The sequence below is a fragment of the Miscanthus floridulus genome, unplaced genomic scaffold (assembly GCF_019320115.1).
Source record: "Miscanthus floridulus cultivar M001 unplaced genomic scaffold, ASM1932011v1 fs_907_2_3, whole genome shotgun sequence".
Classification (NCBI taxonomy): Eukaryota; Viridiplantae; Streptophyta; class Magnoliopsida; order Poales; family Poaceae; genus Miscanthus; species Miscanthus floridulus.
In genome coordinates this window covers 1-60,000 of record NW_027097438.1, presented here as the reverse complement: position 1 = coordinate 60,000, position 60,000 = coordinate 1, and the positions used below count along the sequence as shown (strand labels likewise).

Sequence of the window (60,000 nt, the reverse complement as noted above, 5' to 3'; positions counted from 1 at the left end):
AAGAAATCCAGGAAAGGACTTGCTTAGAAACTCTGGTAAACAGACTTGTCTTCGGATAAACACATAATGAAATACACAGCAGACTAATCACTTCTATAGCAGCCTCAGGGTCTAATGGATAAGTCTCATGATTGTCTGGTGACAGGCAATTAATCAGTGAATTTAAAGACTGTAGAAAAGCATAGCCATAATCTTCTTTTTCAAATCCAGTGGCAGCAGAAAATCCTGATTCAGTCATCTTCTTACGTTTGGCAGAACTGCTTTCCTCATGCCGTGATATTCTTTTCTGGCCAACTTTTGGCAACTCAATTTTTCCAGATCTTGCCTGAGGACTGCTTTGACCATTACCATCATCCAGAGTGAAAAAGGTTTGACCAAATTTGCTGATAACCGCTCGAATGCATTGAATCAGTTTGCTGCAAGGTTTTGGCAAGCATAGCAACTTCAGAAGGATTTCTGGTTTCCATACTTGTACAGAGCAAAGTTCAACTATTCTCTTGTATGCAGTGTACAGTGCAACCTGAAAAGGAGTAGGGGGTTAGTAGATGGAACTATGCATAGAACCTAGGTAAGTCAAGTTGGTCCTTGAACCTGAAGTTCTGCACTTTTGCTGGTCTTTACTGCTTTTTCGAGAATATTAACAATATCAACAGCTGTAGATTCAACAATATAGTCAGGACATGAAGAATGCAGTGCATGAAGACACGCTCCCATTGAGAAGTCATAATCTGCATCTCTGCAGAAACCAAGATAAAGCATTTTGGTAACGTGTCAGATTTCTGGATTCCAATAAACAAGGGGGAACCAAAATCTATGTTATAAGTTACTACTTCTATTTGATATATAAATCATTTTAGGCCTTGGCAGAAGTCAGGAACTACAGTAGCAGTGTAGCAGAGAATGTTGCCAGTCAAGACCTCGTTCATTACAAGGACTGTTTTCCTCCCCTCCAAAGGGACCTAATTCTTAATTCTCTCCCCAAGAGGAATGCATGGGAAATGATGACACATTTATTGATTAGAAATTTAGAATAGCATCCAATTAGCATGGGCAGAATAGGAACAAAAGGAGAACTTTGAATGAAAAATTTTAAGAAGAGCTGTAAAACGTTAAACCTACAATTGGAACCGTATGGAGTATGGATTTTCACATGAGGTAGGATGAAGTGATATGTCTAGTTGCAATTTCCTTTGACCTCGAACCCCACAACAGTTATATGAATCATCTATCTGGATTTAATTTTAATATTGTCTTCGATGACCAAATAAACCACCCAATTACTGCCACCATTCAGATTTAGAGCGTGCCTTTTATTTTCCTGTGGGCTTGTTCAAATTTAGAAGGTGTAACTAGTTTCCAAGGAATTAATTAAAGTACAGTTATACATTTGTTAGTGGTTTTCTGCTTTGGTTCACAGGCAAGTTATTTAAGCAAAGGCAGTAATTGATCCACGGTCATGCACATACGCATGCGGCTTCATTTAATGGCTGTGTAACGAGTACATGGCAGGAAACAAAGCTTCAGAGAGTAATGTATACTTAATGAATTAAGCAAGTGCAATATTGTTGGCTATCATGCTCCTTGGTATATGAGCCAAAAAATGTGGGCCCTGAAAAGAAAAAAACTAGGGAGTATTTGCTAGGTATAGTCTAATTAGCAGCTGGTTAGCATGTAGGTTGGCAGCACATTCTTCACTTGAGTCAGTGCAAGGATGGAGAAAATAATAGGAAATTTGGTTTGATACAAGCAACTTGGAACTTGGAAGGACAATGATGCACATGCAGCACATAATAGAAAGGAAAATTATCTGAACATGAAGGTTCGTGCCTTTGTGGAGTCAAACAGCTAACGTGCTTGCATGCCTTTGTTGAAGAGAAAAATGTTGATCTCTTCTTTTAATTTATCTAGCTTTCACATGCTCAATTTTTTTCCCGGTTGGCCAATACAGCAAAACAATACCAATGGTGCAGTCGTGGGCTAATTCTCATGCAGAAAATGGTTATAACTAGGGTGTCCTTTATGTGTAAGTGTGTTGCCTAGGGTAGTAGGGTTTGTCGTCTGGGCTATCATGGTTAGGGTTTTTCGCCGGTTTTCCATCTAATAAACCGCGTGTCTGTGTGGTTTTCAGGCCTAGTTTCCCTTATAAACCGGGTCAATTCCATTCTACTTAATTGAAAGGCAGAGCTCCTGTCATTGCATTAAAAAAAATAGATTCAATTCAGATTCGAAGACGGAAAATAGTGAAACATCCAAGTTATATTCTTGTTCCTACCTTGAACTAAAGGCACGATGGACTCATGTGTAATTTGGGGATGTACTGTGCCAAGATTTAATATAAGTCCCCCTTCCCTTCGAAAAAAGGCACGATGGACAAAAATGAAAAAATGCATAGCTGAGCAACTTTAAAGTGGTAGCTATCTGTTTCATTTATAATTTTACAGAGAGAAGTTACCAAGCAGTAACTTTTTTCATTCCAGTGACAGTAAAGAGAAATAGTATGTAAATGTAAATCTATTTCCAAAAACGCGTGCAAAGCAGCTAAAGAAAACAGATGCAAATTACAATCCAGCATAACAATAACCCAATAGTGTCCAAGATCCAACTTATGTCTCCTCAATTGGGTGCAGTAATTTCAATAACTGGGAGCAATGAGTACGAACATAATTATACCTGATATCGGAGAGTTCGCTAATTTCTTGGCTCAAAATGCATGTGATTGAACGAATGATGTTTTCTAGAGGAAGAATCTCAGGAGTCATTACTGTGGCAACAATACGTGCGAAATCAAAACAAACCTGTTGCAACGGATTGACTTTAAGATACCAAAGGATAACCAAAAGTTAAAGCTATTCATCAAGAGAGATACCAACCTTATGCAGAGAAGCATCCCCATAGCAGAGGATAGAACAAGCAGCAGAAACAAATGGCATGTTAACAAGCCCATCAAGATACAAGGTCCCATCTGTAAGACACTTGTTAACTAGTTTAATCAACGAAGTGGCAAATGGGCGCCATCTTGCATCGCCTGTCAGATCAACCAGCACGCCAGGTCCATTCTTAGGTCGGCAACTGGCTAGGAGCTCACTATAAGGCCCAGGTGTGTCTAATATATCCAAGAAGGATCCACAGAGGCATTTAACTAAACATCTTCCAGGAGGCACACCACTAGGACTTCTGTCATGCAATGATGCCACATATAGCACATCTGTTGGATTGGAAAAGGTCAAGTTTCAGCCCTTTCTGCATAATTATAGAATATAAGATGAACATAACAAAATGCATACCTTCTACCGCAACCATAGCATCTAGAAAGAATTGTCTGTAGGCTTCACGGTCACCTGTACGGAGAATGGAGAGAAGATTCCAAACTGCCTGGAATATAATCTCATGGCTCAACCTGCAATAGTGAAGAAAGAACATACATGTAAACAATAGGTGGGATGTTTAGCAAGTGAAATACGCCGGTGTGAAACTTATAGCACTACCTTATCAAATTACTTAAAAAAAAAGACTGCAAGGATGACAGCCACACACACTTGTAGTTCACATTTATACTATTATTACTATACATGTGAAGTTGCTCCTTAGCCTACTAGGCCATTTTCCCTTTGACCCACAAGAAGAAATCCAAAGGTAAATTTATGCCCAGTTGCGGGTAACTTGGTACTCCTACTCTGGTAAATAACTTGGTACTCCTCTGGTAAATTAAGACACATGTTGCTAGGCACACTATACACTAATCACCAGTGGGTATCTGCACCTTTGGCCTCTTAGGCACAGAGATTATAAGCTAGCTCCATACCACGTCTGGATAGTAAATGGATTGGTACCGAATGGACAATATGCAACACCATTGCACGACTGTATCAATGGGGATAAATCTGTGTACATTTTTTTAGGGAAAAAGTGTACAACATACGAGATCCCAATCAAACAGCACATTCATACCACAATAGCATCCGCAATCTATTCCCGAATAGAAGAAGCGATAGGACTAGGGTTTAACGGAGGCGAAAAGGAGGGGAAGGAAGGCAGTGCCTGAAATTGGGCTCGGCGAGGAACGTGAGGATGCGGGCGATGACGCTGAGGACGTCGGCGGCGCGGCCGTTGTAGAAGACCCCGGGGAACTTGAGCGCCGTGAAGGCGACCAGCTTCAGGATCGCGCTGACTTCCCTGAGCTCCCTCCCGGCGGCTGCAACCTCGGGCCCACAGCAACGGTCAGGCCAACCGCGGTCCGCGGGAGATGAACGTGGACGGAGGGGGCGAGAAGGGCGGCGTACCTTTGGGGGAGGTGACGACGTAGTCGCGGAGGAGGTTGGGGAGCACCTCGCGGAGCTTGACCTCGAGGTGCGCGGAGCCCGGCTCGGCCCCGTCGGGCGCAGTGGAGGTCGAGGTGGACTCTATGAGCGCGCGGAGCTCGTTGATGTAGGTGGCCATGGCGCCGCGATCGCCTCAGCCGCCGCCACCGGCGCTGGGGCGGCAGCGGGAGGGGCGGAGGGCTCGGCGGCGGCCCTCGCTGGCCTTCCCCTTTTTTTTCTTTCCCTCCTTTAATTTCGAACGGAAATGGTTTCGGTGTTCCCCTCTCCGGCTCTCCCACTCCGACAGGTTCGGCTGTTCGGTGTTCCCCCGCGTGGGCTCAATTGTGCCGCAAAGTAGGCCCAATTTAAAATTCAGAGCTAATTGGGCTGTTTTGTTAGGGCAGGTACGGGACTTGGGCTAAAACAAAAACTGGGCCTATTTAGTGGAGTAGGCAAAAGGAAAAAAGCCCTCGTGCTCAACTATTGTGGTAGTCCGATCTATATACCTCTTTTAATACAAAACCAGATATTTGTATACCCCAAACTATTTAAACCTACTTTCCTGAACGATTTTGAAAATGGTTTTAGGTGACATGGCGCCACATCAGTTGTCCTACGTGATGCCCCACTAGATGTCTTACGTGGCACCACGTCAGCCACGAGGGAGGTAAATTGGATTTTTACACAGTCTAGGGAGGTTAATTAAACTTTATAAAAAGTTATAAAATAATTTTTTTTAAAATACCAAATGTTTTTATAGAATAAATATATATATTATAATTTCTAAAATCTAATTTAATATTAGAAAATTTGTTTTAATAACTTATAAAAAATATGAAACCAGTTTCATGTGTTTCCTAAAATCATGCTCTACCTTTTTATTCCTTGCTTGGAATTATTTGAATATTATATGATCTTTTATAAATTTTAAAACAGCTAGATATTAAACAAAAGGATGCAAATAGAGACAGAACCTTTTGTAGACTGCATCGTGAGTCATCGTGCAAACTAAAAAAAAAGTTTCCTCAACAGCAATGCCTAGCTTTACCATCGAGACATCCATAGGAATTTTCAAATGAAAAAATATAATTCAAGGCTTGATTGCACATTAACAACATGTATCATGCGGTCTAACTTTGTAGCAGCATTGTCTTCTTAGGGACATCACAACAATGATGTGTGTAGACTCATTGGACCATCAGCAGTAGACATCATGCAACTTCTTAGATTCTCGCCCGACATCTGAGAATTGACTCAAAACATTCGGGCGGATGCAACCGCTTCCTCGTCCATCGTCACCATCATAACTCTACGCATGCATCGAGAGCACATGATCAAGTAGAAAAGGCAGTTTGGATGGGCTCAGAATGGCAGACTCATGTGTTTTATAAAATCATGCTCTATATTATGATTCCTAACTCTGAAAAGCACAGAGAATGGTTTTAGAAAAATACGATTTTAGGAAAAATATGCATCTGGTTTCATTTTTTTTACTTGAAAACAAATTTCCTATGATTTTCCTAACATTAAATAAGATGTTTATTATTTTTAAATGTATATTTATTAAAAAAGTCTAGATATTTTTTTGAAAAAAAATTTCTACAACTTTTTATAAAGTCCAATTGACATCCCTGAACTATCGTGAAAGTCCAATTTACTTCCTCATGGTTGACGTGACGTCATGTAGAACGGCTAACGTGGTGCCACGTTAGCCAAAACCGCTTTGAAAATTGCTCAGGAGAGGCTTTAATAGTTTGATGAAGAGCATAAACATCCGATTTTCTAGTTGAAGGAGGTCAATCGGACTACTACAATAATTCAAGGAAGCCAAGAGGACTTTTGCCTAATGCCAACCCATCCCAACGTGCCTTTTTTATACACCCAACTTGTCATGCCCCATTAACTTTCGAAGCCCATTTTCAATAGAGGCACACTAAGCACAACAGGCGCCATTCACTTCCAGGGATTGCGTAAGAGCCGCACCTTTCCCACCAATCCAGACAAACAGGGAAGGGAAAGTAAAGCGGATCACTCACACCACGGGACGGCGGCGCGTTCGACGATGTCTTCAGCCAACGCGAGGTCAAAACAGTAACAGGCTCCCGTAGACCAAAAGGCCGAATAAGAGAAGAAACCGATCAGGCTACACTGGCTACTATAGTAGTTCATTGTCCGTTTAGTACCTGATCTGATTAGTGTTTATGTATTTATTACTTATGAAACATATATAACATTCGAGTATAACTCAACAATCTTACGATTACAGGTTTATTGCTGCAGAAAAACATTTCCATCCAGAACATAAAAATCACATGAGGGTAGACAACCCGAAAAAGAACGCGAGGTTAAGCAAGGGCACCTGGTGCAGCCGCTCTCTTGCCACGTCGCCTCTTTCTAGCCCGGCTAGTAGAAGGCGCGCTTTCCATAGTCCATGCCTATACTTGTACATAAGACCACAACACAGGTACAAAGAAATATAAATGTTAACATTATTTCTAGACTCTTTCTGAAAGGCTACCTTTAAAGAAAAAATATTTTTCTTTAGATTTTTACTCTGTATCGCACATGTGGAAGGTCAAAAAATGATTTAAAAATATATACTCGAAAGAAAAATAACTTAGTTAGTTGTTCTAATAAAATTCCAATCATCTAAAGATATATCATTTGCACATGCAAATAATCAATTGCGCACCATGATATGTTAGTGACCAAACGCTAGGCAACAAGGGCCTTCACAACCATATAATTGTAGTCTCTCAATATGCAGAGAATAGCCTAGTACTGGTGTATTTGCAATGGTGATGTGGCTGGCCGATGTGGTGATGAAAGGTGGCCTAGGAGGCTATAAATAGGGACGCATATGCACCATGAAAACATGCAACCCTGAACATCCATACATGAGCTAAACGTGAAGGACAGAGTAAGAGTAGGGATAGGACAAAGAGCTTTAATTACGACATTTCACCACATCAGGATACATCACATCGTATGGTTCAGCACATAGGAGAAAAGACCAATAGATAAAAAGTGAATAACCATGAATCAACAAAGACACAATTTTACTAAGTACTGGCACACAAGTAAGGGCCAAGGCGGAGGCAGGCACCTGTCGTGGCTCACGCGCGGTGTATGTATCGGTCAGTGGACTAATCAGGCTTTAGGGTGGAGATGAAGCTCAGAGCAAAGAACAAGCTCGCACATGCTAAACAATTAGACGTCTATATGTATCAAGTCTATCACATTAACTGGACCAACAACGGCTCCATGGATAGAAGTGACTGTACACGTAGTAAATGGATATTGCTGATGGCGCTGCATTAATGCACCACGTGCATCACCTCTAGGCTTTCAGCTGCACACATGCATCAACACACATACTACTCCATGCAAGCACCATCAATTCATCGTATCATTTATCACGTCTCAGGTCCTGTTTGGTTGGGCTTTTGGCTTTGGCTTTTGGCCCCAAAAGCCAAAAGCCCAACCAAAGGAGCTGCTTTTGGAGGGTGCTTTTTCAGAAGCAGCTGCTTTTCCGTAGTTCATTTTTGAAAGCTGGGTTGACCCTGCTTTTGGCTTTTGGCTTTCTGCTTTTCGAAATTGGTGGAATAAAAAGCTCTTCCATAGTTGTTTCAAGAGAGATAAAGATAAAAGGTATATTTTATACTTGTTTAACCAAATAGCTTTCAGCTTTTCTACAGCTCACAGCCCACAGCAACTTTTCCACAGCTCACAGCCCACAGCAGCTTTTTCCCACAGCCACAGCTCAACCAAACAGGGCCTCAGCCTTTCAGCTGCATGCATGCATGCATAAGTCATCGTCACGTTCATCAAGCGCCTGGCTGCAGGCTTCCCATGCATGCATGATTCAAGGGGTTCTGTGGAAAATTGAATGGAAGGCTCAGGAAGCCACGAGGGCGAAACCACAACACGGAATTCATCTACCCTCGTCCAACGGCTATAAAAATAAAGGATACGTGGACACGTTGGGAGGCCGCCTAGAAGGTGTGGCCTCATACTTCTGATTTTGCAATGAACTCGTTGGTAGCTCGATGCGCGCGTTGGAGTCGAATACAGAGCGCGGGAGCGCGTGATTTCTCCTCGCGCCTAGTTTCTTTGGATTCGAGGCAACTGTGATCTCCTCCTGTCTTCTCCCCCTGCGCCTTACTGACTAGCGTCTCTCCCATCCCAGCCATCCCTGCATCATGGGTCTGCTGGCGCTGAAGCGTCTCATGTCCGTCCAGCGGGAGCGACGTCGCCGGCGGCGGCGCGGCCAAATCCGAGGCAAGCCTCTCCCCCTCTCGGTTATTCAGCACTGCTCTCATGCTATGTGGATTTCCTGTCATCTGTAGCCTCTTCTTCTGAATAACAATGTTTTAAATAGCAGGCTAAGCCTCTTAGCGGCAGCCTCTTCAAAAGGCTAAGAAAGGCTATAGCGAGCTAAGCCATTTAGCGGCTGAGCAAAAAATATATCAAACATCATGTAATTTTACACATAATAAAGATATAGAAGATGAAAATATTACAAATACCAATAGGGACAGATAGTTCAAAGTCTTACTAACACATTACATCAAAGTTCGTAGTTCATAAATGATACATCATACATCACATAGGGACATACGTGAGTTCAAAGTTCATACAAAGGTGATAGACAGCTAGACAAACAAACAAAAGGCATGGAGCCATAGGCCATAGTCTGGGACAACTTCATATCCCAGCGATTTGGGCCTACACGTTAATTGGGCCGATGGAAATGAAAGCCCAGGCCAAATAGCGGCGCTAAATGAACCACAATTTAGCGGAATTAGCGCGCTATTAGCAGGTAATAGCGGGAAAATCGTTTAGCGTTAAAATCATGGTAGCTTAGCGTTGGTCTTCCAGATCCGCTAAATAACGCTATAGCGTCCGCTATAGCGCGCTATTTAAAACTTTGCTGAATAATAATGCTCCTGTCGCCACAAAACGGGGAAAACTGTTCTCTCTCTCTCTCCAATTTGGTGAGAGCTTACTGATTGATTCGTCTAGACTGACCCAAGCGAGCCCGCCAATGTTCATTTGGCAGTAATCTGAGATGGTCCATTGGTACCAGTACCATGGGTGTATGAACAGTGTTCGATTTGTCGATTCTGCCTGTTTATCAGTTGCAAGTATGAGCAAGTGTGTAACTGAGTTAGCACCACAAATATGAATTAAACAATATTGGTGGCTAAAAAAACCTTTAGATTTGTTCTGTTGCTCCTTCTATTCTCTGTATCTTCTCTGCCTTTACTATATCTTCTTTGAAAGAATAATCAGATATTATATTGTTCATGTCTTTAGTTTATCATACTTCATAAGCTTATTCTCTTCTGTTCTTTGTATGTACAAGGTCCCTGAAATGATTTGAGAGGTCTCAAGTTATAACATAACATAGACCATATATTTTAAGGTAAAAAAAATGTATTTAGGAGAGTGAGCCATTGTCTACCTTTGATTAGTTCCTTGTTTTGCTTCAAATCAGCACATCCTCGCTAATGCGAAGGGTATGTTTCAACTTTCAACAGTTGGATCACCAGACCACAAGTTTGACACGGTAGCCCAATCACATGAAAAAACTTCCTAATTTCTAATTGGGTTCCATGTGCTGACAGTGTGCTGTTGAAAATTGGCAAGAATTTGTAGAAAGAGAACCAAAGTTAACAAAGAAACTGAGTGGTAAACTTCAGAACAGCGAAAGAACTGTATAGTAGATGAAAATGCCTACCAGCCTAGTGTTCATATTTCAGTTTTTTCAATAGGATCATTGCAGGAACACTTATGAACAAATATCTAGTTGGTATATGTGTAAACTTACTTTCTAGATTAAGATCTACTGCAGATACTATATACAGCAAAGGCCCCTTTTTTTATTCTGATATTTTTGGACGCACATTGTGGCGAGGCTGGTACTAAAGTCCTATCCCAAAAAATGGTCTGTGATTTGTCTTTTCCTATCTACAAGTAGCAAAGATTATTGAGTATGGATTGTGTAGTCGCATATTACTGAGACACCAGAAATCATATAAAATCAATTTCACTTTACCTATAATTCTGTAGTAATCCTCCACTAGCTTTTAAAAAAAAGTAATTCTCCACTACAAGCTGCAGGCATTGCAGTTGCAGACTCACACATAACAAATCACAGTACCCAATACGATGAGTGCCTGCAAATTGTTACTCTTGATCACATGCCATCCTACCCCGAGCTTGACCTTTGCTTCCATTTGTTGTGTGGCAGAAAAAGGTGCTAACAATATAAGCATATCATCTGATTGAAAGATACCACAATGTGGAATCAATCTTTCAATATTCATTTATATACCTCACACAGGCATATCGTCGAATAAGTTGTGTGTAGCGTCTTGAGGTCAACCGCGTCATCGGAAGTGATCATGGGCGCAGCCGTGGTGGTGATAGGCAGTGACGCAGTGTGGGTGGGTGGGATGCAGAAACAGCTATCCCATTCGGCTTGGGGATGGCAGGTGGCTTTGGGCCTGCCGGCTGCCCGTTCTGTGATTGTACCTGGAGTGCACAGAACAGACTTAGCCATGTACTGGTGTGGGCATAGGCGTGTAGCCATCTGCTATGAGAGCAGACGAGTGGGTAGAGGTAACATCCATGTGGAGGCATGGTTCGCGCGCGACCGAGGTCGAGGGTGGAGACTTGCTCTGTGGCAGGGGGGAGCATGGCTCGGCTCAGGGGTGACCGAGGTCAGGGACAGGGCCTCTCTACCACGCTGATGGGGTCAGTCTGCGTTAAGCATAGAGCTAGCGTTCCTTCTGAGCCAGGATGATGGCGTGGGAGGGTCTAGGGCTCTAGGCTCACAGTGGGCATCGATCTGGGGGCTGGAGCCGATCTCTTCAGTGGCCAGCGGCCAGACACTCTGCATGGCATCATGCGACATTGGAGGCTGTGGCCTGCCACGGCGAAGTGCTGCCACCAGGCACCAGGCACCCGACAGCTTGCCCGCGTGCCGGAGGTGACGAGTTGGCTCGATCCGACGGTTCACAGGTTAATGTGTGACGTGGATAATGTGCCCGCCTGCAGTTCGCCCCACAGAAATTCCAAGATAAAGAAACTTTGGTTTAGTCATCGATTTTCTGTAGTAATATCTTATGGATGATATGACATTAGCCATCATATGCTTGCACAAAAGAACAGTATTGGGTGCCAATGCCTTAGTGTGGCAGAAAGATTAGATTAGAGTATAGACTATGAGGGATGAACAAAGGGTGTTGGGTGGGGGAATCTATGTCACTGGTGGTTGGGCCCCACAACAATTCTCTGTTGGATTAAATGGACTTGATGTGGGTGAAGATTGTAATACCTTGCATGAGTACATAGGTCAATTGAAGTTCTTTTCTTATACTGACACTAGTCATGTGGTATAAGCTTATCAGTTTTATTGCGTAACATTTTTTCTAACAAACTAATTGCATCTTTATGGGGAGTCCATGTGCTTGATCTTGCATTTATTTTGTATTAGTGTCTTTACTATTTACTTGTCATAACTGGAATGTGTTGCATTACAGATGCGAAAGTTGCTTCGCTAGCTAATGGAAAGGATTCCAGCTGCCAACAAGATGGTAGTCCTCAAGGTCGCAAAAGGAGGAGATATTCTGGGCCAGACCTGCCAGAGGTATGTGGTAAAATGCAGATTATCAAAGTCCCATAAATTGGCCAAGGAAAATGATTCTGTATATTGGAACATGTTGAATAACTTTACTGACTATACATAAGTGTTTGTATGTAGTTGGCTGGGTGGGGAATCAAGAATAGGCAGAGAGGATAAAGGCCCCACATGTGGGCATAGGTCACAAATAGGTGGACTTATGCTGTCTAAGTAGAACCTACCAGCTGATGAATCTTATCTTTTATCTCTGCAATCTCCAATGGTCCTACTGCATTCATACTCTTGCTTTGTTCAAGCTATTACTGATACGACTCCCGAGCAGAACCACTCAAGTAGTCTGAAGACCTCTGCACTTAGCCTACACAATGCCTTCACCCTTCACTGTTATGGTACATCCACCCAAGCTTCTCTGCAACACACATTGTGCCTCTACTTCTATGCCCAGTCTGTGTTGCCCTATTGGCCTGTATCCAAGATCATCCTGTTCCCCCCATCGTTTCGGCCCCGGATGACAGGGACAACTTGTGTCTCTTCACTTGCACAATGATCTTTGGGTGGTATACTATTATGCAGACCTTTTTTTTTCAAAGCAACATAGTATTTACCAAGGTATATATATTGCATCTTGCACTTTAGCTACAGAATCTTCTGGAGATTGTTGCACTTGTAGGGTGCTCAGGCTGTTTGAATATTCCGTGCACTCTTTTTATCTGATTTAAAATGTCAGTGTTTATTTCTGCTTGTTTGCTTCTCATGCCTTTTTCTAGCAAGCGCAAACAGATGCATCTTGGTTTGGACAAATATCACATAACCCAATATTGTTAATATCATGGGAAGGAATGTTTTGTAGTCATGCCATGTTGAACCCAATATTTGTTAATATGATGGGAAGGGATGTTTAAGGGAGGAGGATGGTGTAGATGGTCATGCAATGTTGAACCCAATATTGTTAATATTTTTTTCGCGAACGTGCACTGTAGCACGTATTTCATTAAGAGGAAAAAGAGAACATCCAAACAAACAACGCCAGCGTCGACCGAAGGTAACCAAAGGTTGCTCCGATGAGTTGCACAAACATAAAACAGAGCGGCAAACAAAAAACCAGAGGAAGCCGGCAGCGACCACACAAGAGACTAATTACATGAATGAACTGAGTGACGACAGGGTAGAATACCTGGCTCGCAACCACAAGGCTGCCTCCTATAGGATCTCCAAACACAGCTTGCGAGCGTCCTTGGCTTCATTCCTGAAAGTCCGTGCGTTGCGTTCCTTCCAAAGCACCTATCAGGTTAGCATGACGAGCGAATCAAAGCCCTTCCTGCTGCCTCGGGGCACCCTATGCCTAGCCCAGGTCCACCAGAGGAAGGGTGACACAACCCAGCAGGATATGATCCAGAGTCTCGGAGGCTTGAAGACACATGATGCAAGTGTCATTGTCCTGCAGCCCATGTCACATCCGCCGATTCGCGGTCCAGCAACGACGATGTAGAGCCAACTAGAAGAAGAACCTGGCCTTGGGCGGTGCGCGCTCTCCCAAATCAACTTAGCACCGAATGGCGAGGTCGATCCGATGAACATCGCACCATACGCCGACGCCGTAGAGTACTTGTGGTTAGCGGACCAACGCCAGATGACAGAGTCCGGAACCCCCGGCATGAGCTGGACACCGCGAACCCACTCCTAGAGGTCCAGGTACTGGAGGAAGACTTGAACAGTTTGTGCCCCAGTTATGTCGGACACCCAGGCGTGATCAGCTAGACCCGACGCCACAGACCGTATCCTCGCCTTCGCCCGGGGGACTGAGGCGAACACCGCAGGCGCAATTTGGTCAACACAACACCCATGAATCCAGGAGTCTTGCCAGAACAGCGTTGGGCTCTCGTCTCCGACCACCATCATGGTTGTTGCACGAAAGAGGGCACGTGTGGCCTTGTCTGACGACGACAGAAGGTCGATCCAAGTTCTGTTCGGGTCAACCTTCCGCACCCAATCCCAGCGCAGTCTGAGAGCTAGACCGAACCTTCATAGGTCGATGATGCCGAGACCACCAAGCTCCTTGGGCCTGCAAACCACCTCCCATGCCACGCGACACATGTCCGGGCTCACTGTGGCCGACCCAATCCAGATGAACGATCGATGTAGCTTATCGATGCGGTCGACCGCCCATGGCGATAGGCACACGTCAATGGAGAGGTGCACCGGGATGGCCGAGAGCGTCGCCTGTGTCAACGCCACCCTGCTCGCAGTGTTCATGAGATGACCTTTCCAGAGCGGAATATGCGCCGCGACAGCGTCAATGAGGAATTGCTCCTCGCTCCGGCGCAGCTTGCGTGTAGAGAGAGGGATGCCCAAGTACTTGCACGGAAAGGCTCCGATTGTACAGGACAGCATGTTCTCAACCAGCTGAAGCTCCTCCTGTGAACAGGCAATCGGGTTGGCGACACACTTGTCCAGGTTTGTGTACAAACCCGACGCATCGCTGAAGATCTACAGGATGGTTTTGATGGCGACGATGTCGTTCACCTCTGGCGTAATGAACATGATGACGTCGTTTGCATATAGCGACACCCGTGAACGCACCGTGGCGCACCGGAGAGGTGAGAAGATCGACTGGGACTCAGCCCACCGGATGAGTCCGCCAAGCACCTCCATAGCTAGGACGAACAACATCGGGGACAAGGGGTCACCTTGCCGCAAGCCTCTGGCATGGCAGATGTGGTTGCCCGGTCTGCCGTTGAGGAGGACCTTGGTGCTAGCCGATCCAAGGAGGATAGACATCCAGTCCCTCCACCGCTGACTGAAGCCGAGCCATTGTAGGACCTCCAAAAGGAAATGCCAACAGACGGAGTCGAAGGCTTTTGCAATATTGATCTTGAGGAGGAGGCAACTACGCTTCTTCTAGTACAAGGTCTTGCAGGTTAGGTGAACGGTGCAGAAATTATCATGTATGGACCATCCCTGGATGAACGCGCTCTGACAGGGATGCACCAGATCATTGAGCACCAGAGCAAGCCGACAGGCAAGACATTTGGCAATAAGCTTTCCAAAGCTATGCATTAGGTTGATCGGGCGGTAGTCTCTAATCTCCTAGGCTTCATTCTTCTTTTTGAGGAGAATCATGAAGGCATCGTTGATTAAATTGAAGTTGCGCCCGTCCAACGACCAGAACGCGTTGAAAGCGTTGACGACGTCTTGTTTGATGATCGGCCAAGCTACTTTGTAGAACAGCCCGGTGAAGCCGTTCGGCCCCAGAGCTTTGTCCGACGGCAACTCCGAGATGGTCGCCTAGATCTCGAACTCGGAGAAGCAGACGTCCAACATGGATAAATCATGCTAGGTGAGACCCAGGTTGTCGAAATTCACAGTGGCCGCTCGATGGAACGGAGTGCCGATGTAACAGAACCGACCAATTATACGAAATTAAGTAAGAAAATCATCCACCAGAGCAGACGATTGAACGAACTTAAGCCCGTATAACCCGGTAGTCTGTGAAATCACGAAGGATTTCAAACCAACTCGTGTCCCAGCCATGATCGTAATAAGTTTAGCGGTCACCATCACAAATTACATAAAAGTTCGCATCACAGATACATCAGAGTTTAAACATAGTTATTACAAACCAGTTCGAATAAAAGTAGCGGAATTCGTTTGTTTAAAACCACACACACTCACACAGAGTTTAAATATAGTGCCAGCGAATGATCATCTCCAACAAAAGCATTAGATGAGACGTAAGGAATGACCATGCCCATGGTCCTAAGCATCACCCATCGCAGGATACAGGCAGTTGATACAGTAGCCGTAGTACATCTGCCCATCTGCAACAAGTGGGAATAAAACCCTGAGTACGAGAAGGTACTCAGCCAGACTTACCCGACATAACCGAAAATAAACGACACCAAGGATTATGAAGGGCTTTATAGTAGGGTAGCTGACTCATTTGCAAAAAGAAACATTTTTAGCATTTCAAGCACCTTTCTAAAAGCATTATTGCCAAGTTAATTATTATTAACCTGTCACTAGGTTTGCACCTATACTAGAGTAAACATGTGATTAAGCAGATAACGATAACCAAATCATTAAACAACTTCCATACTGTCATATTCATTATAACTGTCCAAGTGTTCCATAACATTTACTACGATGAAGTAACTCAAGTCAAGTGCTCACTATCCAGGAGCGATGGCGATTCGAATCGATTCCTAACCAGCTGGTGATTTATTCCTTACACAAACCTCACTCACCCGCTAAAGTGAGATATTGATCACCGAGTCAACTTTCCAGGAATCTCGAGTTTGCCAGGAACCACATGTACCCGGGGGCCGACCGACTGCACTTTGGCCTTATCATCCCGCCCCCGTGTCCTACCACACCTGCTCCGGCACAGTGCGTTGCGGGCAATCTGCTCGGCCCGAAAAATCTCCCAGCTTCGCGGTCGGAAGGTACTTTATCCGGCCAGCTAAATGTAAGGCATGCGTTCAACATGACTCGAGGCCCAACAACGGTCGGTCCTTAATCGACACAGACGGAAACACTACAGTCCAAAACTCTGCAAGTCTCCGTCCGGCCTCAACTTCATTTAACACTTAGTTATACCATGACTTCATAGTCATCCAAGCAGATCTAGGTAACCACCTATAGCTCGCAGGTGACAGGAAATCACCCGACTTCTACCGGTCTAAGCCAGCTAAGCATTGACTCGACTGCGGATACCAGGGTAACAAGGATGTAGTATAACAAAGGTAAGCAAGGTATAATGCAGCAACGGTTGCAAATAACTCCTGAACGTAATGCATCAATTAAAGTAAAGCATTTAATCAAATCATTGCAAACCGGGAGAAAAATGCTCCGGGGCTTGCCTCTCTCGAAGGAGCTCGGACGGTGATCGGGGCACTCCGGAAGTTCCTCAACGTCCTCCTCGTCGGCTTCTGGCACTTCCTGCTGCTGCACCTCGAGCTGCTCCTCGGGCTCCTCGGGTATGACGACTGGGTTCTCGGTTTGCGATCCTGTATGATGCAATACGCGTAAGTGATTATGCAAACGGTGCATCGAAGGAGATGGATGCAATGGATAGGTTTAAATGCAAGATAGTCAACATCATCCAAGAAACTATACTACAAGCACCTGTCATCTACTGCATTCTCTTCTACTACTAATATGTTAAGTTAACCTATCTTATAAAATGCTTCAAAGATACACCAAAGCTTTACTAATTTCTTAATCACACTTAAAGCAACACTTGCTTAAACCCTAATTAATAATAGGTTTGAATAGCAACCTATATTTATGATGCTCCTAAAAATCTGAGAAAATTACAGTAGCATAATACTACCCTAAACAGACTACCATAAAAATTTCATGGCATTTGGATAAGTAAACTATCCTACACAAAAATGACAAGCTATAGCATAAAAATGAGCATGAAATTATTTTGTACTATGAAAAGTGTCAAACAACAGAATTAATATTTTTCCTAGGTTCTTCATGGTATATAATGACTGTCCAAAAATTTTCACATGCATGTTTTATACAAAGTTTGCTCTCTAGCAAAAATAACAGAAATCAGCCATTAAAGGCACTTGAACTACACCTCAAAATTTTTCCACAGCACATGCATGAAACATATTTTTCCTAGGAAGTACATGACATAAGAAGATGAACAAACTTGAAATCATATTTTTCTGAAGACTATAGATTTTTCTACACATTTTTCAAGTTATCAGCAATATACACGATTAAAAAAATCCTATAGAAAAGTATCCCAAAAATGACATGCAAAAATTTTCCCAAGTAGATCTGATGATAAGGAACCTAGCAAAATTTGTTTCAACAAATTTGGAGCAAGTTTGAGCACCCAAACATTTTTCAAACCATTTCAGATTTCAAATAATAAAGAATAAATGGAAATCAAATCATTTAAACGTTACTGGGCCAGCCCGTGGAAACGAACTGGCCCACGGCCACAATCGGCCTGCTCAGTCCGAGCGAAGGGGCGAGCGGCGGCCTGGCTCGGGGCTCGGCCCAAGCCAGCCTGGCCCAGCTCGGCCGGGCAAAGGCCACGCCACTGCGGCTGGGCCCTGCTGGTCAGCGACCGAGAGCAGGGGAGGCGCTCTGCCGGCCGGTGCTCACCGGCGGCAAGCCCTCCCGGTGGCGCGGGTGGTGCCAGCGTGTACGCCATGTCGAGCCGCAACGGCTGGGATGGTGGAGGTGGCCCGGCGGCGTGACGAGCCACCTGGCCGCGACAGTGCGCTCGCCGGAGAGGAAGGAGGCGGCTGCGCTTGGTTCTTACCTCAACGACGGTGGCTGCAAGCGAACGCAAGCGAAGCAGAGAGGCTAGGCGGAGCTGCTGGTGGCGTGAATCGGGGAATGGAGGCGTGGGAGGGGTATGCTGCTGTCGAGGCAGCGGCGGCGGCGGTGGCGAGCTCGTGGTGCGCGCGGGCGTGAGCTGCTGCTGTTGCTCTGCGGCTGAGAGAGCGGGAGGAGGAATGAGGAGGAGGCAGCGCTGCGGGGCAGAAGAAGGCGCGCGCGTGGAGGTGGAGTCAGGCCGTGGCTGCCGCGCGGCGGGCGTTGCCAGCGCAGGGTGGCCACGCGGCGAGCGCGCCCTGATGCGGTCGGGACACGACGCGGCGCGCCAGCGGGCGAGCGAGCGCGGAGACAGGCCAGCGCGCTGGGCTGGGCCGGGGCGAGGCGAGCTGGCGCGGCGCGGGGCTTCACTGGGCCGGCTTCGGCCGTGGGCCGAGAAACGAGGCGGCGGCCCAGGAAAAAGGAAATGAAGATTTTCAATTTATATTTTCAAGATATTTTTAAAATGCCAACTTTCAAACATTATTTTGAGCAAGAAAATGACCTCTTTTGAAAATGTACCAAAAATGAAAGTTGCTTAGAATTTAATTCCCTACAACTTTGCTTTTATGACCAAAGTCCAATTCTATCTAGATTTTAAATTATAGAATCAAAGTTAAATTTTAACTCAAAACCCTAATTTTGGGAAATTACTTTGGAAGCAAAATTTTGAATTAATTTGAATACAAACCTTGCTCCAAAAAAAAAATTGTGCTAAACAATTCTAGATGATTTACAAGCACAACCAACAGTTTCTACTCAACTAGCAAGCAAGAATCAGAGCAAAACAACTCTAATAAGTGTATGCATCATTTACTTTTCACAAACATGTTTCGTATGTTTCGAAGTAATGTTTCAGTTGTTATATGCAAGATTACGCATGTATGATTATGATGCTTGATGATGCACGATATGTATGATTAGCAATGCCTAAATGCATGCATAACACCGGGATGTTACAGCCCTCCCCCCTTATAAAAATCTCGTCCCGAGATTTGGGTTACGAACCATTTGTTATAAAATTCTTCATAAGCTTTTTGTAGATACTCTCCTATTTTCCAAGTTGCATCTCCCTCATCATGATGATCCCACTGTATCTTGTATGTTTTCACCACACTATTCCGAGTAGCACATTCCTTAGTGTCTAACATTCGGACTGGTTGCTCACGATACACCAAATCTGATTTGAGTTGAATACCTCGAGGTTCTATTCTTTCCTCTGGAACACGCAAACATTTCTTGAGATGTGATACATGGAAAACTGGGAAAACTGTACTCATTGTCTCAGGTAACTCTAACTTGTAGGCTACCGGACCTCTTTGTTCTAGGATCTTGTATGGTCCTATGAATCTCGCGGCAAGCTTCCTTCGGATTCCAAACCTTTTCTTCTTTATTGGCGTGACTTTCAGATAAACATAGTCACCAACTTCAAACACAAGGGGTCTCCTTCTTTTGTCTGCATAGCTTTTCTGACGTGATTAGGCCGCTTTCATATTCTGCTGAATAATCTAAACTCTCTTCTCGGCTTCTTCTACAAAGTCAATGCCATAATACCTTCTATCTCCAGGTTCGACCCAATTCAATGGTGTTCTACATTTTCTGCCATATAAAGCTTCGAATGGGGCCATCTTGATGCTTTCTTGATAACTATTATTATAAGAAAACTCAGCTAATGGTAACCATGACTCCCATGATCCCTTAGAAGACAATACACAGGCTCTTAACATATCCTCCAAAATAGCATTTACTCGTTCAGTCTGACCATCTGTCTAAGGATGATAAGCGGTACTGCGAATCAAACTAGTTCCTAAACCTTTGTGTAAATGTTCCCAAAAATGAGCCGTGAACTGTGAGCCTCTATCAGATATTATGGTCTTTGGTATACCATGCAACCTCACAATTTCTGCGATATACTTCTCGGCATACTGAGGTGGTCTATAATCTGTTTTGACCGGCAAGAAATGAGCGGTCTTGGTAAGACGATCCACAATTACCCAAATTGAATCATGTCCTTTTTGAGTAGTGGGCAAACCTATGATAAAATCCATGCTGATATCGTCCCACTTCCAACTAGGGACTGATAAGGGTTGCAACATACCAGCAGGTTTCATGTGAATGGCTTTCACTCGACAACATGTGTCACATCTGACAACATATGCTATAATTTCTTTCTTCATTTTGGTCCACCAATAGCGAGATCTTAGTTCTTGATACATCTTACTACTTCCGGGATGGATAGATAGCTTAGAAAGGTGAGCTTCATCCATGAGTTTATTCCTAAGCTCTCGATCCTTGGGAACCACAAGACGGTCGTCAAACCACAACACGCCCTGTTCATCCACTTTAAAGTGTTGAGACGGCTTTTCTTTTATTTTCTCTTTGATGTGGAATATCCCCTTGTCGGTTTTCTGGCCTTCTATGATCTTACTTTCCAAAGAGCAACTAATCTGAATACTATGTAACACAGCAGGATGCATTAGATCGAACCCATCTTCAAGTAATGGCTGCACATTCAAGTAATGTGACTTTCTGCTCAAAGCATCTGCCACTACATTGGCTTTACCAGGATGATATTGCACATTCAAGTTGTAATCCTTGATCAATTCCAACCATCTACGATGTCTCATGTTTAGCTCTGGTTGGGTAAAGATATACTTAAGACTCTTGTGATCCGTGAAAACATTGCACACATTACCAAGTAGGTAATGTCTCCAAATTTTTAGGGCGTGCACAACTGCAGCAAGTTCAAGATCATGTGTTGGATAGTTGACCTCGTGTTTTCTCAATTGACGTGATGCATAAGCAATGACTCTCCTTTCTTGCATAAGAACACAGCCCAATCTAGTCTTTGATGCGTCGCAAAACACATCAAATGGTTTCTCAATATCTGGTTGTGCTAGAACCGGAGCAGTGGTCAACAGTTTCCGCAAAGTGTGGAAAGCTGCGTCACACTCCTCTGTCCACACAAACTTGTGATCCTTCTGTAGGAGGCTTGTCATCGGTTTGGCGATCTTCAAGAAATCTGGTATAAAGCGACGGTAATAACCCGCTAGTCCTAAGAAACTTCTAATCTCAGGAACTGTGGTCGGTGCTTTCCAATTCATAACTTCTTGCACCTTACTTGGATCGACTGAAACTCCATTTTCTGACAGAATATGACCAAGGAAAGGAACTTCCTTCAACCAGAATTCGCATTTGCTAAACTTAGCATACAATTGATGATCCCTAAGCCTGGTCAAGACAGTTCTCAGATGCTCTTCATGATCTTTTTCGTTCTCGGAGTACACCAGAATGTCATCGATGAACACTACTACAAACTTATCCAATTCTGGCATGAAAACTGTATTCATCAAGAACATAAAATATGCAGGAGCATTTGTCAAGCCAAAAGACATGACAAGATACTCATACAACCCGTATCTGGTGGAAAATGCAGTTTTTGGTATATCCTGTGGCCTAATCTTGATCTGATGATAACCGGATCTCAAATCTATTTTTGAGAACACCTTGGCCTTGGATAATTGGTCAAACAGAACATCTATATGTGGCAAGGGATATTTATTCTTGATGGTCACAGCATTGAGTGGCCTATAATCTACGCACATTCTCAACGTGCCCTCTTTCTTCTTCTTCACAAACAAAACGGGACATCCCCATTCAGACTTGCTTGGCCGAATAAACCCCTTTTTCGACAAATCTTCTAATTGCTTCTTTAGCTCAGCTAACTCATCTGGAGGCATCCGATAGGGTCTCCTTGAAATCGGAGCCATTCCGGGGACTAGCTCAATTCCAAACTCAATCTCCCTATCTGGCGGAAGACCAGGTAGCTCATCCGGGAATACGTTCGGGAATTCACACACTACCGGAATCTGATGAATAGGAATGACTGCCGTAGCACATGTAACACTTATCAGGTCTGTTCTTCGAGGCAATGGTACTTGGAAAGTACCCTCACCTAGTGGATCCTTAAGGGTAAGTACTCGACTTCCAGTATCTATGACTGCTCCCCAATCCTTCATCCAATTCATCCCTATAATGACATCCAAGACTAACCCAGGCATAACTATCAAGTTCACTCGGAACTTCCTGCTACCTAATTCAAGGGTTGCCCCTCGAACCATCCGGTTGGTCAAAACATCAGCCCCTGCTGAACTTATACGGTAACCATAACCCAATTCTGTGCATAGTTGTTCATGTTTCTGTGCAAATGCTTGACTCATAAAAGAATGCGATGATCCAGAATCAAATAGAACAACTGCAGGGTTTTCGTTGACAGGAAACTTACCAGCAGTGACGGGCTCTCCCTCTGAGATTTCATCCACTGTTGTACTGTGCACTCTAGCATTATAAGTCTGCTGCTTCTTCTTAGGCGGGTACGGACAAAACTTCGAGAAATGACCGGGTTGATCACAGTTATAGCAGGGTCCTCTCACTGTCCCGGCAGATCCCACAGCTCCCTTGGAACTGCCTTGCACCGCAGTTGCGGCTGCTCTGTTGGGCTGTACTGCCATCTTGTACGGCTTTTGAGGTCCACGGAAATTCTGGCTTCTTGGCTGAGGTGGCCTGAATCTAGCGCCAGGTGCCGATGGGCGATATGGAGGACGACCTCCCATAGGTGCTCTAGCTTGAGACGGCCCACCTTCAAAGACTCTCTTGCGTGTCTTGGCGGCGGTGCTGGCGTTGTTATTCTTCTCCTGCTTCAGACAGTCGCTGATGAAGTCGTTGAATCTGATGCGGTTGTTGGTACCGACATGCTTCATCATTTTTGGATTGAGACCCCTCTTAAAACTGGCTATCCTTTTAGCATCTGTGTCAACCATGTCGGAAGCATAGCGACACAAGTTGTTGAAAGCATGCAGGTATTGCGTCACGGTCTTGGTGCCCTGGTTCAATGCCAGAAACTCTCCCAACTTCATTTCAGTCAGCCCGGGTGGAATATAGACTCCACGAAAGGCCTCAGCAAACTCTCTCCAAGAAATTTGAGTATTTGGAGGGAAGGTGGTGCGATGGTGCTTCCACCACATTCCCGTCGGTCCTTGCAATTGAAGTGCGGCATACTCCGTTTTCAGAACCTCAGTCATCCTCAACACACGGAATTTATCTTCCATCGTGTTGATCCATTCCTCAGCATCGAGTGGCTCCGTGGCTTCCTTGAATACGGGTGGCCTGGTGTCCATGAAATCTTTGAAGCTGCTATATTGGTTTACTCCCATGCCACCACCTTGATTGTTACCACGTTGAACGTTGTTGGCGATGGTGCGCAGAAAATCCTCCATGTTCTTCTGAGATTGTTCCGTGTTGCGCTGACTCCCGAGCAGTTGTGCGAGAAACATCTCGGGGGTAAATGGGGGAGGAGGTGGCAAATGCGGTTCATGGGGAGGCTCATTATTGTTGCCATGGTTTCCACCACCACCACCACCCGTCCCCGTACCGTTAGCACCGGGCTCAGCGGCCTCATACGTGGTTCGGCGAGTGTTTGTCATCTGCATATTTCAGCAACAAGTAATGATTGAGTGAAGCTGTAATAATTGCGAGTGAAGGAAAAATTATGCCGTACTGAATTTACTGGAGAGAATAAATTCATACAATAAAACAGAGGCACAACAATCGCATTCCAATTAAAACAACAGCACTTAATCGAATTACTTAAACGGCAAACATCGCGTCCATACAATCACATTGCCAGCATACATACACTGGACTTTTTATGCGTTCAGATATCGCATTCGAGAATCAAGTTCCAACCACATACCAAGTCTCATACGTTCGAAACAACATACGATAGGTTACATGCCAACAAAAGAAAGGTCATCGCGACAGGACCTAGATACTAGCGCAAAGCAACTAGCCTACTCCTCGGGGCCATCGTCGGGATCGGAGACGTCACCATCGCCTCCCGGTGAAACTATAGGCTCGTTCTGGTTGTCGTCGTCGATGTCCATGCCAGCGGCGTTCGGTGGAGCATATGGGCCAACCCCATTGTAGAGCGCGTGAAACTCCTCGTGCAGGTTGCCGTTGTATTCCTCTAGCTCATCGACTCTCTGCAACAGAAGGTTTCGTGCGTTCCAGGCTTCATTCCTTTCCTGAACCAACTATCCAATCATGCGGTCTGCATTGTTGTTGGCTTAAGTCAACATATGCACTCGCTGCATAGCTCTATCACCTCTCTCAACCGCCTGATCTCGCTGTAAGTTCATATCAGCCAACTGCTCCTGCAAGCTAGCTATAGCTCGTGCCTGTCTCTTCTTCTGCTTCTTCCCTTTTAGCTTATCCTCACTACGCAAACCAGTCAAAGTACAGTAAGTACTCTCGAGACCTTCATACGCTCTGATGGTGGCGAACATAGCACTCATTGCCTGGTTTTCGCTAGCCTGTCCTTCAGCTGGACCTCTGACCAATGCACTTCCTTGAGGCTGAACCCAAATGGCGTCGCGAGGATCATCCCTAGGAAAAGTACCAGCTAGAGCTGCTACAAGCTCACTGGGAAATCTGCTCATAATGTCCCTGATGACACGGAAGGCTGCTCCCTCTGCACCCTCAGCTGGAGTACGACCCTCAAACTCCAAATGCCAACCATCCCAATCTGGAGCATCACCGAGAGCAGGAACCGTGATCTCCACCACTGCAAGTCCATCATCTGCCAACTGGCTCTCATTCCAAGAGTACACCGGCTCTTGACCCTCTGGGTACCCCACATCATGGAGCACTCTCCAAAGCAAAGTTGGCATGCCAAACTCGCTCAAGAAGGTGTCCGTGGTGCGGTGCTCCCTCAGGGCCAACGGACGTCGGGGTGCTCTTCCTCCGGTGGACTTACGGGCGGTCTGCTTCGTGCGGGCCATCTGTAGCAAAAGTTCTTTTATTACTTCGGGGAAACATATTTTAGATGATACAACTTTTATCAAAATGAGATAATCAATTTATAAGGGGAGGAATGCATGAGATGAATGAAATGCACCAGTAACATGATGTATGTACGTGTCGTACGTTCTCACAAACTTAGGAAATAAATAATTTCTAACGACTAATTCGGTGGCATACAACGATCTCTCAATACGTAGCTAATACGTTCTACACGATAGCGTTGTTATGTACCTGCAGAAGATTCATTTCAGCCCAATTCCCAATGAATGCATAAAAGTAGTAAAGTTTTTCTCTACACGCTCTACACGAATCCCCAGATACGTGTACAACGGTAGTAACTACCCGAACCATCGTCCTATTGACGGCATCGCCTCCACAGACGGAAGACCCATACATGAGATACCTTTGTAAAACATGCGTAGAACATGTAATTACTCCGGCATCATATAAGCATTTACCCTAGATCGGCGGTGTATCCGATCATGCTCTCACAACTCACACTTACCGATGCGTAGAGGCAAATGATCCATTCATTACCACTCAAACAAGTGGCACTCATACAATAGCACGCCGTATGAGCGACGAAAGAGAAATATGGTGCAAGAACCCCTAGTCAGTACTTAATTAAGCCACCTAAAGTCCTTAACTGGGCATAAAGGATATGATCACTGACACACTTTATAATTTTAAAATCACGTTTTCCAAATGCCTTTTGTTTTAAATACACTTGTGAACAGTAACACGCTAAACCATGCTCTGATACCAGCTGTAACAGACCCGACCAATTATTACCCGGTAGTCTGTGAAATCACGAAGGATTTCAAACCAACTCGTGTCCCAGCCATGATCGTAATAAGTTTAGCGGTCACCATCACAAATTACATAAAAGTTCGCATCACAGATACATCAGAGTTTAAACATAGTTATTACAAACCAGTTCGAATAAAAGTAGCGGAATTCGTTTGTTTAAAACCACACACACTCACACAGAGTTTAAATATAGTGCCAGCGAATGATCATCTCCAATAAAAGCATTAGATGAGACGTAAGGAATGACCATGCCCATGGTCCTAAGCATCACCCATCGCAGGATACAGGCAGTTGATACAGTAGCCGTAGTACATCTGCCCATCTGCAACAAGTGGGAATAAAACCCTGAGTACGAGAAGGTACTCAGCCAGACTTACCCGACATAACCGAAAATAAACGACACCAAGGATTATGAAGGGCTTTATAGTAGGGTAGCTGACTCATTTGCAAAAAGAAACATTTTTAGCATTTCAAGCACCTTTCTAAAAGCATTATTGCCAAGTTAATTATTATTAACCTGTCACTAGGTTTGCACCTATACTAGAGTAAACATGTGATTAAGCAGATAACGATAACCAAATCATTAAACAACTTCCATACTGTCATATTCATTATAACTGTCCAAGTGTTCCATAACATTTACTACGATGAAGTAACTCAAGTCAAGTGCTCACTATCCAGGAGCGATGGCGATTCGAATCGATTCCTAACCAGCTGGTGATTTATTCCTTACACAAACCTCACTCACCCGCTAAAGTGAGATATTGATCACCGAGTCAACTTTCCAGGAATCTCGAGTTTGCCAGGAACCACATGTACCCGGGGGCCGACCGACTGCACTTTGGCCTTATCATCCCGCCCCCGTGTCCTACCACACCTGCTCCGGCACAGTGCGTTGCGGGCAATCTGCTCGGCCCGAAAAATCTCCCAGCTTCGCGGTCGGAAGGTACTTTATCCGGCCAGCTAAATGTAAGGCATGCGTTCAACATGACTCGAGGCCCAACAACGGTCGGTCCTTAATCGACACAGACGGAAACACTACAGTCCAAAACTCTGCAAGTCTCCGTCCGGTCTCAACTTCATTTAACACTTAGTTATACCATGACTTCATAGTCATCCAAGCAGATCTAGGTAACCACCTATAGCTCGCAGGTGACAGGAAATCACCCGACTTCTACCGGTCTAAGCCAGCTAAGCATTGACTCGACTGCGGATACCAGGGTAACAAGGATGTAGTATAACAAAGGTAAGCAAGGTATAATGCAGCAACGGTTGCAAACAACTCCTGAACGTAATGCATCAATTAAAGTAAAGCATTTAATCAAATCATTGCAAACCGGGAGAAAAATGCTCCGGGGCTTGCCTCTCTCGAAGGAGCTCGGACGGTGATCGGGGCACTCCGGAAGTTCCTCAACGTCCTCCTCGTCGGCTTCTGGCACTTCCTGCTGCTGCACCTCGAGCTGCTCCTCGGGCTCCTCGGGTATGACGACTGGGTTCTCGGTTTGCGATCCTGTATGATGCAATGCGCGTAAGTGATTATGCAAACGGTGCATCGAAGGAGATGGATGCAATGGATAGGTTTAAATGCAAGGTAGTCAACATCATCCAAGAAACTATACTACAAGCACCTGTCATCTACTGCATTCTCTTCTACTACTAATATGTTAAGTTAACCTATCTTATGAAATGCTTCAAAGATACACCAAAGCTTTACTAATTTCTTAATCACACTTAAAGCAACACTTGCTTAAACCCTAATTAATAATAGGTTTGAATAGCAACCTATATTTATGATGCTCCTAAAAATCTGAGAAAATTACAGTAGCATAATACTACCCTAAACAGACTACCATAAAAATTTCATGGCATTTGGATAAGTAAACTATCCTACACAAAAATGACAAGCTATAGCATAAAAATGAGCATGAAATTATTTTGTACTATGAAAAGTGTCAAACAACAGAATTAATATTTTTCCTAGGTTCTTCATGGTATATAATGACTGTCCAAAAATTTTCACATGCATGTTTTATACAAAGTTTGCTCTCTAGCAAAAATAACAGAAATCAGCCATTAAAGGCACTTGAACTACACCTCAAAATTTTTCCACAGCACATGCATGAAACATATTTTTCCTAGGAAGTACATGACATAAGAAGATGAACAAACTTGAAATCATATTTTTCTGAAGACTATAGATTTTTCTACACATTTTTCAAGTTATCAGCAATATACACGATTAAAAAAAATCCTACAGAAAAGTATCCCAAAAATGACATGCAAAAATTTTCCCAAGTAGATCTGATGATAAGGAACCTAGCAAAATTTGTTTCAACAAATTTGGAGCAAGTTTGAGCACCCAAACATTTTTTAAACCATTTCAGATTTCAAATAATAAAGAATAAATGGAAATCAAATCATTTAAACGTTACTGGGCCAGCCCGTGGAAACGAACTGGCCCACGGCCACAATCGGCCTGCTCAGTCCGAGCGAAGGGGCGAGCGGCGGCCTGGCTCAGGGCTTGGCCCAAGCCAGCCTGGCCTAGCTCGGCTGGGCAAAGGCCACGCCACTGCGGCTGGGCCCTGCTGGTCAGCGACCGAGAGCAGGGGAGGCGCTCCGCCGGCCGGTGCTCACCGGCGGCAAGCCCTCCCGGTGGCGCGGGTGGTGCCAGCGTGTACGCCATGCCGAGCCGCAACGGCTGGGATGGTGGAGGTGGCCCGGCGGCGTGACGAGCCCCCTGGCCGCGGCAGTGCGCTCGTCGGAGAGGAAGGAGGCGGCCGTGCTTGGTTCTTACCTCGACGACGGCGGCTGCAAGCGAACGCAAGTGAAGCAGGGAGGCTAGGCGGAGCTGCTGGCGGCGTGAATCGGGGAATGGAGGCGTGGGAGGGGTATGCTGCTGTCGAGGCAGCGGCGGCGGCGGTGGCAAGCTCGTGGTGCGCGCGGGCGTGAGCTGCTGCTGTTGCTCTGCGGCTGAGAGAGCGGGAGGAGGAATGAGGAGGAGGCAGCGCTGCGGGGCAGAAGAAGGCGCGCGCGTGGAGGTGGAGTCAGGCCGTGGCTGCCGCGCGGCGGGCGTTGCCAGCGCAGGGCGGCCACGCGGCGAGCGCGCCGTGACGCGGTCGTGACACGACGCGGCGCGCCAGCGGGCGAGCGAGCGCGGAGACAGGCCAGCGCGCTGGGCTGGGCCGGGGCGAGGCGAGCTAGCGCGGCGCGGGGCTTCACTGGGCCGGCTTCGGCCGTGGGCCGAGAAACGAGGCGGCGGCCCAGGAAAAAGGAAATGAAGATTTTCAATTTATATTTTCAAGATATTTTTAAAATGCCAACTTTCAAACATTATTTTGAGCAAGAAAATGACCTCTTTTGAAAATGTACCAAAAATGAAAGTTGCTTAGAATTTAATTCCCTACAACTTTGCTTTTATGACCAAAGTCCAATTCTATCTAGATTTTAAATTATAGAATCAAAGTTAAATTTTAACTCAAAACCCTAATTTTGGGAAATTACTTTGGAAGCAAAATTTTGAATTAATTTGAATACAAACCTTGCTCCAAAAAAAAATTGTGCTAAACAATTCTAGATGATTTACAAGCATAACCAACAGTTTCTACTCAACTAGCAAGCAAGAATCAGAGCAAAACAACTCTAATAAGTGTATGCATCATTTACTTTTCACAAACATGTTTCGTATGTTTCGAAGTAATGTTTCAGTTGTTATATGCAAGATTACGCATGTATGATTAGGATGCTTGATGATGCACGATATGTATGATTAGCAATGCCTAAATGCATGCATAACACCGGGGTGTTACAGCCGAGCAGGCCGTTGTAGTAGTCATACACTGCGTCCGCCATCTGCTCATTAAGGACAAGGTCATTCCCCTGGACCCTGAGCGAGGTGATGTGGTTCTTTCGACCGCGGTGGCAAGCCTGAAGATGGAAAAACCTCGTGTTGGCATCCCCTTCGGCTAGGAACATCAATCTGGAGCGCTGCCTGGCGATTGTTCTTGTGAGGGACACGAGGCCAAGGCATTTGCATTTCATGTCCTTTCTCAGCGCAATCTCCTCAGTCGATAGGGGTTGCAGGTCTTGCGCGTAGTCCAAACGCAAGGTGACCTCGCGTGCAATGGCTAGCTGCAGCCGGACGCTCCCGATTTTGCGCATACTCCAACTTTTCAGCGTGCGCGCGACGTTCCTGATTTTGTAGTCCATGATACGGAATGCGTCTGCATGAAGCAAGGTCGGTTCCCATACCGAGGCGACGACGTCGAGGAACCCAGGCAGATTTGTCCAGAAGGACTTGAACCGGAAGCGCTTGCGCGCCCAGGGAACGACATCCGTGCGTAGGAAAAGGGGTGCGTGGTCCGAACAGTCTGACGAGAGCGCTTGCAGCTGGTGGTTCGGGTACAGTTCCAACCAATCCACCGAAGCGAAAGCGCGGTCAATGCGCTCGAGCGTTGGGTGTAGGCGCTCGTTAGTCCATGTGAGCAGGCGACCGTTGAGGTGTAACTCCTCGACCGCCACCGCTCCTAGAAAACTCCCGAAGCGGCGCATACACCGGCGATCAAGGCGGTCGTTGTTCTTATCCGCCGCGCGGTAGATCATGTTGAAGTCCCGCAAAGGAGCCAGGGACCCAGCAGTGAGGAGCGGAGAGCCGCGAGCTCGTTAAGAAAAGCCTGCTGGGCATTAGCATCCAGCGGCCCGTAAACGACCGTGATCCACCAGGCCAGCCTGGGATTAGAGCGACTGGCGATTTTGGCAGTTACCGAGTGTGACTGCAGAGACACATGCGACGCCGACCAGGCGTCCGTCCTCCAGCTGAGGAGAACTCCACCGGCGGTATTCACAGCAGGCAACAAGGCATACTCAAATGATGTTCCTAGGCATTTAGAAGCAAGTTGGCTGCAGACATTGGAGAGCTTAGTCTCGTGCAAGCAAATGAGCGACACCCTCTCCTGGACGATCAAGTCCCTAACGACGTTGCGCCGCGTGTGACCATTGAGGCCACGGACATTCCAGACGAAGATGTTTTCGTTCGACATGGACAACAATTGGCGACAAGGATGCAGAGGTTGCCTAGACCTCAAGCTCGACCCCCTCGACAAGCTGGATGCCGTCGATCTCACAACCGGCCGGGAACAACATCCTGATCGCTTCCCGCTTGGACTCCGAGAGGGGCCCGCCGAACAGGGTCAGGTACTCGTCGAACTCGCCGTCCGCTCCAGTCTGTGCAGCCGGTTGCTACGGGCGTTCTCCCCACTTGGCCATCAACACGTTCTGTGCCTGCACCGTTGGGTTGGGTGCCCTGCATCTGCTCTTGGCTGTGAGCCTGCTGCTCCGATGTGGAGTTGAGAGCGCGTTGTCCACCACACGGCGCCTCCTGGGGGCACGTAGCCGTGGGGGCTCAACTAGAAATATCATGGGAAGGGATGTTTAAGGGAGGATGATGATGTAGATTGTAGTCAGGCAATGTTGACATTGTTTTGGCCATTGACCCCACGGGGCAGGCGGTAGGAGAGTGGGAAGACAGATCGATGTATTGTTTTTCAGACATCAGTTTATATATTGCCGACATTCCCCAACAACCTTCCTATCCTCGTATCCAAGCTAAACCAATCTGCTAGACCAAATAGCTAGCCTAACTGAAGCCTAACAAATCTAAACAGCATACCAACTTCTGCCAAAAAGAAGCTTAGGCCTGATCTTGGCCTGGAGATTCTCTGCGCTGTCCAATCCGGGACACCTCTTGCGCTTTTTCATATTTTGATACTTCACACAGTGGCGGATCCAAAGGGGGGGCTGGGGGGGCTCCAGCCCCCCCTAATTTCTTCATTTCAATGCTAATTACTGTAGCAAAAGCTTGATTTCACCGTTAAATCTTCGTGCAAATCAACATCTCTGTTGTTTTAGCCCCCCCTTATCCCGCATCCCACATCCGCCACTGACTTCACATGACAGTTAACTGCTCATGCTTCAGGAATACACTTTGTAATTGCTAACCTTTACTCTTTGTAAAGACATTAATAGGCTGTTAGTGAAAATGATATAGTGACCTTTATACAATGATCAACCTACTTATCGCAGTGAATGTAGTATTAGTACACTATTGATCTCTGCATTGCATTGACTATTGTGCAATCTAGCACAGTGCACCTATGGTTACATGTTACTCTCCTTTTTTGCCTTCTTGCTGTTTACAATTCAAACATTAACTTTTCCACACCTATATGCAGGACATATGGCGTCATATACGTTTCCTGATGCCACTGCAAGGTGCTGCCTGTGTGTCTCGTGCCTTTCTAAGTTCCTGGAGGTGTCGCCCTGACATTACCATCAGCTGGAAAACACTAGGCTTGGATAAGAATTTTCATGGAAAGGATGAAACTGCAAAGGATTTCAACAGCATAGTTGACCAGATTCTGAAAAACCGTTCAGGCATTGGCTTGAAGACTCTCAAGATAGATTTCTGTGATTATAAAGCTGACACTTATTCTTATCTTAATAATTGGCTTGAGATTGCTATTACACCAGAGCTTGAAGAACTCACCCTAGATCTGTTTTCAAGAAAGGCGAAGTACAGTTTCCCGTGCTCCCTTTTATCTAATGGGAGAGGAAACTCGATTCAGCATCTAAAGCTTGTTTGGTGCGCCTTCAGTACCACAGTCAGGCTAGATTGCTTGAAAAACCTGACTAGTCTGCATCTGCGTGACGTGCATATTACAGGGAATGAGCTAGGGTGCCTCTTCTCTAGTTCATCCGCTTTGGAGCGATTGGAATTACATGGATGCCATAGGATAGTTTGCTTGGAGATACCTTGCCTCCTACAGCGTCTCAGGTATCTCAGGGTGTTTGCATGTGAGAGGCTGAAAGTGATAGAGAGCAAAGCTCCAAATATATCCAGTTTTCATTTATCAGAATTCCAAGGAAAATTCTCACTTGGAGAATCATCATTGCATCTGAAGGACATGATGCTGAGCATGAACTGCACTATCTCCTTTGCTCGTGCCAAGCTTCCATCCATCGTTCCAAATCTTAAATCTCTTTCCTTAGCTTCAGACTATGAGGTTTGTATTGAACGACCCTCCAGCTTAGCTATCCAATACTGGGAGTTGTACATTTTAGTTAATGAAAAGTCTGATACAGTAGCTAATTTGTGGGATGGTGTTAATCTCAAGTGTACTTTCAGAAGATGTGTGGACAATAGGTTAATGTATCTTTGGTTAGAAGTTGTACAACTATCTTCTACTATTTCGTTTAGTAATGATGATGATGCTTTGATATGGAGGTTCACTTCTAATGGGATATATTCTTCTCAGTCTTTATATAAGATAGTCAATTTTAGAGGTATTTTACCAGTCCATGTGCCTGCTGTTTGGAATCTGAAAATTCCCCCTAGCGTACATTTCTTTCTTTGGCTTTTGTCCAAAAACAAGTTGTTAACAAGAGATAACCTAAGTTTAAGAAGGAAAGTAGAAGAGTCTTGTCTGTTTTGTGTAGAAGCTGAATCTGTACATCACCTCTTTTTTGATTGTGTGGTTGCAACTCAATTGTGGGTTTGTCTTGCTGAGGTGATTGGCAGAAATATAGGTAGATCTTTTGAATCTATTGGAGTCATGTGGCAAAGTAATAAGAAATTCCTAGTGGATAATATGTTTTGTGCTGCTACCTTGTGGGGGATTTGGAAGCTGAGAAATAGTCTATGTTTTCAGGGCTGTCTTTGGAAGGATATGAAAATTCTTATCCAGCACGTTGTCAATATGATCCAGAATTGGAGACTGCTCTGTCCCAAGGAAAAACTCCTGGAGTACAATCTGAAACTGGAGAAGCTGAGGAATATGGCAATAAGGCCTCATCTGCTGCCTGGATGTCCCTGCTAGGCCCGGGGTGGCGATGAACGACGCCGGTGAACTCTCAGTCTCGCCGGAGAAGATGAACTGCACACCCACACACGCGAACACTTGGAACGAAGGACACGAGAATTTGGTGCTGCCAAAAGCGTAGCGTTTTCTAATCTTGAGTTCTCCTTTTATTGTATGAAAAATACAGAGAGAGCAGAGCTCTCGGAGGCCGACTGCACGTCACCTGGTAGCGCGTCCATCCCCACGCGTGAGACGTCGCCCACTCCCGATCACTCGGAACATGGCGAGCTATTCTCGGCCACTTCCCCTACACGCACGGCGACCACAGAATGACGGCTCGTGCGCATGCATAACAGAAAGTAAACATGCAAGCCTATCTAACTTACAGACACAAGACTTAACTAACAGTCCCAGGTAGAGCAGGACTGGAAGAGGTACCTCTTCAAGTATGCACATGATTGGCACCACCATGCCCTCCCGGAGGATGTGAAGGATCATGTCGTCAGCTGTGAAGAGTTGGTTGGAAAAACGTGTGATAACAAGTGGCTTAGCTTGGCTGAATTCAAATCTGCTTGGCTCATGTAATGGTGGGGTTGGTGTGTGCTTTGTTAGCGCTCGATGATGAGCTGTGTTCTTTGTTAAACTGGATAAATGCTGTAAACATTTTTGTCTTGGTTAATGCTAAGGCCGGGGCATGGCCCTTAAACTCTAAAAAAAAGGTTTGTATTGAACGCTAAGGTGATTATAGGGTAGGTATGTGCTTATCAGAACTGTGGTTTTAATCTTGGAATCTGAGAAATCTTTTTGCAGGTGCCTAATACACCACTGGTGTCAAAAACATTCCTCCATCTCAAGTATTTGAGTATTACTCTTTCTGAAGGGGCATTTTCCCCATATTATGATTGTTTCTCTGCGGTTTCTTTTTTTGATGCTGCACCGTCCTTGGAGACTCTACTGTTGGGTGTAAGTCATTGTTAATCCTGGAATGGCATATAGTAACTATGGGGCCCAGACCACTAATTTCCCCATATTGGCTTTTCATCTTCAGGTAACACAATTACAGATGAAGCATGAGCCGTTTGTTGGAGAGCCTTCGCCTCATAATCAGATCATGGGAACCCGCCACAGCAACCTTAAGAGTGTGAAGATCAGTGGTTTCTGCTCTGCAAAGAGCTTGGTTGAGCTAACATGCTATATTCTTGAGTATGCTACATCACTTGACTGCCTTACGCTGGACACCACTTGGTTTTTTTTCCCTAGGTGCTCTGATCACGAAATTAGCAAATGTCCACCATTGACCAAGAATATCATCAGGGACTCCCAGAATGCTCTCCTGGTTATCAGAGCATGGATTGAGGGGAAAGTTCCCCCCTCGTTGAAATTTAATGTTCTTGCGCATTGCAGCAAGTGCCATAATGCTGATGAAGACTGAGCAACCATAGTTATAAAATGTACTTATAGTTTTTGATGAGCTCTGCTCTGGGTGGAAAATTATGCTATTGTTTATGTTTGGCTACATTGTTGCAACTGTGTCTATGGCTCTATGCTTGTCTACATTGTTGTAATTGTAATTGTTCATGCTTGGTTAATTTGTTGTGACTGTACTTTGTGTATTAATCTATCACGTTGTCTAGTACTCCCCCCTTCCATAATAACGGCACTTGTAGTATTTAAATTTTGTCTAAGACTGTAAATAGTGATGCCTGATTAGCACAGTGGCTGTTTTTCTGGTAAGAGAGCGATGCCGCTTGTGTATGTATATACACTAAAATGTTAATGTAGGTGAAACTGAGCATGGACTTGTCTGGGGTCGTTGTCTCTGGCTCTTGAGAGACGCAGCGACCCTGCAACGTACGGGTACGGCAGGACATGGGTTCATGAACCTGGGGCAGCCAGCTCGTCGCGTCAGCAACCAGCAAAGTAAATGCTCTATATTTGTTGACCTTCTGAACAAACAAGTTGCTGTTGTCGATGATGTGTTGTCTTTCTTATCCAATACAGCAACAATTTAATCAATTTCAGTGGCGAAGACGGGTCAGTCGATTGAGATTTGCATGCTGGAAAGGCCAGGCCATATTCGCTGGGCATTTCGTTTCCGTCTCTCGGCTCATGGTTCGCTGACCTGATCACGAGCTGACGTGAGGCCGGTTTTTTATCTCCGCGGTTTGGCCAAAATAGTACTCCGCGGTTTGGCCAATGGGACGCTAGTCAACGGCCCCGCAGTGGGGGCGCCGGATATCCGGTCGGTGATGCCGGCGGTGCCGTGCGGCCGTACGCCGTCGGGATTCGGGACCAGTACAAAAGCCGGTGGTCGGGTGCGTGAGAACCGAGAACTGAAGAGCCCCAATCACGACATCAGCTAGCTCTGCCTCTGCCCGCCGATGGAGGGAGGCCAGCACCGAGTGCACCCGCAGCCGCCGCCGCAGCGGGTGGCGGCGGGCGAGCACACTAGGCTCGGCGTCTACCACGACATGCTGCGCCGCCTCAGGGACGCCGGCGCGGCCGAGGCGTGCGCGCCGGGATTCGCCGACAGGCTCTGGGCGCACTTCCACCGCTTCAGCGTCAGGTACGCGCTGGAAGTGAACGCCGAGAGGGCGGAGGATGTTCTGGTGCACATGCAGCTGCTCGACAGGGCTAAGAGCTCGGAGACGGAGAACCGGCCTGCCTTCTCTGTCAGAGTTGTTCAGGTGCGATGTGGCCCAGCAAAATCGTCTCTTGTTTCTGAATCAGCTTCTCACTCTGTATCAGCAAGCAACTGTGATGTGTTTCTGAGCCACCTGATGTGTCTTGTGCAGGTGCCTCCAGAGATTGATGCCACCGAGACCGATTCTGCCGAGCCCAATCCGACTGAAGAGGGCGGCGACTCTGCAACCCCAAGAAAACTGGCGTATGCTGCTTCTAGCTTATTTACCTTTCAGCTGATCACCATGAGATACCGATCATCCTCGTTCTAGTTAACAAATTTCAGTGTTTGCCCCCTCAATGATCTTTATGTTGTTTGGTTCATCAGTGTGCACCCAGAACCTATTTTTGGCTCCTCACGGAATCTCAAGGCTCTTGTTCGTGAAGCCAACCTCCTGGATGACGGCGATGGTGATGCTATTCTCAGGTTATTTCTCTGTCAGTGGAATACCAGCGCCTACATTCATGTTACCGGCTCAGGCCTTAAAAAAACAAATTACAGAATCCGTCACTAATCCGCGAGACGAATTTATTAAGCCTAATTAATCCGTTATTAGCACATGTGTTACTGTAGTACCACATTGTCAAATCATGGACTAATTAGACTTAAAAGATTGGTCTCGCAAATTAGTCGTAATCTGTGCAATTAGTTATTTTTAGTCTATATTTAACACTTCATGCATGTGTCCAAACATTTGATGGGATAGGGAGTAAACTTTAGGGGAGAACTAAACAAGGCCTCAGTTACATGGTCTCGAAATTCTATGGTACTCGTTTGTAGTATGTGCAAACTTGGGTTGTAAACAGATTATATACATATACCTCCTTTCAAATGTTGTTTAGCAGTCCAAGTTACTCTTACTTGACAGTGTTTTTTTTACGTACTAGTATAGAGAAATGCTCCCCCCGTTTCAAATTATAGGACGTTTTGGTTTTTTTAGATACATTGCTTTTACTATGTATCTAGAGACAGTGTATCGGTAAGTGTATATCAAAAACTATGTATCTAGAAAAGACAAAATATCTTATAATTTGGAATAGAGGGAGTATCATGCTTATGCCATCTTCAGCTGTTTATACTCCTATGCATATGTTCACAATTGTTCCTACCACCCTGCCTGTTTTGTTTATCATGTAGTACTATGTACATGGTTATTTGGTTGCACACAAAACTATGTATCTAGAAAAGCCAAAATTTTCTTTAACGAAACACAAACTACAAAATTTCCCGGATCTCTTAGATTCATATCTGCCAACTTTGACCACAAGGCTACCAATGGACTAGCATAATGTTGAAAGGGGATTTGTACCCAGCACTGTAAATTCTGTCTTTTGTATGCAACGTCCAGACATTCCAAAATACTATTCGCTAATCAGGTGTTTAGTGATAATCATGCCCTTGTTATTTTTTCGGTTGTGGTTGCTTGTTAACAGTTCCTTGTTCAAATCGTTATTTCAAAGGTCAAGCCAACTGCACCCAATGAGGAACTGGTGTATGCTTGTGCAGTAAAGCACTTAGATAAATATAACAAAATTCTAATTTTGTCTCCATTTGGCTACCTTTTCTTATCTTGCAGACCCATGCATGAGATCACCTTTGCGTCCAACGACAGGCCAAAGGGCCTTACTCAAGTACGTTTGTACCATAAGATAGATATTCTCTTACCCTGCATTATTTGTATTTTCATTTGTCTATCGTATTACCTGAGGTTTGGAGGCTATCTGATGCTAACAGTGTCATCACGTCTCAGTTGTCTACACTTTTAGGCCAGCTCAATCTTGACATCAAGGAAGTACATGCACTTTCAACAAATGATGGCTACTTCTTAGATATCTTCATTGTAGTTGGGTGGGATCACAAGGTATCCTTATCCAAACCTCTCCACTTAGCAAACACTTGGTTTGAAACTCTCTGCAGTTGTGTTGCTCGTGTTCCCTTTACACGCAGGAACATCAAGTTTTTCATGATGAAACCATTCCAATATTTATCTCTGTTTTAACCTTTATTTATTGAATTGCTAGACATATTATACTCCCATGACATTTTCTTGATTCCAGTACACTTGTCGGTTAGGAGTGAAGTCTTACTTTTGATTATGCAGGAAACTGGACAGCTTGAAGAAGCATTAGACAAGGAAATCCTTAATTATAAGGCAGAGGTAAAGTAGCACTCATCCCATTCCTTCCCTTTTTTGGTCATGGGTTATCTAATGCCCTTTTTTCCGGCCAATGAGAATAATCCATTAGAATTCTTCTGTTCATGGAGATGCATGAAAAGAAAAAACCCACAAACGAGAACAAAAAGACATATGAGTAAACTCAACTAAGAAATTTATAATAAAAAAATAGTTAAGTATTTGCCTCGCCAGGATTCCGTAAGCATCAGAACCACCACTTTTCGACCAAACTAGTCGCTTATTATGTGCATGCATGATATCTAATATTCTTGTCCAAAAGTAAAAAAACCTACAATTTAAGTTTAACATCTCTAGCACAACTGCACTGCATGTCACTAGATCAAATCACAAACTCTTTGATCCACATCAAAGAATTGAGATTCGGAAGTATTAGAACATTTTGTTTCTGTATAGGATGAGATCCTAAGAAAAGGTTGCAACATTAGAATATCTTATGATCCATTTTGTCCTGGTTCTAAGTCTACAATATCTTATGATCCATTTCCCCCCTAGTTTTAAGTCTGCAAAGTAAAAAAAAAACATTCTACAGATGTCAGTGTTTATAATCAAGTTGTTTCTACTAAATATCCTGTTCGTTTGATAAGCTTTGGGACCCATAAGCTTTTGCAAGACTTAACATGTGTCTATTTGAGTATTTCCTGGTGCTCAAGTTTTGCATTGTCAAAACTCTTCTTCAGATGCATTCAAAAGCTTCTTCCTGGCCTCCTGAATTGGCAGGCAAGAACTGTGTGAATGATTTGCAAGACAACCAAGTTGAGATACCTAAAGATAACACTGACGAATGGGAGATTAATTTCAAAGCAGTGACATTTGAAGATAAAGTGGCATCTGGAACATACGGTGATCTGTGAGTATTATGCTGTTGACCACTTGACCTGCATTGTGATTCAGTCTATTAATCATTGCCTACAAAGGAAAAATAAATAAGTCACTCTTTAGTCCACCCTTGATGTTGCAGTTATCGTGGTACATACTTCGGCGAGGATGTTGCTATTAAGGTGCTCAAATCGGATCGCCTTAATGAGAACATGGAGAAGGAGTTTGCCCATGAAGTCTATATCATGAGGTTGTTAAGAAAGTCTGTATTTTAGAAAAATGAAAAGGGAATGCATGCTAGTTTGCCCTTGTGGGGAGGCTGTTTCATATCTTAGAACCAGCTGCTTGGGCACCTATTTCTCTTCACTCTTTACTGAATGTGGAGCTCTTGGCATTGTCTATTCTTTTTAAAAAGAAAAGTTTTGATGGCCAAAATGAGCAATCAGTTTTTTTTTTCTACGAGAATATACAAAACCAATGCAAAGTCTTTTCTCGTTGGTAAATAGTTTGCATTTTTTAGCATGTTGTTGACAAAATTTTCATTTCTAGGAAGATCCGTCACAAGAACATTGTTCGATTTCTTGGGGCATGTACCAAGCCAAAAACCTTATGCATAGTCACAGGTAAAATTAGTATATATACTATTCTTCCCGCCTTGCAGATTTTCTTTATTTGATATATGCTTATATTTTTTTCCCAATTATAATAAACTCACCAGAATTTATGAAAAATGGAAGTGTCTATGACTTCCTTCACAAGCGTAAAGGTTCTTTCAAACTTCCTGGACTACTTAAAGCTGCAGTTGATGTATCAAAAGGGATGGACTATTTACACAAAAACAGAATTATTCATCGGGACTTGAAGACTGCCAATCTTCTTATGGATGAACATGAGGCAAGTTTTCTTCTGTCGTTATATGGTCAAAGAACAGGTTTGTATATATTTGCAGTTTTCCTGGGTCCAGCCATTTATTTCTGGGGGCACTCACTATCATATACTCCATCGCCATTCCAAATTGTAGGTCCTTTTGGCTTTTCTAGATACATAGCATTTGCTAGGCATCTAGATATACACTATGTCTAGGTACATGGATATATAGTAAAATTATGTATCTAGAAACGCCAGAACGACTTACAATTTAGAATGAAGAGGAAGTAGTTTGAGTGATTCATATCCAACTGCTTCTTGTATTCCTCGTATCTTTTTGGCATTCTTTACCCCTTCTCTATTTAATTTCTTCGTTATGTACAATGACTTGTTATATTCTTTTCTTCCTGTATCTTCTACTATACTACATCCAAAGTTAACTTCAAACTGATTACCAGTGGCACCTTTCCAGCTCATCAAAGTTGCTGACTTTGGTGTTGCACGTGTCAAGGCCGAGTCAGGTGTTATGACAGCAGAAACCGGCACATATCGTTGGATGGCTCCTGAGGTAATCTTTCCTAATCGATGACAGAGGAACGGCCAGCACTGCCTTTTTTTCAGTGCTGCTTGCTGGTACTGTAATCCAAATACTTGGAAAATTTCCTATCTAGCTATGCAGCGTTTTTCCTGTGTAGGTTATAGAGCACAAACCATACGACTCCAAGGCTGATGTATTTAGCTTCGGGATTGTTTTGTGGGAGCTGCTAACTGGAAAGGTAACACTGGTCCATTAGCTAGAGAATATAATTGATCTCCTTTAATTTGTATAAGCCTAAGCTTGGTCATAGTACCAGACGCCGGCATATCCTTACCATCGAACATGTTATACTTGAATAGATTCCTTACGAATTTCTAACGCCGCTCCAAGCAGCCATTGGTGTTGTTCAAGAGGTAATGAACAAACTGAAATTCTTCATATGATTCGTCTTTCTATCATTTTACTGTGACACATGAATTACATACAGCCTAGGTCCATTAGACATATCTTTGCATATTTTTTACTTTATTGTTTCCCTCATTAGGGTACCTGCCTATTTTCATAAGGTGTACCGGATTGTGTGTGGGGGTGGGGGTGTTAACTAGGGAGGGAGGGGGGCGGGGATGGGGATGGGGATTAAGAGGCTGTAAAACCAATGGAATGGTTTTTTGGAGTAACCAAGGTATATGTGGCGGTGCTTGTGTGTTCTTTTGAAATAAGACTGGATGATCATCCATGAATGTTAATGATGCACTGAAGGTATTTGAGCATTTTCAAATCACTAGTAGAGCACACAAAATTATTTCCGCTTCTTAAATTGACCATCATACTTAAATAAGTGAACTGTGAACACTTCATCTTGTAGGGCTTAAGACCAGTTATCCCAAAGGGCACAAACCCTAAGCTCGCGCAGCTGCTTGAGAAGTGTTGGCAACAAAGTCCTCTCCACAGGCCAGACTTCACAGAAATTTTGACAACACTCAATGAAATCGCTGAAGAGGTAAACATCCCTGCCCTCATCTAGTATTTCTCAAAAATCCTATATGGTTAGATTGATTAGTGCATGAAACATCCATGCAGGTCGCCATGGATCATAATAAGCTCCACAAAGAGAAGGAAAGAGGAACCAACTTCTTTTCATTTGGGAAGAGCCACTGATGAATTGCTTGTCTGCTGCATTCGTACTTCACCATTGATTGTACAGATGTATATTTTCTAGATGGGTTTTCCTCTTTTTGTGAAGATTCAGGTTTTCGTATGTAGTGTGGTTGCGGTTGCCTAACTGCCCAAGGCATCTCAACTTACAGGACTGTACCGTTTCTTAAATGGAACCTTTAGGCATGCAAAAAAAAAAAAAAAAATGCCACAAGATATAGGGATGAGATCGACCCCCTCCCCTCCCCCGAGCGCTCCTAAGGGCGACTCGGGGGTCTCCTCGCCGGCGCCCTGGGGCCACCCCCTCCTCGCCTCACCTCTGGCCGTCGTCGTCGCCCTCCAGCGCGGCGGCGGCGGCCCGAAAAAAGGGTACCGCCTGCAGCACCCCCTTCCTCGCCCCTCGCTTCTAATACCCTCCCCTACCCTCTTCTTCTCCGGCGAGGTAGGGCGGCCGGCCAGCTAGATCCGGGCTCCCCGGGGCCGGATCTGGCGTCTACACCACGCTCACGCCTTACTCCTCGGCCTCGGGTGCGTACGGCGGCGGCCAGGTCCGGGCAGCCGGCGCCGTCGGCCGGCACCTAGCACCTAGGTCCGGGCAGCCGGCGAGGATGGGTGGTCGGACAGCCAGATCCGGCCTCCCCAGTTCCAGATCTGGCGTCTCCAGCTTCAGTGTCAGTGGTGGCTGGCGGTCGGTGCCCTTTTGGGGTGACAGGGACTGGTCATGGACATGGGGCGGCAACTGCTTTCTTGGCTACGTGCCTGCCCGCCTCGGGCGGCTGCTGGTGGCCGGGGACGCGCGCCTGCCCGTAGTGGTCGGCTGCTGGTGGACGGGGCCGTGGCTTGCTCCGCCCGGGCGACGACTGGCGGCTGGTGGCCGGTTCAGCCCTGCGACGGCATGCTCTGGTGCCCTTTGCCGGCAGACTTGCTGGGTCGCACGTCTGCCAACACGGTGGATGGCGGCCGGAGTTTGGGTCCTGTGAGTGGGATAGGCCCCCTTGCGGTGGCGGTTGAACAGTCGCTAGGTGAAACTCTGCCTGACTTCTTGCATCGGGCCGGCGGCGGAGGCAATCCCTGTGTCATCTACCTTCTTGGAGGCGTCATCGAAGTGCTGTCCGCTGCGTGTGTCATTGGGGGCGGCTTTGGGACGAAAGTCCATCTCGTGCATTCCTTCCAGCGTCGTTGGCGTCTACGGATGTCATCCCCTCCTTGGAGGATTCGTTGGGGCACTTCTGTTGTCTTCAGCTTACTCAACGTGTCGGGGACCTAATACCAGGGTACCCCAGAAGGTGGAACCGATGACCACCGAACGTGAAAAACTTCTAGATGCATAAGGGCTCCATGTCATCCCTTGTTCGAGTGACAGGAGTTCGGTTCCGCCTCGCCCGACACCTTCGGGACGGGCTCGATCTCGCCCGAGGGCCGAGGGATAAACTCCGCCTCGCCCGACGCCTTGAGGGCGGGCTCGGTCTCGCCCGAGGGCTGAGGGATGAATTCCGTCTCGCCCGACCCCGGAGGGGCAGGGTCAGCCTCACCCGACGCCTTTGTAGGATAACCCTGCCTCGCCCCAAAAGGCTCAAGGCTAATCTCCGTCTCGCCCGATGCCTATAGGGCGGGCTCGGTCTCGCCCGAGTGCCGAGGGATAAACTCCGCCTCGCCCGATGCCTTGAGGGCGGGCTCGATCTCGCCCGAGGGCTGAGGGACTGAATTCCGTCTCGCCCGACCCCGGAGGGGCGGGGTCAGCCTCACCCGACGGCCCAGAACGAGCCTCGCCCTGATCGATATCTATCCCTCATAATGATGGGTACAGGACGAGACAAGACGTTCGGGTCAACCATGGCTCCAACGACCATACCCTGCGCCCTGGCAGGAAAAGGACTGCCAGGGAACGACAGGACTGATGCTGTAGACCCTTCCGGGCGCCGCAGAGCCCAAAAGGTATTACAGGTGCGTGCACCTCACCCTGTAGAGTTGTAGGCGCCGCCTTCAGCTCTGGGACACGGAACCCGACGAAGATATACGACAACCACTACGCTCCAGGAAAGGATTTGCTATCTCCACGAACGATGGGTTTTTCGTCACCACACGGTGGACCCGAGGGAGCGGCGCCCGCTTCTCGACCCCTCAGGTCCTCCCAGTCAGAAGGCCTTGACCACGGCGTTACACCGGACCCCGACCTCGCATTCTCCCGACGAGGACTCATGAGAACCAGAAGGCGTGCGGAGCAAGGCTGGGGAAGGCTCATAAGTCAAAACCACTGTACTACAGCCCATACCCTGCGCAGGGCAGCATTCTGTGACTAACCTGACATCCTACAGAGACATCGACCACATGGTAAACACTTATCTTCCTTCGCACTCATCAGAGTGGAGGACCTGACCAGGTAGACGTGAGCCACAAGACTAAGTAGAGTACGCGTCCTGGAGTCCTTACCCTTGTAAAGCCATCCCCTTCATATATAAAAGGGGATGCGCTTCTTCCATCAAAGGAGACCAAAGAAAAAAGAACACCGAACAAGAGAACGCACTCATACGCACAGTCAAGCGGCTACGAAGCTCTTGACCACCTTTCAACCCTTCCATCAGAGACTTGGGACCGGTCCCTCTCTCGATAGTTTGTATCCCTTACTACAGATCGTTCACGGTGCAAATAACACGAGCAGCAGCAAACTGGACGTAGGGACGTTCCGCCCGAACCAGTATAAATCTTGTGTCCTTTAGCGCACCATCCGAGCCTAACGCGCATTACTATAAATTTACTTGCCGGTGCTTGTACGAAACACCGACACTATACTTGCCTTAAACTCAAATCCTTCTTCTAGTCCAAACCATCAGTGAATTGCTTCTAGACCACCCACTTCTTTTATATCACCAACGCAAAGCTCACCGACTGGACATGATCATAAAGCACCACACAAGCATCCATGCAATTATACATGTAGCAAACAATAGATCTAAATTAGAACAGTACACCAAACATAATAAACAGCAAGTGAAAAGGTTTTAAAGATGTTCTACACATTGCTATGAACAAATAGACGCGAAAAGCACGCTAATCGGAGCTACGGTGCAAAAGATACAACTACCGAAAGATTTACTTTTATATAAGAAGAGATCTATAGGCTTCATTTATTTTAACTATATAAAATCATATATATATAAGATTTTTTATAAATAATATAAATTGAATTAAGTCAAATTTAGATTTGAATTATAAAACTAAAGTAAAACAAATCATACTTTATTTATAAGATCCAGTTGCATAATTATTGTTCAAGTTAGAGTTTAAACCATGATATTCCAGAGCTAGTGATATGATAAATATTTTGACTAATGCGTAGATTACGTCGTTACGAATCTAACGCAACTTGAATGGGTCAAATCGGAGTTAAAACGGAGAAGATATGGCCTGATGAAGAATGTGGCAATCTTGTAAATATTTTGAAATCAATTTCGTATTAAAAATGATTAAAAACTGGATTAAAACAGTCCTGTGGACCGGGCGTCATTTTTGATAAAACACAGGGGTCAAACACATAAAAACTAGGGGCATTGATTGAATTATTTTTGAACTACTCGTGATGGCGGGTTGATTTCATAAAAACTCAGGGTCGCTTTAGCAAAATTACCCGCCGAATCGGTATCTTCTAATCTAGGCCGTTGATCTCAGAATGGGTGGTGCAGATCAAATCGGGGAACCGAGGTCACCGGAGCGGTGCTGTGCACGTCGACGCCATGGCTAGAATGGGCCCGACCTCACCGGAGTTCGTCGATACGGCGACTCCAAGCATCATTGGTCCAAATAAAAGCATGGGGAGGGAGAGAGGAGTACAGCGAACTCGAAGCGGGGATCGGAAAAGGCCACAAACAAGTGGAGGCGGTGCCGAGCTCGATTTGGCGGCTTGGCAATGACGGTGAGGTCACGCACATCGTAGAGAGTGGGAGAGCGAGGGGAAGATGACTTTAGAGGTTCCTTACCGCCACGCGTAGCTCTGTAGGGAATCAGAGCAGCGGTGAAGCTATGGAGACATCTCGGCGGCGTCGAGCTCCTCACGATGAGATCCAGGCGGCGGCGCTAGGCTAACTCGGAGCGAGGCGGAGCGAGATAGGGTTCGGTAGGGAGGTGGCTACCATTAGTCAAGTTAAAAGATCATAGTTGTAGTTGAGCACTAGCATCATACTATCCAATGCAATAACCCATAGGAATCAAGGAATCCAGGATATCAAATAGCTGGGAAAATTACTACGGTTGCCAAGGTAGACACATGCATATGATTAAAATGATATTAAGGTGAAGAGGACAACAAGGAAGATCCCATGCTATACTTGCCTTAAACTCAAATCCTTCTTCTAGTCCAAACCTTCAGTGAATTGCTTCTGGACCACCCACTTCTTTTATATCACCAACGCAAAGCTCACCGACTAGACATGATCATAAAGCACCACACAAGCATCCATGCAATTATACATGTAGCAAACAATAGATCTAAATTAGAACAGTACACCAAACATACTAAACAGCAAGTGAAAAGGTTTTAAAGATGTTCTACACGTTGCTACGAACAGACAGACGTGTAAAGCACGCTAATCGGAGCTACGGTGCAAAAGATACAACTACCGAAAGATTTACTTTTATATAAGAAGGGATCTATAGGCTTCATTTATTTTAACTATATAAAATCATATATATAAGACATTTTATAAATAATATAAATTGAATTAAGTCAAATTTAGATTTGAATTATAAAACTAAAATAAAACAAATCATACTTTATTTATAAGATCCAGTTGCATAATTATTGTTCAAGTTAGAGTTTAAACCATGAAATTCTAGAGCTAGTGATATGATAAATATTTTTACTAATGCGTAGATTACGTCGTTACGAATCTAACGCAACTTGAACGGGTCAAATCGGAGTTAAAACAGAGAAGATATGGCGTGACAAAGAATGTGGCAATCTTGTAAATATTTTGAAATTAATTTCGTATTAAAAATGATTAAAAACTGGATTAAAACAGTCCTGTGGATTGGGCGTCGTTTTTAGAAAAACACAGGGGTCAAAACATAAAAACTAGGGGCATTGATTGAATTATTTTTGAACTACTCGTGATGGCGGGTTGATTTCATTAAAACTCGGGGTCTCTTTAGCAAAATTACCCGCCGAATCGGTATCTTCTAATCTAGGTCGTTGATCTCAGATCGGGCGGTGCAGATCAAATCGGGGAACGGAGGTCGTCGGAGCGACGCTGTGCGCGTCGACGCCATGGCTGGAATTGACCCGACCATGCCGGAGTTCATCGATACAGCGACTCCGAGCATCATTGGTCCAAATAAAACCATGGGAAGGGAGAGAGGAGTATGGCGAACTCGAAGCGGGGATCAAAAAAGGCCGCAAACAAGCGAAGGCGGTGCCGAGCTCGATTTGGCAGCTTGGCAATGACGGCGAGGTCGTGCACGTAGTAGAGAGCGGGAGAGCGAGGGAAAGATGACTTCAGAGCTTCCTTACCACCACATGTAGCTCTGTAGGGAGTCAGGGCGGCGGTGAAGCTACGGAGACGTCTCGGTGGCGTCGAGCTCCTCATGACGAGATCCAGGCGGTGGCGTGAGGCTAACTCAGAGCGAGGCGGAGCGAGATAGGGTTCGGTAGAGGCGGCTACCATTAGTCAAGTTACAAGATCACAGTTGTAGTTGAGCACTAGCATCATATTATCTAATGCAATAACCCATAGGAATCAAGGAATCTAGGATATCAAATGGCTACGAAAATTACTACGGTTGCCAAGGTAGACACATGCATATGATTAAAATGATATTAAGGTGAAGAGGACAACAAGGAAGATCCCATGCTATATTTGCCTTAAACTCCAATCCTTCTTCTAGTCCAAACCTTCAGTGAATTGCTTCTGGACCACCCACTTCTTTTATATCACCAACGCAAAGCTCACCGACTGAACATAATCATAAAGCATCACACAAGCATCCATGCAATTATACATGTAGCAAACGATAGATCTAAATTAGAACAGCACACCAAACATAATAAATAGCAAGTGAAAAGGTTTTATAGATGTTCTACACGTTGCTACGAACAGACAGACGCAAAAAGCACGCTAATCAGAGCTACGGTGCAAAAGATACAACTACCGAAAGATTTACTTTTATATAAGAAGGGATCTATAGGCTTCATTTATTTTAACTATATAAAATCATATATATAAGATATTTTATAAATAATATAAATTGAATTAAGTCAAATTTAGATTTGAATTATAAAATTAAAGTAAAACAAATCATACTTTATTTATAAGATCCTGTTGCATAATTATTGTTCAAGTTAGAGTTTAAACCATGAAATTCTAGAGCTAGTGATATGATAAATATTTTTACTAATGCGTAGATTATGTCGTTATGAATCTAACGCAACTTGAATGGGTCAAATCGGAGTTAAAACGGAGAAGATATGGCCTGATGAAGAATGTGGCAATCTTGTAAATATTTTGAAATCAATTTCGTATTAAAAATGATTAAAAACTGGATTAAAACAGTCCTGTGGACCGGGCGTCGTTTTTGGAAAAACACAGGGGTCAAAACATAAAAACTAGGGGCATTGATTGAATTATTTTTGAACTACTCGTGATGGCGGGTTGATTTCATAAAAACTCGGGGTCTCTTTAGCAAAATTACCCACCGAATCGGTATCTTCTAATCTAGGCCATTGATCTCAGATCGGGCGGTGCAGATCAAATCAGGGAACGGAGGTCACCGGAGCGGCGCTGTGCGCATCGACGCCATGGCCGGAATCGGCCCGACCTCGCCGGAGTACGTCGATACGGTGACTCCGAGCATCATTGGTCCAAATAAAAGCATGGGGAGGGAGAGAGGAGTACGGCGAACTCGAAGAGGGGATCAAAAAAGGCCACAAACAAGCGGAGGCGGTGCCGAGCTCGATTTGGCGGCTTAGCAATGACGGTGAGGTCGTGCACGTAGTAGAGAGAGGGAGAGCGAGGGGAAGACGACTTCAGAGGTTCCTTATCGCCATGTGTAGCTCTGTAGGGAATCAGGGTAGCGGTGAAGCTACGGAGACGTCTCGGCGGCGTCGAGCTCCTCACGACGAGATCCAGGCAGCGGCGCAAGGCTAACTCGGAGCGAGGCAGAGCGAGATAGGGTTCGGTAGGGAGGTGGCTACCATTAGTCAAGTTAAAAGATCATAGTTGTAGTTGAGCACTAGCATCATACTAGCCAATGCAATAACCCATAGGAATCAAGGAATCCAGGATATCAAATAGCTAGGAAAATTACTACGGTTGCCAAGGTTGACACATGCATATGATTAAAATGATATTAAGGTGAAGAGGACAACAAGGAAGATCCCATGCTATACTTGCCTTAAACTCAAATCCTTCTTCTAGTCCAAACCTTTAGTGAATTGCTTCTGGACCACCCACTTCTTTTATATCACCAACGCAAAGCTCACCGACTAGACATGATCATAAAGCATCACACAAGCATCCATGCAATTATACATGTAGCAAACAATAGATCTAAATTAGAACAGTACACCAAACATAATAAACAGCAAGTGAAAAGGTTTTAAAGATGTTCTACACGTTGCTACGAACAGACAGACGCGTAAAGCACGCTAATCGGAGCTACGGTGCAAAAGATACAACTACCGAAAGATTTACTTTTATATAAGAAGGGGTCTATAGGCTTCATTTATTTTAACTATATAAAATCATATATATAAGACATTTTATAAATAATATAAATTGAATTAAGTCAAATTTAGATTTGAATTATAAAACTAAAATAAAACAAATCATACTTTATTTATAAGATCTAGTTGCATAATTATTGTTCAAGTTAGAGTTTAAACCATGAAATTCTAGAGCTAGTGATATGATAAATATTTTTTACTAATGCGTAGATTACGTTGTTACGAATCTAACGCAACTTGAACGGGTCAAATCGGAGTTAAAACGGAGAAGATATGGCGTGACGAAGAATGTGGCAATCTTGTAAATATTTTGAAATTAATTTCGTATTAAAAATGATTAAAAATTGGATTAAAACAGTCCTGTGGATTGGGCGTCGTTTTTGGAAAAACACAGGGGTCAAAACATAAAAACTAGGGGCATTGATTGAATTATTTTTGAACTACTCGTGACGGCGGGTTGATTTCATTAAAACTCAGGGTCTCTTTAGCAAAATTACCCGCCGAATCGGTATCTTCTAATCTAGGTCGTTGATCTTAGATCGGGCGGTGCAGATCAAATCGGGGAACGGAGGTCGCCGGAGCGGCGCTGTGCGCGTCGACGCCATGGCTGGAATCGACCCGACCTCACCGGAGTTCATCGATACGGCGACTCCGAGCATCATTGGTCCAAATAAAAGCATGGGAAGGGAGAGAGGAGTATGGCGAACTCGAAGCGGGGATCGAAAAAGGCCGCAAACAAGCGGAGGCGGTGCCGAGCTCGATTTGGTGGCTTGGCAATGACGGCGAGGTCGTGCACATAGTAGAGAGCAGGAGAGCGAGGGGAAGATGACTTCAGAGGTTCCTTACCACCACGCGTAGCTCTGTAGGGAATCAGGGCGGCGGTGAAGCTACGGAGACGTCTCGGTGGCGTCGAGCTCCTCATGACGAGATCCAAGCGGCGGTGCTAGGCTAACTCAGAGCGAGGCGGAGCGAGATAGGGTTCGGTAGAGAGGCAGCTACCATTAGTCAAGTTACAAGATCACAGTTGTAGTTGAGCACTAGCATCATATTATCTAATGCTATAACCCATAGGAATCAAGGAATCTAGGATATCAAATAGCTACGAAAATTACTACGGTTGCCAAGGTAGACACATGCATATGATTAAAATGATATTAAGGTGAAGAGGACAACAAGGAAGATCCCATGCTATACTTGCCTTAAACTCTAATCCTTTTTCTAGTCCAAACCTTCAGTGAATTGCTTCTGGACCACCCACTTCTTTTATATCACCAACGCAAAGCTCACCGACTGGACATGATCATAAAGCATCACACAAGTATCCATGCAATTATACATGTAGCAAATAATAGATCTAAATTAGAACAGCACACCAAACATAATAAACAGCAAGTGAAAAGGTTTTATAGATGTTCTACACGTTGCTACGAACAGACAGACGCGAAAAGCACGCTAATCGAAGCTACGGTGCAAAAGATACAACTACCAAAAGATTTACTTTTATATAAGAAGGGATCTACAGGCTTCATTTATTTTAACTATATAAAATCATATATATAAGATATTTTATAAATAATATAAATTGAATTAAGTCAAATTTAGATTTGAATTATAAAATTAAAGTAAAACAAATCATACTTTATTTATAAGATCCAGTTGCATAATTATTGTTCAAGTTAGAGTTTAAACCATGAAATTCTAGAGCTAGTGATATGATAAATATTTTTTACTAATGCGTAGATTATGTCATTACGAATCTAACGCAACTTGAATGGGTCAAATCGGAGTTAAAACGGAGAAGATATGGCCTGATGAAGAATGTGGCAATCTTGTAAATATTTTGAAATCAATTTCGTATTAAAAATGATTAAAAACCGGATTAAAACAGTCCTGTGGACCGGGCGTCGTTTTTGAAAAAACACAGGGGTCAAAACATAAAAACTAGGGGCATTGATTGAATTATTTTTGAACTACTCGTGACGGCGGGTTGATTTCATAAAAACTCGGGGTCTCTTTAGCAAAATTACCCACCGAATCGGTATCTTCTAATCTAGGCCGTTGATCTCAGATCGAGCGGTGCAGATCAAATCGGGGAACGGAGGTCACCGGAGCGGCGCTGTGCGCGTCGACGCCATGGCCGGAATCAGCCCGACCTCGCCGGAGTACGTCGATACGGCGACTCCGAGCATCATTGGTCCAAATAAAAGCATGGGGAGGGAGAGAGGAGTACGGCGAACTCGAAGCGGGGATCGAAAAAGGCCGCAAACAAGCGGAGGCGGTGCCGAGCTCGATTTGGCGGCTTGGCAATGACGGCGAGGTCGTGCACGTAGTAGAGAACGGGAGAGCAAGGGGAAGATGACTTTAGAGGTTCCTTACCACCACGCGTAGCTCGGTAGGGAATCAGGGTGGCAATGAAGCTACGGAGACGTCTCGGCGGCGTCGAGCTCCGCATGACAAGATCCAGGCGACGACGCTAGGCTAACTCGGAGCGAGGCGGAGCGAGATAGGGTTTGGTAGGGAGGCAGCGGAGTGCGGGGGCTCGGTATTTAAGACCGGGAAGCTGCTTGGAGCGCAAGACAAGGCGACGCAGGGCGGATGCGGACTCCATCGACGACGGCGGTAGAGTCCGGTTCCGGGACGACAAGGACGCTGTCAAGCGGGTCCCACAAGTCAGCGGCAGAGGAGGCACGGGTCTAGGACGTCAGCCAGAGAGAGGAAGGGAAAGGTGCGTGGGCGGTTGCTGCTGGGCTGAGAACACTGGGCCTGCGGGCCAGCCTACTGGTGATGGGCTCCAAAGGGGAAGGAGAGAGCGGGCCGGAGGCTAGGCCGCTTGGGCCAAAAGCCAAAGGGAAAGATTTTCTCCTTTTCTAAATCTTTTTTTCAAATTCAATTTCAAATATGAACCAACTCAAGTTTGAATATGGTTTCAAATACACTTTTCAATTCAAATCAAAATGAGCACTTTAGATAGGCTTTCAAAACTGAACTTTTCAAACTTTTCAAAACTCTTTTTATTTTTAAATTCTTTTTTCCTTCTTTTCTTTTATTTCAGAGCCATTTTCAAAACCAATTCAAAAGCGAATTTGAATTCATTTTGAACTTTGGTCAAAATCACCCAGTACATTAAACAAAAATGCAGAAGCATATATGCTCAAACATGTTGCTACCTTATTTTCCTATGTTTTCATGAGCACGTAAATTCATAAATAAATTATTTTAATCTCTATTTTTAAAGGAGCAAATTTTAGGGTGTTTCAGATTCAACTGAAATTGCAGACAGTGTCAAATGACCAAAGGACATAAGTTTATTATATCATGTCGTTTCCACGGAGCTGGGGCTGTGTAGCTCCCCATGGCTCCAGCAAAGTAGCATATCAGCTTAGATATCATACCACAGGAGCCCACAGTAAAGGCGCCCCAAACGACAAGATGACAGTCGAAAACAGAACCACAAGGAAGAGACTGATTTGCTGAGATTCAATTTCTGTTATTACCTGTAGAACTGCAGAAATGTTTCAGAAAACTGATACAAACACCGCACATGTACAATTTACAGAGACTCAACTAGACAGGTTTATAGCCAAGTAATAATAACCCAGTAGTCTCCTTTTGTCCTGTATGTACCAACTCAGCAATACACAGAATTTTCGAGGCAACAGCAAAGACCAAACATAAGTGGACTGGACAGAGCTGAAAAAGTGATATCTCAGGCTTCAAACTATTCTGAACAACTAATTGCAGACCACTAGTTTCCGCCTTCAGGGTTTTGGCGCTGAGAACAAGTTGGGATAGGAGAAATATGGATCGTCCTCCAAAGATGGTGACCTCTGAGGCACATGAGATGGCACATAGTCCTGTGTATCATTTGTAAAGGAGTCCTGGTGATCAAATACTGGTTTCTGTGTCCCCTCAGTCTGATGATGTCTTTCCTTTTGGGCACTATCGCTGTACTTGTTATAGACATTGGAATTCTTCTTTAGATCTGCAATGCGCAGTTGTGCAAGGTTTGCAGCAGCACGGGCTGCTGATGCAGCTCGCTCAGCTGATTCAGCAGCTGTCTGAGCAGCAGATAAAACGTCATCCAAGTCAATATTTGCCCCTCTCTCAGGAGGAGAGTTTGTCTGTGCTTGCTCTGACTGTTTTGTGAACATATATTCCGTGGGAGGTACTGGAGGTGTGGTCACTTCATCAGTTTTCTTTGTGTAGATCTCTGGTTCTGGCTCTGTTGGCTTCACTGGAGGAGACAGAGAAGGTGAGGGAACTGTCTCGGTTTTTTCCACTGAAGAAGGAATAAAAACTGGCGGTGGAGATGCAGAAGGAATAAAAACTGGCGGTGGAGATGCAAAAGGAATAAATTGCTTCTTTTCATTTGGAAAATCTGGTATGTCTGACTGAGAAGATGGTGCAGAAACAAGATGTTCCAAGCTTTTCATCTGAATAACATTAAAAGCACCACCAGCTGTTGGATTCTCCTCCAAGTCAGTAGGATCTGAGAACTCATGAGGAAGTGACTGAGAGCCCTGAACATGTGGACCGATACCTGGGGTCAACGGTGCATCAGAAGGTGGACGAATTGCAGCTTTTGGGACTTCAGGCAAATCCAGTGAATCAAGACCGGTATCTGACTCGTAGTCTTCATCAGGCTGCTCAGCAGCACTTGCAGCTACTGTTTCCTCATGTTTCTCCTTGGGAAGAGGTAGCATGGAGCCATTGAAGTAGGTCGGTCCATTCTAAGAAGGGAAACATAGCATCAAGTAAGACTCGAATCATTGAACTAACCATGTTAGTCACGAGTCAATATGTATTTACCAATAGATCCTCATGAGGTTTGAGAAATTCTGTCTCTGCATCTGATGGATCCCAATCAACTTCATGTTCCTCAGCTATCTCCTTCAGCAGTTTCAACTTGGCATCAACAGGAGGAGGACGAATAGAAAGTAGTTCAATTATCTGCAGAAGCATTAATTCTGATATGTTACGAATATCCAAACTACCGGATAACATGATTAGATTCATTCAAATTCAAAGTGTCATATAACCTGACGATTGACCCCACAATCAGGCATCAACTCTGAAGCTGCAGCAACAAATTCCTTCCCATATTTAGTCGCAAACATCATTTGAACTTGCATCAGTTCAGGTAGATCTGCACATCTTGGAGCAGCAAAGCAGATGCTTGAAATTGCTTCTTTGAGATCAATAGGACACTCCCTGAAGCCAAGAAAACAAGGAAACACAAATCAGTCACACTCATCTGCAACTCTACAGAATTTTTAGTCAGAAAAAAGCTAATCAATTTTATCAACTAATATAGCCCATTTATATTTAAGAGCAGGAATCGTATCCCTGCTTTATACTTCAAGATAGTACACCCTAATAAAAAATTGCAGCAGCAAAAATTATGATTAGTAACATCCTTGGAGTTCAGATTAAATTGATTTGTGTCTACGAACAAATAAGGAATATAAGAATGCAGAGGGTATAAGTATGAAGATAACTTGCCCCTGATGCCAAATGAACATATAGCAAAGTAATGCTTATCTTTAGGGTCCAAGTCTCTGCTAAAAACACATTGGTTGTTACAGGAAGGTTGGCCTATAATGGAATGGAACAAACACAGCCATAATCCACTATAGCAGTGAAGCAAGATTAGGTGTTACTGTTCGCCATGGAAAACTAACCCGCTATACAAACACTAAGGTCTCGTTTGGATGCGCTTGTATTCGTCTCAATCCACATGTGTTGAAGTGGATTGGAATGGAATTGAACTAAATTCCATTACATTCCACTCCAACACATGTGGATTGAGGTGGATACACATGCATCCAAACAAGGCCTAAAGAAATCTATCTACCATCATAAAGTTCAGCAGTGGTGGTTTACCAGTGGCACGCCATGTTGAGCCACAAAATTAGCACCAACTGACCATAATGGGAGATTACAGTGAGACATTGATAATTAGTCGTCTCAACACATTAAACAGGGCACAATGGACAGTTCTTGCCCAACAAAAGTACATGTCAACAAGCCACTGGAACTCCCAAGCCAGCTGCTGGTCCAGCACAGTTTGCCATATCAAGAGGGGCAATAAAGCTACAGCTAGTTTCGATTGCAACACCCGTAGCCACATGAACAAGCAAATAGCGACTGCAATTACGAGTTGTAAAATTCAAGTCAGATAGGGGGACGAACTTTTGGGCCTCGACGATGGGCAGGCGCACGGCGATGAGCTCGCAGAAGAGCTCGAGGATCTCCTGCGCGGCCATCGTGTTCTCCTCCCGGATGATGTGCTCCACCTGCCGCAGCCGCAGTTTCCAATCAGCCACAGCCAAGCCAAAAAGCCCCCGACCCAACCCTACTCCGATCTAAGCAAATCCCCTGACAACGAGGAAGCGTACCCTGATCCGGGCGGTGGCCTCCTGGCCGGCCTCGAGGAGCTTGGCGATGTCGCGGCGCATCTGGCGCAGCTGCAGCTCCCGCCGGTTCCGCAGCAGCTTTATCCGCGGGATCGACAGCTTCAGCAGCGTCTTGCTGCGCACACACACACCGACACACGAGACATCAGAACGCCGCGCCTCTCAACTCCAAGAAGATCCCCAGAAGAAGGGGAAAAAAAGAAAAAAGAAAAAAAACGCCGCGCGTACCACTTGGCGCCGCGGAAGCCGCCACCGCCGCCGCCGCCCTTGCTGAAGAAGGCGTCCAGCATCGACATGGCGCACCGTCGTCGTCGATCGGACGCGGTGTGAGGGGAGGGGAAGGAGGGAAGCGAGGGTTTGCTTGATGGATCGGGTGGCAGCGGGGGATTTATGCGGCGTGGGGGTTCGATCTGGCTGGAGACGCCGAGGTGACGATGCAGACGAGAGCGATGGGGTGGGGCCCAGCCGGGCGCGTGCGTCGTTGCGGCAACGTCCGTCTCCTCTTTGCGCGTACCGCGTAGCAAGCGACGGGGGCACCTGCTCCACTGACGAGGGATCCGGACCGTCCGATTGGGACACGTGGACGGCAGATCGGGGATACTTAGGGGGTGGTTAACGTCGGCCACGGTTGGATCGATTCCGCCTGACGACGGGTTTTGCTGTCTGCGATGCAAACTTGGCCGTGCCAGAGACTTCTTCCGTTTGCTTCGCTCGAAAGGAAATTCGGATTCCATCTCCGGCTCATCATAGGGGGCGTGGTTGATTGGAACATTGGGTGATATGCTTCCAAGTTAGGACGCCTTCTTTGCAACAAAAGATTCATGAAAGAATTTTGTAAATTCTAAACCTATATGGATTCTTCCTGTGTACTAGCTCTCTGGGACAAAGGATTGACCATCCTGAAATCCTATAAAATTCCTATGGAATGTCTCAATACATATTGAAGAGAATCTAACACGAGGTCCAACCTTTTGAAAATTTTCCTCGGTGTCTATCATTCTCCTCTGTTCCCTCCATTTCAAATTATAAGTTATTTTAACTTTTTTGGAGAGTCGGATCATCTCAAGTTTTGACTAAATTATAAGTCCGGAAGTGGGACATTGGCGCTGTGCGCAGGAGGGAAGAATAGCTTATTAAAATTTCCCTTCAAGGCAACAATAATAGGCGCAAGTATTAGAAACCAATAAGGCCCTAATAACAACTACAACGACCTACTCCCTCTGTCCCTTTATTTGTGTCGCTTTGGTATTTCAGTAGGTACAGTTGAATCTGTGTGAACGTGGTCACTAGGTCTGTCCAGATGCTTGGCAGGGGCTGTGAATGTGGAGATTGAATTCCACTGCCACAACGACAATCAAACAGGGACAGAGAGAGTAGCTAGCAAGGCTACAAGGAGCACACTCCTACACAGTTTTAGTGAGCAAAGAATAGAGCAACTAAGCTACACATTAGAAGTTAGTCAACTACACAAGCAACTGAATGCACAAAGCATAAATCAAGTGTAGATTGTGCAAACCACAAGTAGAGGATGACACAAGATATATCCCCAGTCGATGACTTTCCAGTCATCTACATTCTCATTGAGGCGAGTCCAATGATTACCACTCCTCTACTAGCTCAATGGTCCCTCGAGATCGGCTCCGACATGAGCACTAGTATATGAGCTGACTAATCACGAGGTACTCCAACAAGTCTTGTACCGCTAGAGTTACTCTTCGCCTCGCCAGATGAGCACAAGAGCCTGTTACAATCGAAGTCACGAGTACCTCACAATCCCCAATTAAGTGCTTGAAGGGATCACTGTTGCTCCAAGCCGTCTAGGTGGCAGCAACCACCAAGAGTGATAAGAATCCGGCAACAAAACACGATCACTAGTGCTAGATCAACTCCAATCTCACCCAAGTGAAATTTAAACTAAGTAAAAGTTAGTGGAAAGGTTTCTTGAGTTCTATAAGGTGTGGTTATCAGATAGGAACACTAAGAGGGCCAAATAGCCTGACCACATCTTCGATTTATAAAGCCCCCTCGATAAACTAGCCGTTACCCACTTAGTGGGTTGGCTGTGTACACGCCAGAGAGCTCTAGTAATACCACCAGAGCTCCAACAGCTATATCAAACTAGCCATTGGATGCCCTAAACTCTAGTGAGCTCTCTCCAGTGACCACCGCAGAGCTCCAGTGGGCTCTAACTCACCCAAACGCGCTAACAAACACCTCTTTGCACTAAAACGCCAATGATCACTCTGATACTAGCACCGAAGGGAACTGGTGCGCTCTAGGGAGTTATAGATAAGGTTTTTAGGCCCGCAATAATCTCTAGTGACTAAGCACCATACCTTGAGTCGCTCTCGGACTAACAATCTCAGAGGTCTTAGAGCAGCTTTAGTGTGTATTTTTGAGGGTGTTAGGCTGCTAGGATGAGAGAGTGACAAAGAGAGTGCAACATACTAGATATGAACTTTCATCCGGTGCTATCTCAACATCTGGTGCCCAACTTTGCATCTATTGCCCTTGTTTAGAAAATTATCTCAAACTACTCCACATGCTTCATCAGATGACCATCATGACACACATCGTGCCCCCCTGCTACCGTGCTCGCAGTTAGCATTGTCACGTAAAAGGTTTTTGTGCTAATTTTCTTAGGTCAGTTTGTCACAGCTCCGCTCCTAGCTTCTCCAGAGCAAATTCTATGAAGTCCAATCCAACCAAATAGATAAAATGCAACTCAATTTTTGTGGGGAGCTAAAAAGATCATTTTCTCCATTTACACTATGAGTCGGGAGCTAAAAAAACCTTGCTCTCCGTAACTTTCCCGTTCAATTACTACTAGAATTACTTCCCACATGTTCCTCTTCATCAAAGAATTAAGAAGTGAAGCTCAATAATCTCGAAAAGAAGGTCCGCCAAATTGGCCCTTGATGTGGATTCTTCTTGGCACTATCTTATGTCCTAAATAATAAGGATATGTTTGGTTTAGTTTCTGAAAAGTGATTCGATAACTAAAAAGCATAACACAAACCAAATAATTAGAACCTAAAGCTACTTTCTCACAAGTCGTTGTTTCGTATAGCACAATTTTCGCAATATCATGGACCTTGCTCTCAACTTTCTACTTTTTCCAAATCGGTGAAAAATAGAGAGAGATTTCTCACATGATTAAAAAAGATAGAGAGAGATGATAGATTTTATAGTTATTTCAACTAAACAGATTATAAATCAACTTTTTGGTAGCGGCAGCACTAGCGCTAAGACGTTAGGATGGACCCCCATTTCCGGACACCAGCGCCTGCTTTAACGCCAGTGCTAGCGCCTGATGCACGCACAGGCAGGCCCTACATGTGCCACTCCCCCATGCTTCCCTGCTTCCCACGCCTACTGCACCGCTTCCCTCCATGCATGACGTCCCAGCAACTGCAGTAGGCAGCTACGGCAAAGTGGCTCAAATTACAACATGCACAACAACCCGATCTACTTTTGAAACATCCAAATAAAATAATTACAACATACGTACGAAACAACTGAAACATTCAAAACTTATGTCTAAAACACATGAAAAACACTGAAAAGCAATTACAAACACAAGCAACATCCAGATAAAATAGCTGCAACATATGTGTGAAACGTATGTTCGAGATAAACAGAATTGCAACATACGTCTGAAAAAACAGATGAAACATTATGAACAGACACTTGCAACATACGTGTAGAATCATTGCAACATATACAACATCCCGATTTACTTTTACAACATCCGCATGAAAACATGCACTTGCAACATGGGGGAGCCCAGGGCCTGGTG

The 60,000-nt window shown here is 45.0% G+C and overlaps 4 protein-coding genes across 5 annotated transcripts; 2 read left to right on the top strand and 2 right to left on the bottom strand.

Moving 5' to 3' along the window:
• Positions 1 to 19: 19 nt before the first annotated feature.
• Positions 20 to 4,530, bottom strand: LOC136533517 (serine/threonine-protein kinase ATR-like; the record flags this gene model as incomplete). The annotated part of the gene is made up of 7 exons (XM_066526071.1): positions 4,281 to 4,530; positions 4,039 to 4,192; positions 3,285 to 3,397; positions 2,871 to 3,205; positions 2,671 to 2,795; positions 592 to 736; positions 20 to 520 (listed from the first exon to the last, which is right to left on the bottom strand). Coding segments are annotated over exons 1-7 (1,530 nt in total), but the record flags the coding sequence as incomplete, so codon positions are not given.
• Positions 4,531 to 8,500: 3,970 nt separating this feature from the next.
• Positions 8,501 to 35,247, top strand: LOC136533519 (uncharacterized). The gene is made up of 5 exons (XM_066526073.1): positions 8,501 to 8,579; positions 11,849 to 11,955; positions 32,190 to 33,020; positions 34,626 to 34,778; positions 34,864 to 35,247. Exons 1-5 carry the CDS (start codon positions 8,501 to 8,503, stop codon positions 35,245 to 35,247), a joined length of 1,554 nt encoding a protein of 517 aa, XP_066382170.1.
• A 786-nt stretch (positions 35,248 to 36,033) lies between these two features.
• LOC136533518 (serine/threonine-protein kinase STY8-like) lies at positions 36,034 to 42,237 on the top strand. Its single transcript, XM_066526072.1, has 15 exons — positions 36,034 to 36,502; positions 36,611 to 36,702; positions 36,826 to 36,924; positions 38,075 to 38,129; positions 38,249 to 38,359; positions 38,600 to 38,656; positions 39,373 to 39,542; positions 39,654 to 39,761; positions 40,061 to 40,134; positions 40,230 to 40,405; positions 40,851 to 40,946; positions 41,074 to 41,154; positions 41,276 to 41,329; positions 41,782 to 41,916; positions 41,997 to 42,237. The coding sequence occupies exons 1-15, from the start codon at positions 36,197 to 36,199 to the stop codon at positions 42,072 to 42,074; spliced, it is 1,692 nt and encodes a 563-aa protein (XP_066382169.1). The 5' UTR covers positions 36,034 to 36,196; the 3' UTR covers positions 42,075 to 42,237.
• An 11,014-nt stretch (positions 42,238 to 53,251) lies between these two features.
• Positions 53,252 to 56,608, bottom strand: LOC136533516 (uncharacterized). 2 transcript variants are annotated; one of them, XM_066526068.1, is made up of 6 exons: positions 56,430 to 56,608; positions 56,184 to 56,316; positions 55,978 to 56,081; positions 54,825 to 54,996; positions 54,595 to 54,735; positions 53,252 to 54,515 (listed from the first exon to the last, which is right to left on the bottom strand). In XM_066526068.1, exons 1-6 carry the CDS (start codon positions 56,495 to 56,497, stop codon positions 53,544 to 53,546), a joined length of 1,590 nt encoding a protein of 529 aa, XP_066382165.1. In that variant the 5' UTR covers positions 56,498 to 56,608; the 3' UTR covers positions 53,252 to 53,543. The 2 variants fall into 2 exon arrangements, with proteins under 2 accessions (XP_066382165.1, XP_066382166.1); XM_066526069.1 differs by lacking the exons at positions 55,978 to 56,081; positions 56,184 to 56,316 and having other exon boundaries at positions 56,430 to 56,607.
• Between the last annotated feature and the right edge of the window lie 3,392 nt (positions 56,609 to 60,000).

Excerpts from the sequence above, each read along its gene's own strand:
- LOC136533519 (XM_066526073.1), top strand. The coding sequence starts at position 8,501 with ATGGGTCTGCTGGCGCTGAAGCGTCTCATGTCCGTCCAGCGGGAGCGA. Across the intron at positions 11,956-32,189 it reads CTGGGCCAGACCTGCCAGAG|GACATATGGCGTCATATACG; the intron begins GTATGTGGTAAA and ends ACCTATATGCAG. Across the intron at positions 34,779-34,863 it reads TGGAGACTCTACTGTTGGGT|GTAACACAATTACAGATGAA; the intron begins GTAAGTCATTGT and ends TTTCATCTTCAG.
- LOC136533518 (XM_066526072.1), top strand. The coding sequence starts at position 36,197 with ATGGAGGGAGGCCAGCACCGAGTGCACCCGCAGCCGCCGCCGCAGCGG. Across the intron at positions 36,703-36,825 it reads GCAACCCCAAGAAAACTGGC|TGTGCACCCAGAACCTATTT; the intron begins GTATGCTGCTTC and ends TTGGTTCATCAG. Across the intron at positions 38,360-38,599 it reads TAGTTGGGTGGGATCACAAG|GAAACTGGACAGCTTGAAGA; the intron begins GTATCCTTATCC and ends TTGATTATGCAG.
- LOC136533516 (XM_066526068.1), bottom strand. The coding sequence starts at position 56,497 with ATGTCGATGCTGGACGCCTTCTTCAGCAAGGGCGGCGGCGGCGGTGGC. Across the intron at positions 56,317-56,429 it reads GGCTTCCGCGGCGCCAAGTG|CAAGACGCTGCTGAAGCTGT; the intron begins GTACGCGCGGCG and ends GTGTGTGCGCAG. Across the intron at positions 54,516-54,594 it reads AACCTCATGAGGATCTATTG|AATGGACCGACCTACTTCAA; the intron begins GTAAATACATAT and ends TTCCCTTCTTAG.